This window comes from Bemisia tabaci, chromosome 7, assembly GCF_918797505.1.
Source record: "Bemisia tabaci chromosome 7, PGI_BMITA_v3".
Taxonomy (NCBI): Eukaryota; Metazoa; Arthropoda; class Insecta; order Hemiptera; family Aleyrodidae; genus Bemisia; species Bemisia tabaci.
In genome coordinates this window covers 27,389,616-27,461,704 of record NC_092799.1, presented here as the reverse complement: position 1 = coordinate 27,461,704, position 72,089 = coordinate 27,389,616, and the positions used below count along the sequence as shown (strand labels likewise).

The 72,089-nt window shown below is 40.1% G+C and overlaps 4 protein-coding genes across 4 annotated transcripts; 3 read left to right on the top strand and 1 right to left on the bottom strand.

Moving 5' to 3' along the window:
* Positions 1-32,654: 32,654 nt before the first annotated feature.
* On the top strand, positions 32,655-37,659 carry LOC140225025 (uncharacterized). Its single transcript, XM_072302414.1, has one exon. It carries the CDS (start codon positions 33,037-33,039, stop codon positions 35,818-35,820), a length of 2,784 nt encoding a protein of 927 aa, XP_072158515.1. The 5' UTR covers positions 32,655-33,036; the 3' UTR covers positions 35,821-37,659.
* An 11-nt stretch (positions 37,660-37,670) lies between these two features.
* Positions 37,671-39,417, top strand: LOC140225026 (uncharacterized). The gene has a single exon (XM_072302415.1). It carries the CDS (start codon positions 37,686-37,688, stop codon positions 39,195-39,197), a length of 1,512 nt encoding a protein of 503 aa, XP_072158516.1. The 5' UTR covers positions 37,671-37,685; the 3' UTR covers positions 39,198-39,417.
* A 1,497-nt stretch (positions 39,418-40,914) lies between these two features.
* Positions 40,915-41,763, top strand: LOC140225077 (uncharacterized). The gene has a single exon (XM_072302571.1). The coding sequence runs from the start codon at positions 40,915-40,917 to the stop codon at positions 41,761-41,763; it is 849 nt and encodes a 282-aa protein (XP_072158672.1).
* A 24,367-nt stretch (positions 41,764-66,130) lies between these two features.
* Positions 66,131-67,153, bottom strand: LOC140225076 (uncharacterized). Its single transcript, XM_072302570.1, has one exon. It carries the CDS (start codon positions 67,151-67,153, stop codon positions 66,131-66,133), a length of 1,023 nt encoding a protein of 340 aa, XP_072158671.1.
* Positions 67,154-72,089: the final 4,936 nt, after the last annotated feature.

Here is a 72,089-nt window from a genome sequence, read left to right as displayed (position 1 = left end):
ATCAGAGGCTATCAGAGGACTTCATTCGTCAATTTCTGTACAAAGTAAACTGGTTTATTATTTGTATGCGACAAAAGTTATCTGTGAATTTCATGACTGAATTTTCACACAAAATGTGTTGGTCGGTTATTTCCAAACATCAAGATCTCTCGGAACCGTTCATCCGTAAATTTCAAGACAAATTGGATTGGTGGAATATCTCATGCAACCAAACATTATCAGAGAGTTTCATTCGTGAATTTCAACATAAGTTTCATTGGGAGTCACTGCGTCATCACCGGAAGCCATCTTGTCTTTTTACACGTGAGTTCCTGCAGGAATTTAGACGCAAACTGCCGGAGGAAATAATTCGGAGGACACTCCTTTTAATAAAATTACAAAGAAGAGTGAAAAAGAAAATATATCACCCGGACAAAGGATTGATGGTGCCGAAGCTAAAGAGGCATTTTGAGGCAACCAGTGTTTCCTGGCATAAGAAATAAAAGGTGGCATGCTGTTATCTTGTAATGGTAATTAAATTCGATTTTCTCAATTCTCGTCGTAATGATAATTACTCTCTTTATCTAATAAAATATATTAGCTTTACTTTCGTGCTTGTCTTTTTATTGACCGATACAACCACTCAGTCAACTACTTTTTCAGCCTCATCATTTATGAAGTGATGAGACTCTTCGGTGAAATCCTTGAGTTATTGGTGAAATTCTCCGGTTAAAAGCAACAATGCACCTGAGGAGCCGATGTTACTTTTAGGTTTTTATGGGATTTTTCGATAAATGTCTTATTTATCGATCAGTTCCTCGTACATGTGAAATGCTACTCTAATGCCAGTTACTTCATTCATGAGACAGCCCATCCTGTAGGTAATCTTCAATGCTATAATGCCAAACGTTACATACGGGGAAAAGAAGGGTCTGATTTCAGCGGAAGTGGTTGGTTTAGTGACAATTTATATAATACGCAAACAATTTGAAACAACGGGCGTCGAAGGGAAGATTGTGCACTATGTAATGACCAAGCAATCGGTAGGTATGCTATAGGCATGTGCAGGGAATGGCTGAAACTAGGTTGCCCAGAACGTAATACAGTGGGTCCCTCCAGGTAGAAAATTCATGACGGTGTTCAATGACTGATAAACACACACATCTTTGATCTTTTGAACGGCTTTGACGCCTGACAGCTTTTTTAAAACACTCTCATCTTTCGAGGAAAATATCGAAATCAAACGGAAACTGATACTGGACACCAGATCTTGATTGCAAAAATTTTTTGGGTTTCGGACTTACATCATGAACTGCGCATGAACGGGAAGTACGAAAATGCTAAAACGGATGCGAACCTGAAGAACTAATAAACTCTTTTTCCTATGTAGGAACAAGAGCTTTCTCAACGGATAATAACTGGTCTAATGGCCAGCGAAAACCCGAGGATCCCTGGAGCAGCAGGGTTAAGAGGGAAGAAGGAAGAAAAAGAAATTCGGTACTGTGATTGCATCAGTCCTAGCTTTGCTACAAAGCTTGTTCTGGCCTGATCTAAATAACGAATAAGCTCACATTAACGATCAGGACTTCCGGTATTCACAGCGGACCTCGCTGGAGTGACTGAGAAGGACGGGCGGCGCCAGGTACGAGGGATGCCCGAGAATCCTAAAACCGACGACTTCATAATATAGAGGGAAGGAGCATGGGTCAGCGGAGGAACAATGCGTTCGTCTTAGCGAGACATTCGCAGTTGTCCACTTTGGCATAGTGACCATCAAATTCACAGGTACTATTACAGTCGTCAACCCCTGTAACCATCTATAGCGCTGTATTCACAAGAACTTTCCTGCACCAGTCCGGACTAGTCCGCTCGGGTAACAGGCCTTTTTTTTCCGTGAGGTAGCTGGTCTTTCGTGGCTTAAGAAATAAAAGATGGCATGCTGTTATCCTGTAATATTTATTGAAATTTATTCTGTTAATTCTCGTTGTAATGATAATCAATTTGTTTCTATAATAAAAGATATTCGCTTTACTTCTCAGCTTATCTTTTTTTATCGGTGAAATTCTCCGGTTAAAGCCAACATTGTTGAAGTTACTTTTAGACCTTATGGAATTTCTTCTGTAAATGTTTTAGTTTCAGACCAATTCTCCATACTTACGATATGTTAGTCTAATGCCAATTAGGTACACATCACAACAAATTTTGTGTAATGGTTTGTCCTTCGAACCAAACCAACTTTTTTCGATTCCTAGGTGTTGAAGAAACCCGAAAATGGTCATTTTAACTTTAGGAAAAATGGTTGGTCCTCGTGGCGCCGGCATTTTGAATTTTTCAAAATTGCGCGCGTCGACTACTGAATTTTTTAGGTGCAATTGACGAGGGACCTCAAATAGTGCGGAAAAGGACAGTTTATGACGGCCTGTATCTCGCGATAGAATCAATTCTCAGGTAAAATCAATTTAGGTACCGTTGGAAAGCCTATTCAAAGGGCTTTCAAAACATGTAATTTTCATTTTCCTGTGTGCGCGTCGACTACTGAATTTTTTAGGTGTGAATGACGGCGAACCTCAAATAGTGCGAAAAAGGACAGTTTTTAACGGCCTGTATCTCCCGATAGAATCGATTCTCAGGTAAAATCAGTATACCGTTGGAAAGCCTATTCAAAGGGCTTTCAAAACATGTAATTTTCATTTTCCTGTGTGCGCGTCGCCTACTGAATGTTTTAGGTGCGAATGACGGTGGACCTCAATTAGTGCGAAAAAGGACAGTTTTTAACGGCCTGTATCTCGCTGTAGGTAGGGTTGTATTCCGGTGCAATGAAGGGACTAACATGCCGCCGATCTCAACCTACAGCAATACGTCGACTACCGCGCATAGAGGCGAGTTCCATAAGATGGTGTGGAGCGGTGTGGAGATATTTAGAGGATTTTATGACCTATGATTCTCTCCACTATGCTTCCGAGAAGTTTAATTTTCATAAGAGAATCTGCAGGAATGAATGGTGCGATCAGTATGAGACATGCTATGGGCCCGTTTTGATCACGAATACAGGCAAAGTGTCGAGTTCCATAAGCTCGTGTGGAACGGTGTGGAGATAATTAGAGGATTTTATGACCCATAATTCTCTACACTATGCATCCGAGAAGTTTAATTTTCATAAGAGAATCCGTAGGATTGAATAGTGTCATCAGTATGGCACATGCAATGGGCCCGTTTTGATCGCGAATCCAAGCAAAGTGTCGACTTCCATAAACTCGTGTGGAGCGGTGTGGAGATAATTAGAGGATTTTATGACCCATAATTCTCTCCACTATGCTATCGAGAAGTTTAATTTTCATAAGAGAATCCGCAAGATTGAATAGTGTTATCAGTATGACATATGCAATGGGCCCGTTTTGATCGCGAATCCAAGTAAAGTGTCGAATTCCATAAGGTGGTTGGTCCTCCGGGCGCCGGCATTTTGAATTTTTCAAAATTGCGCGCGTCGACTACTGAATTTTTTAGGTGCGATTGACGGGGGACCTCAAATAGTGCGGAAAAGGACAGTTTATGACGGCCTGTAATTCGCGATAGAATCAATTCTCAGGTAAAATCAATTTACCGTTGGAAAGCCTATTCAAAGGGCTTTCAAAACATGTAATTTTCATTTTCCTGTGTGCGCGTCGACTACTGAATTTTTTAGGTGTGAATGACGGCGGACCTCAAATAGTGCGAAATAGGACAGTTTTTAACGGCCTGTATCTCCCGATAGAATCAATTCTCAGGTAAAATCAGTATACCGTTGGAAAGCCTATTAATAGGGCTTTCAAAACATGTAATTTTCCTTTTCCTGTGTGCGCGTCGACTACTGAATGTTTTAGGTGCGAATGACAGTGGACCTCAATTAGTGCGAAAAAGGACAGTTTTTAACGGCCTGTATCTCGCGATAATATCGATTCTCAGGTAAACTCAATAAACCGTTGGAAAGCCGATTCAAAGGGCCTTTCAAAACGATTAATTTTCATTTTCCTCTGTGCGCGTAGACTACTGAATTTTTTAGGTGCGAATGACGGCGAATCGTCAGTGGCACTTTCTGAAGGCTTGGAACTTGCCTCTCGGTCAATCAGTGGTCATTAACATTAAAGGAAAAGAAACTGATTCCATAGATGAGAGAGTTAAGATATTAACGATTACGAATTTTACTAATATTAAACTAATCGCATCCGAAAGCATCATTACAGATCTAGTAAACATTCAAGTAACACAGTGTTCCCTCCTCCGGAAGTGTAAGTGTTTAACTAATCTGTTCGTTCAATCGATGTAATTCGTGGCGTAAATTCGCACGAAGCCGAACTTTTGACAGTTATTTTTATCATCAGATTGTTAAATTAGAAAAATTAGCAATATCGAAATTGTTATTTGATCGCTTGTTCGATATCGGTGTTAGTGGTTTGACGCATGGAATAATAACAAATTGTGTCTATTTCTGAATCTAACGCCAAGTGATTCCGGTGATTACCTCGTGAAATCCGTATAGTATATACGGAATTTCATTGGGATTTTAAAAAACAATTTCGTAAATAGTTACAACAGTGGCAATTGCAAATGCAAAACCAAAACACTCATAGTCCTATCTCCAGTTCTAGAACAGACCACTTCGAAACTGATATCGCTGGTCTTGAAAAGTATTATCGAAAAGTACGACCTGAATTATTTTGGTTTTCAAATTTCCATGCGGAGGACTTACCCCTCTACATGACCAGAAAAGAGATAAATTGGGCAAAAGCATGTTTTAAAATCACCGAAGATGACATTCGTCTTTTACAGGATAGAGTTTGCTGGTCACAAATCTCAAAGCACGTGAAATTGTCGGAGAATTTCATACGCGAATTTCAGAAAAGAGTCGATTGGCGAAATATCCTTCGGTCACAAATTCTTTCGGAAAGTTTCATTACTGAATTCGAGGAAAAATGTACTTTCGATTTATATATATATCAGAACTTGTCGGAAAGTTTTCTTTTAAAATCTACTTGGAAAAACCATGGATTTTTTTGGGTCACGATAAGTATTCATCAGAAACTATCCGAGAATTTCATCCTTATGTTTGAGGAACACCTCAACTGGAGTCTTCTTTCTGCTTATCAGAATTTATCAGAGGATTTTATGCGCAAGAATGAAACGAAAATTAAGTGGAATGTAATTGCGACGTATCAAATATTATCGGAAAGCTTTATACTCGAGTTCGAAAGTAAGCTCGTCTGGAAAGATATTTTTTTTCATCAGAGCCTATCAGAGAACTTCATTCGTCGATTTGCGCACAAAGTAGGTTGGTATCTTGTTTGTAGAAATCAAAAGTTATCTGTGAATTTCATGACTGAATTTTCTCAAAATATGGATTGGAGTGCAATTTCCGAATATCAAGATCTCTCGGAATCGTTCATCCGTAAATTTCAAGACAAATTGGATTGGTTGAATATCTCACGCTACCAAATACTATCAGAGAGTTTCATTCGTGAATTTCAAGATAAGATTGAATGGAGGGAACTACTTCATGATGCGAAGCAACATTTTCTGTGTACACGTGAGTTCTTGCATGAATTTAAACGTAAATTGCCAGAGAAAATAATTCGGAGAACAATGCTCTTAATGAAATTACAGAGAAGAGTGAAAGAGAAAATGTATCACCCGGACAAGGGATTGATGATGCCGAAGCTAAAGGAGCATTTCGAGGTAGTCCGTCTTTCCCGGCATAAACATTAGAAGACGCAGCATTCTGTTAAGTTGTAGTGTTCTTTTGATATCGATTCTGTGAATTCTCGTTGTAATAATGATTGGTTCGTTTGACTATTAAAAGAAATTCGCTTTACTTCTCGTGCTTGTCTTTTTAATGAACGATCCAACCACACAGTCGACTACTTTTTCAGCTTTATCCTTTATGAATTGATGACGCTTCTTGTTATAAACCCTGAATTACCAATCAGTGGAATTCCCCGAGTAAAGCCAGCAATGTGAATGCAACTGAGATTATTATTAGGCCCTCATGGGATTTTTCCAGGAAATGTTATATCACCGATCAGTTCTTCGTACGTGCGTTATGCTAGTCTAATGCCAATGATTTTATCAAAATGAAGGTTCATTCTGTAACCCTCGATATTTTAATGTCAAACGTCACGCGGGAAAAGAAAGGGTTAGTTTTTAACACTCCAAACTAGCCGCCTACCAGTGATCCCAAGCGTACGGATTTATCGGTTCCGCGCGAACCTTCCCTATACCCGCGCAGACAGAGTACGGACCAAAGCCTTATGGGAAAGTTTTTTCCTATCTTAAATTGTCCGTACGCTCTCCCGGCCCTGTCCGTGAGTCTATTACTCCGTTTTTCTTTGCAATATTTAATACTTTTGCGTAAGTTATTGTTACAATTATGTTATTGATATAAGGAAGCCACGAACAAAACTCAGGTATCATACAGGACCTGATTTAGTACTTTTTTCATTAATGTATGTGTTATTAAATCAGTTCAATGGGCTAGGAATTATGAATTTTATAAAAAGTCAGCTGCTATCTTTTGAATTATTGCTTTTTGATGTAGGTCCCTGGTAAAAATGGCAAGTGCTCAGATCAGTAGCACTTGCCTTTGGAACAGACCTAAACACTGATGTAAGTGCTGCCAGGCACTGATCTGCTACGTTAGTGTTAGGTCTGTTCCAAAGGCAAGTGCCTCTGATGTAAGTGGCACTGACCTAAGTGTCTCCTACGTAAGCGGTGTGGAAACTCCCAGAAATACTGTAGAGGCAAAAATTTAGTTAATTACCGATCCCCCAGGTACGTTAATTCACTATTTAACGACCAGGGAGGGCTACTGTGAGTTTTCCATCACAAGTAATCATCACAATCTTCAATGGACAACGCTCGTTCCCATGCAGTCTCCAATCTGAGTACTAACTACGCCCGACGTAGCTTATCTTCGGTGATCGACCTAGCGACTGAACCACTACACTACCTGCGCGTGTAAGTGCTTGGGGCGTAATTATGTCATTTCAGGGCCCCCATTAGAGTAATTTTGACAGCAAATGATGATTTTGTCTTTGAACTTAAATCCGATACTTAATTTTTTTATTATTCTTTTTCAATCAATCAACATGAAAATGAAGTTTTATATGTTATATTTTTTATGAAAAAAAAAAAATGGAATGCATTAAAATTCAAAATTATAGCTGAGGATGTAAAAAAAATAATCAAAGTTGAAATGATACAAAAAATATAAATTAGCAGAAACAAAAATTGAAAGTACTTAAAGGAGTAAAAAAGTTGGAAAATAATTAAAAATAAGTTGGGAAAATTTTAAAAAAATTAAGACTAGAACATTTTAAAAAGAGTTAAGACTGAAAATAATTTAAACCAAATTTAATTTTTTTTTTACTCTTAAGTTAAAAAAATAATAATGCTTAAATAACTACATCTAAATACATATTATAGCGGTGATAATATTTTTACCGATCTAATTTTTTTGTGTTTTAATTATTTAAGTGCCATCATAAACGAAGAAGGTTAAACAAATTTTTCAAGAGTGTGGCTACCTAAACAAGTTTTCCTTCCCTCTTAGAAAATCCCCCTCATAAAAAATATGCCTCTCCGTAAGATAAAGTTTGTGGTCCCCGTATCCCAAGGAATATTCCCCCACGAAAATAAAATAGGGTGGGGGAAGAGGGAGCCATCTCTACTTTTTGGGAGTGAGTGCGGTTCGATTAAGACTGATATCAGAGAGCAAATTGCACTAACCTCAGTGGAAAATTCACTGACCTAACACTTGCCATTTTTACCAGGGGTACCTATCATCGTTCCAATTATTGTTTCCAGCCAATGTTTTCTAGAGGACATAGGTACTTTAATGTCGTTATTCAAGCATGATAAGGACATAAGTAGCTACACCAGTTAATTCGCAGCACTCAAAAGTCACTGCTAGGTTTTTTTAAAAGAAATAAGACCAAGCCCTCATACAGGCGAATCTTATAAACAATAAAACAAATCAACATTATTCCTCGAAATTTTCTCAGAATTTGCTTTGCCCAGAGAGGAAAAATAATGGAAGTTCTTATAGGAATTGATGCTTAGTAGGTAGGTATAGTTAAAAGTTCACAATTTATACTTTGAACTAGAATTCTCATTTATGAAGGTCCACCACTGTAGTTCGCTGCAGGCGATTCACGGAGCACGGAGCACGAAGCGTCACGGACATACACGAGCCCATCCGGAGAACGTACGGAGTTCTCAAGATACGAGCACCTGGGAACACTGCACAGTCACAAACTGTTTGAGTTTCGGTGGTGACGAATCCCGTGTGGTTTCAATGTTCGCTACTTTCTCAATTTTAGTTGAATTGTTAGGGCCTTCCGAGTAGTTCGTAGCAAGTCGGTTCACTAATTAAAAGTCATACAAATTTGTAGTCTCAAGTGGTTTGCTATTTAAGATTCACCGCTAAATCTCGTAATCGTCAGTGGCGCTTTTTGAAAGCATGGAACTTGCCTCTCAGTCAATCAGTTGTCAAAAACATTGAAGGAGGAGAAAGTGATACCATAGAGGAGTGAGCTAAGATTTTAAGGATTACAAATTCTACAAACATTAAACTTATCACATCCGAGAGCATCATTACTGATTTAGTAAATATTCAAGTAACACAGTGTTCCTTCCCCCCAAAGTGTAACTGTGTAACTAATCTGTTCGTTCAATCGACGTGATTCGTGGTGTAAATTCGCATGAAGCCGAACTTCTGACAGTTATTTTTATCGTCAGATTGCTAAATTAAGAAACATTAGCATTATCAAAATTATTATTTGATCGCTTGTTCAATATCGGTGTTAGTGGTTTGACACATGGGATGATAACGACATGTGCCTATCTCTGAATACAAAGCTGAGTGATTCCGGTAATTACCTCATAAAATCCATTTAGTATATACGGAATTTCATTGGGATTTTGAAAATTAATTTGGTAAATAGTTACAACAGAGGCAATTGCAAATGCAGAACCAAAGCACTCATAGTTCAATCTGCAGTTTTCAAACAGACCAATTCAAATCAGATATAGCTCGTGTTGAAAAGTATTATCGAAAAGTACGGCCGGAATTATTTAAGTGTCCAGCTTTTGATGAGAATTACTGGAACGAAGGATTGGACCTGGCAAACCCATGTGATGAAATCATAAACTTTGTAATGGGGAACGAAGAAATAAACCGGGCAAAAGTATTCTATAAAATCACCGAAGATGATATTCGTCTCTTACAGGATAGAGTTTGCTGGTCACAAATCTCACGGCATGTGAAGTTGTCGGAGAGTTTTATACGCGAATTTCAAAAGAAAGTCGATTGGAAAATGATCGTTCAGTTTCAAACTCTTTCGGAAAGTTTCATTACTGAATTCGAGGAAAAATTTACTTTTGATTTATATATATATCAAAAGTTGTCTGAAAGTTTCCTCGTAAATTCCATTCCGAAGTTCCATGGACTTTTTTGGGAAACGATATGTGGTCAGCAGCAGAAACTATCCGAGAAATTTTGGGAAACGATAAGTGTACAGCAGGCTCTATCCGAGGATTTCATCCTTATGTTTGAGGAACACCTCGACTGGAGACTTATTTCTGCTTTTCAGAGTTTATCAGAGGATTTTATCCGCAAGAATGAAGCGAAAATTGATTGGAGTGCAATTTCGAAGAACCAAACATTATCGGAAAGCTGTATACTCGAGTTTGAAGGAAAACTCGACTGGAGCCAAATATTTCTTTCGCAGAGACTATCAGAAGACATCATTCGTCGATTTGCGTACAAAGTAGACTGGGATCTTGTTTGTAGAAATCAAAAGTTATCTGTAAATTTCATGACTGAATTTTCACACAATATGGACTGGACAGCAATTTCCGAATATCAAGATCTCTCGGAACCGTTCATCCGAAAATATCAAGACAAATTGGATTGGTTGAATATTTCACGGTACCAAACATTATCAGAGAGTTTCATTCGTGAATTTCAAGATAAGTTTAAATGGAGCGAACTACTTCATTATGTGAAGCAACACTTTCTTTGTACATGTGAGTTTTTGCAGGAATTTAAACATAAACTGCCGGAGAAAATAATCCGGAGGACACTGCTCTTAATGAAATTACAAAGAAGAGTGAAAGAGAAAATGTATCACCCGGACAAGGGATTGATGGTGCCGAAGCTAAAGGAGCATTTTGAGGTGGCCGGTGTTTCGTGGCATAAGCATTAAAAGACAGCATTCTGTTATGCTGTAATGTTTATTTGATATCGATTCTGTGAATTCTCTGTGTAATGATAATAATAAGAATATATAGCTCTATTTAATGTTTTGTGTACATGGCTTTTAAAAATGCGTCAAACTTTCAAAACAAAAAACAAGAATAAATATATAAATAAAAACGACACTGATTTCAACCTGTTCCGTTTATGAAATCGTTGATGGAATAGGGACATTGCTCAAGTAGGTATTGCCTGACCAGGGCATTGTGGCTTCGGGGCTCATCTTTTTAATTTTTTTCTTTACGTTTAGTGGTAATTTACAGAAAAAGTTATGACCTCAAGCTGCTGTTTTATTAATTTTTATTATTAGACTTCCTGTTATGTTCTAATGTTGTGGTAATGCACCACTCTCGATTCCTGTAGTTTCTTGTTGCTGTATAATTTCAAAGTTGAATATATAATCAATGCTGGAACAGTTAAGATTTGTAATTTTTTAAAATGTTCCTTGCAAGATTCTGTAATCTTTACTTTGAGCATAGTCTTAATATTTTTTTTTTTGAGTTATGAATAATTTCTCGATCTTTTTATTTTTGCAAGTTGACCAGGCATTGATACAATATAGTATGTGAGATAGGAAAAGAGAATCATACACTACCATTAACAGATTCGTATCTAAAATTCTTGATAGGACTCTCAACACAAAAATAGCGCCATGCAGCTTTTTTCGCATGATGTCAACATGGTCATTGAATTTAAGAGTATCATCTAACAAAATACCTGAATATTTTGCAGCGGCTACTCTTTCCATTTGCTCATCATCTAGTAACACTCAGAAGTCCTTGATCAGTTCATTTTTTACATTAAAGAGCAAAAATTTCGATTTACTCGTGATTACATTAGAAAGGTTGATCTTACACCAATGACTAAAATAACTCATGATTGTAAATGTATCAATTTCCAGATTTTTCAGTATGATGTTGCTTAGGATTATGAGTATGTCATCGACGAAAATTGAAGGTGAAAAAATGGTTTCAAGAAATATTTAAATTTTACTTTTAAGAATATGGCTAAATCATTATTGAACAGAATAAATAGTGGTGGCCCTATCATTGATCCTCGCGCGATGCCTCCATAAATCATTCTACTTATTAAGATATAATACTTTTTGCTTTTCCTCAAATGGACATTTTGTTTTCTTTGTGACGTAAAGCCTCTTATCCATTTAAGAGCTTCTTTTCCATATCCCATCTTTTTTAGTTTGAACATTAAGATATCACGATTTACCGCGAATCAAATGCTTTACTTATGTCTATAGCGATTACAACAACAGGGTTTTTTTTCTTTGTGGTGATGATTGTTTCATAGCATCTAAGTATGGCCACTTCAGTACTTAGTTTCTCACTGAATCCATACTGATTCTCAAAGAGTATATGATTTATTTTGAGGATTTTATTAATTTGCTGCACTACGGACATCTCATATATTTTTGAAATTGGCGAAACAATTGATAATGGTCTATAGTTTCCTGGGTTGGTGGGATCATTGTCTTTCCACAGAGGTAATACTTTGATTTCTTTTAGGCAATTTGGGAATCCGCATTCTATGATTGAGTGGTTAGTGTACTTGGATATAAGTGGGCTTATTTCGTACTTTATTAGTTTTAGAAAATAGTTGCGAATACCTTCATGGCTTTCAGAATTGTTATTTTTTTAGCTTATCGATTGACTTTTCTACTTCTTCCACTGTTATTGGATTATTGTAAAATACATTGTCATGCGATTTTAAATAGTCAAAGTTATTAAAGTCAATTTTAATGTTGGAGTTTCTATTTAGAATAACAAAAAGTGATCATTTAGTCACCCTGTGATTTGCTCCACACCAATTACAACTTTTCCCTTGTAATAAAGTTCATCAATCGTACATGCTTTGTATTTTGAGAATTTACTAGAATGTACAATGTTCCAGGTAGTTTTAGAAATATTTGTAGAATTTTTTAGTATGTTAGTTACTCTATTTGATTTCTCTTTTAATATCATTACCTTGTAGGCCTTTTAGTATGATGTACACCTTATAGTGTGACTTACATTGTAGTATAATGATTGGTTCGTTTGACTATAATAAAAGAAATCCGCTTTACTTCTCATGCTTGTCTTTTTAATGAACGATCCAACCACACAGTCAACTACTTTTTCAGCTTTATTCTTCATAAATTGATGAGACTAGGCACTAACAATTGATTTACAAAAGAAACTTACGTCCAAATACTGACAAAGAAGTAAAAACTTATGAAAATGGCTAAATATATTGAGCTAATGTCCATGTCTGTTATCACTACAACGCAAATGTAAACAATCACCCATCGACTAGTCTTTTTTAAAAATAGGGTTTAAACCTTTTTTTAAAACCCTGAGTTATCGCTGAAATTCTCCTGTTAAAGCAATTCAATCGGCTCGTCGTTCCTCGTTGAAGAATCCCGTTAAGACAGGTCCCCTCTAGCATTATTGTGTATCCCTAGCACATCGTGCGCTAGTTGTATTTTCTTACTTGCGTTTAATAAATGTCACTGTACTTTCTATTTTGCCGATAGGTATTGTTTTCCTTCGAGCTTTATGCTTGGGCGCAGTTGCCGCTCTCCTGCTTTATTAGCAAAAAACTTCACCTATATATTTGATATTCCGCATTGAAATTGTATCATTTTCATCGACGACTATGCCGAGTGTGCCAAGAATCGAATGCAAAATGGAAGAGTCACAGGTACTCGAGCTGGCCGAGCGTATGAAGAAAATGCTCGAACCGTTTTTGCAGGAAATCGTTAAATCCGAGGTCGATAAATTATATGAAAGCCGCGCAACGGATATTGAAAAGTTGAAAATTGATTGTGATCGGCTAAAATGGAGTGGATCGAAGCAAACGAAAATTGTTGATAAAATGACCCGAGTCAACAATTTATTGTTTTTCGGATTCCTCGAAGAAAGCGGCGAAAGGAAATGCCATCTATTACAGAAAGTTTTGAATATCTGCTGTGCTGTATTGCAAATCTACATCACCAGAAATGACGTAAGTTACATTCGAAGAATAGGCAAAGGAGGGTCCAGACCTATACTTGTTTCGTTCGTCTCCAACTTGAAGAAATGTGAAGTGCTTGATCAGGCGTATAAATTTAAAGGCACAAAAATTTGGGTTTCAGAAGATTTAGATCTGAATTTTCGAGAACAACGCCGATTCTTAGAGCGAGTCCTGAGGCGAGTCCGCAAAACAGGAAAGCCTTGCTGGAGAAGAGGGCGCTGCCTGGAAATTGATGGAAGGAGGGTAACTTACACGGAACTCGCTGAATAAAACGACCCAAAAGGTTACTTTCTCGAAGGAACTTCACGAGCGGTAGATGCTCTCTAGTGAAAAGGGAAACGTATCGAAGCAGATCTCAATTCATTCCTTTCGAAAACTGAGATCCTAAATCGTGTGTGATGGTAGAAGCTTTCCTTTCCTGAAAAGAATTTTCTCCATTTTAGTATTCTATATCAAACAGTTACAATAACTTTCAATCTTATCGATCTTCATATCGATAAGATTTATCGCATGACTTAGACACCTAAGCTTTTGACCTGTCTGGCATAATTTGTTTTTCTCATAAATATATTGGTAGCTAATAATGGTTGTATTATTCTTACTTTCCTGCACATATTAAAGAGAAAAGAGGCAATTAGGGAGATGAAGAAAGAGAAACAGAGAAGGAGAGGAAGATAAAGAAAGAGAACCAGAGAAGGAGAGGGGGGGAGAGAAAGAGCGAAAGGGTAGATAAATCACTACATTAAACTTTTTTCTCCCCCTTGTAACGGGGAAATTTTTCCCACGTTTTAAGTTTAAGCTCATGTGAGTTAAAAAATTGAAACAATAAAGTCGCGAATGCGCATGCTTGGCACCGCCGCGTCTGCACCGACGAGCCAAGGAAGAAATTATCTAACGCTCGGCGTCCGTTCGAGCACCGCGACACGCCAATAGGGGGCGTTGCGGCAATTCTGTCAATTTTGAAATATTTTTCATTAATTTAAAATTTTAAAAAGAAATTGGTATTTTCTATTTTACCTGTACAGGTCGATAAAAGAAGTCGAGGCAAAGCCAACGATGTAAATTTTTTATTTTTTTTATGATATATTGTATGCTCACAAAACTGAACTGAACTCGAACACTTGCTTTTTTTTGAAATTCGTAAATTGGTGGCCTCCTGACGAGACCCATCGATCAGTGAGGGGAGGGGGAGATCAGTGGATCTTCCGATCCAGCAGACTGTTAGCGAGTAATCAAGTACTGCGATCGAGGTGCAACGAGGTAAGCCTGCGTTTCTCCTCTCACTTAACGATTCTGGCTTGTTGTGACTGCGGTTAAAGCAAATAGGCGGTACGGTAGATAAGGCTTTACCGAAGATTTGCTCCAGCTTTGGACCCAATAGGTTTCGTTTGCGTGAGACGTGGTGCCCGAGCTGAGGAGCATTACCCCTGCAAACGTGATCTAAAAGAGAGGCCTTTCCTCGGTGGAAAGCGCGGAGCGAGGTGCGCGAGTTGAGCTGCATCTCTCTGCGAGTTCTCCTGATAAGAGTAGTAGACGTTAGATTTGGTTGGTAATAGTCTTAGAGATGCAGTACATTTTTCATACCTTCCGAACCATTTCCCCTCGAGTTTCGATCAGAATGATTGTCTATAGAATTTTAATAATGAATCATATATGTGGATATTATCGACAAATCTCAACTTAAATTAGAAAAATACTTTCAAGTTGGATAAGACACTTTCAACCTTTGACGCAAGTAGCGAAGTAGTGGTGCGGAGGCTGAGCAGCATCAGACGGAACTCTGCTAAATTCCCTTTCCCCTTCGACTTAAAATTTTCTCTCTCTCAATTTCGATTTCACACTCATTATTATTTTTTCTATGGCGCCCGAATCTAGGATCCAGGCGAGTTCATTCCGGTACTTCGAGTAACGTTTGCATATCTTATACTAGAGGACGTATGTGCCTCTGTTGACTTAGACCTGCTTTGCAGAGAAGGGGGATTTGTCTCGTTACACCCCTCACAACAATTTCTCCTCGAGAATGAGACGTTTCCTATTCGGCACGACTACGTGCATTAAAGAAATCATGATATCACATGTATTCTTAAAGATTCAGTCTTTCGACCAGTTATAGAACTCGACCGCGACAATTCGGCACTACTATATCATATATACGGGATTTCCTATAAGAACAATGCAGTGTATCTTCAGACGTGGTAATGAATTGTTTTCCATCATATTAGAATGTTAAATGGACCCCGATCGCCATTCGGACAGAGCAAGTGTTACGAACGGTACCAATGCAGTTAATGTGTGTCCTTGTGAACGGTCAAAGGACGAAAAGGAACGAATGAAATGTTTCGCATGCGCTTTATCAGAGTACTTAGCTTCGCGAGATCTATTCAGTAATTTCAATGAAAATGTTTTCATCGGCAGACGACATATCCGCGAAGTAAGTTTGACTGCTTGCTATAAAAACCAAAATAGTGGATCTTTCTCGTCACAATTGGCCGAATCTGCGATATTTTATCATTTCTTACAGGAGTATTGTGACAATCATCCGTATTTTGCAATCGACAAATCAAAGGATCTGTGCTCGATCAAAAGTAAATCGGAATTCGTAAGAAAATTATGATCTCAATATGACAGTGCCATAAAAGGTTGTATGAGTAGCATAGCTGATTGCACTCGCGAGGCATTTTAATCGTTGATCTACATTTCGAATACCTAAAACCTATCATAGAATGGATGGAAGCAGCGGTGATCGAACAGATTATCAGCCAACGACCTTTCATACGAAAACCGGATATCATGAATATGTATGCGAGAAATACTCGAGTCCTGTTACCCTGCCAAACTCAAATGTCACCCTAAATGGGTTAGATGTTGGGAAATCTAAAGGTGACGCTGTGTTCATAACGGATTTCGAAGATTACTCAATTTGTAGTGATGAAGATTTTTCCGAATACATACACCAAGTTCCGCGAGCCTTACAGGAGAAACTGGACTCGCAGTGGGTTTATGTTACCCACATTTTACCAACTCTTCGCAAAACAATAACTCGTAATGAGCTCTACAATCAAGCGATGAGCGGGAAGATCCTCGCTTATCAATATACGGAGTGCAGCGTGGCGGGCTGCGAATGTGTTTATTTCGGTTATATTCCGGCAAACGGGTCAAAATATATTGCTGGTTGCCATAAACGTTGTTTGATAGCGTCTCAAAAAGTTTGGCCGAGACGATTACTTGTTAAATTGTCGAACCGCACCGCTTGTAGCTGCGGAGAACGCGACTGCGCAAGATGGTATTCATCATTCCTCTCCGATTCTTTTTCGTCGGAAACGTCTTTTGTGCGGTTTAACAACTGCATCAGGAGGTTTCCTTGGTCGGATATCCGAGTTTATCCTGGCGAAAAGAATCGTGCTTTTAACGAACGGATCAAAACCCCTCGAGAATGTAAAGTTTGTGCTCAGTGTTTCGCATGTTCTCGAAGTGATTCATACTGTCGGACTCACACTGTCTGCAAACATAAACGTCACACGCTTTATAATAGCATAACTACTTTTGCCAAAGAAAGTAACATTCAGTTAAGGACTCGCAGAAAAATTGAAGAAGGTGGTGTTGAGAGACATAGTACTGAGGAACCATCATCGTCCCAGTTGAAAACGCCAACTATAAAACCGTGCAAAAGAATCATGCGAAGCAATGAATCAGCCGTTTCTGACGGTATCGTTGAAGCCAAACGGCAGAGACATTATGGTAAAATGTAAATTTTTTCATTCAAGTTGAATAAAAATATAATTCACTGCACTGGATAGGCTGTATTCCTTATTCTATGCTCTTTACTCTTGGCGCGTATACGCAGTATACCGCCTTTGCGATCGTCTTGACCCCCCACTCGATACAATAACCGAGTCCCTTAGTTCCTTGCAGAAAAGTGACTGTCGGCCGCGAACTTCTGAGCTTTTCCAAAGCGTGTAAAAGGTTTACTAATCCGTCAATAATTATGATTTAAATTTTTTTGTCATTCTGGGGCTTTCTACACCGAAAAAAGAAGTATAATTTGAACAGTCACTTTTGGTGTCAAATATACATAATACCACTTTCTCATTTCACCTAATCGCACTGGGCGCTGCCTCAAAAAATTTTTGTTATTAAAACATCAACCAGCAAATCGGTTGCATGGACGGACTGTTAGGTTTGATGAAATGACTGATCAAACGGTTAAATTAACATGAAAAGTATTTTAAATTAACAGCCTGTGTAGTTCGTAGAATCAACTTCTGTAGACCCGGGAATATAATGGACAGGCGGACCATTTTACCGCCTCGTGAACTTTCTTGTTGTCCTCCTTGCCTATTTTGGAATTTCTGTAAATGAAAACTATAGGGGTTGATTTGTGCGAGTTAACGACGCGCCTTATCATCACATTGTGTTAAAGTTCACTGCTTGTTTTTTTTTTTCTTCTTCTTTTCTTCCCGACCATCATTACTCCCATTCTACAAAGAAAAGATGTAGGCGATAATAACGCTCCAAATTGACGACTCCGAGAATCTTCGATTCTCTTCAGGGAGTATTGTCATCAGTGTTGAAACGACCGGAGATATCTGTCAAGAACACAACGTATGCCGGAGCGTATTGTGCTACAGACTGTAAGATATTGTGGAATGACGGAGAGTTCAAATATTTAAAATTAACGTTTCCGAACATGAAGTCTGCCCTTGATCGATCGAAACTTTCTAATTTCATATTTTCCCTACGGCTTCTATTTAAAATGGTGTACGCCGTTTCGGAACAAGGTCGATTCGGGAAAAACCTTTTAATCGACGAAATGAACCGAAAATCCAAAACATTTTCTAAACAAATAGCTCGAACATCTGACCAGAGGAGTTTTCTCCACATGTTGAAGTTCAAAAATTTATCGCTCAACAAACAGAGAACGACGAGTTCGTTACGCTCGCGTTGCTGCAGACCAATCGATAGGGTCTTATTATGATTTGAAGGGTTAGTGCCGTGGCCTAAGAGATCATCAAAAACGGAGCTTAAATATTTTTCAATCTGATAAACCTTCAATGTTCGATTTTTTCCCTTGTTGGCTTTGAACATTTCTATCTACTACCGGAATGTTTTACAGTCTCAGGTCCTTGCTCAGCAGTGATCACTCGCGAAATACACGTTATTTCTACGAATCTCACGGTATTTCCACATTACTATATAGCAGACCAGTTTATATCATTATATAATGAAATTAACTCGCGTTGATTTACAACAAATACGGGAACTACGATGGATCATAAAGGATGCTGTAGGAGACGGAAAACCTTATTATACTTTGGCAGACGAGACTTCGACGCGTCTTTTTTGGATCGATTTCCTTCGCTACATATTTGCACCTCGGTTTAAAAGCCAGATGGGAATCACGCGTATAAACACATTCGAAATAACCACTCCGGTGATTCTTGGTCTCGACTTACACTTACTTTTACCCACTATGATGGAATCGGTTGTACACTTTGCTGAAAACTCGACCGACAGAACATTTACGTTTCACCGAGTCAAAGCATTGCCATCTTTGATAATTGGTATCTCGTTCTTAACTTTCATAATCTTCATGGCATCGTCGGGGATTATATATAATTTATTCTTTACGGAACGATCGATGTTAGTACGACGGACAAGTCGCTTTTTCAACGAAAGGGTTGTTTGAAAGTTCTCGAATCCTCTATTACTCGTTTCGCTTCATAAGATGTGTGTATCTAAGGTGTATCAGTTCGCTGTTTTTCTGCGCCATTCCCAGTTTGTACAACTTGAAGCGAAAGAACTCGCCGGAAACAAGTAGTCGGTACCGGGTACCGCTGATTTTTGAATTACACGGCTAAATCCGGCAGAATGTGCCTTTCTTTTTGATGAGAAAACCCTCGACAAAGAAAATAGATGTCGTAAGATTTGCGGCAATTCGAACGAGACTGGTTTGTTCATGGTCGGTCGTTCAGTCTGTCGGTTGATCTTTACGTGAAAGGTCCGCTATTTCGTTCGATCCAGATGGAATCCATCTCGTTGAGGATAACTGACGCTGCGTGTGATTTGAAACAATGTTTTCCACCGGACCCGTGTGCGCAAACACTGAAAAATATATACTTGCATTTTATCATTCATTGTAATCGAACTCGCCCAATTTTATCGACGGTTTTGAGTGCGTGTAACTTGCTCAATACGAATGTGAAAAATCTTTCTTTGAAAGTTCATTTTGAACCATTTACAGGAGGTGAGCATCACTATATTTTGAAACACATAGTTCCTATCCTTTTGAGCTGCTTTCCGAACCTCGAGGCATTTCACCTGGAGTTAAAACATGGTTTGCTTGTTGAAGAACTCGAATTAGTACACCGCGAAACTCTCTTTTCGCAACTTAGAATGTCGATAAAAAAGCTATGCTTCGAAGTTTGGTGCCATTCAGGGACTGATTATATATTGAATGATACCCAAGTAGGTATCATTAAGTGTGTTCGTGCGGAAAAAGTGATTATTATACGTCATAATCCATGGGACCCTTCCTTTTGTCGCAACAAACAATTTATGTTGCTATCTCCAAACATTAAATTTTGTATCGTTAATTCCTACGAGCGTAAATACTCTGATTTTAATATAATTTCAATAGCAATGCTTGAAAACTGTATGGAAATGGCTGATTTCATATTTAAATTCCGTCATCGAGAATATCCAAACATAAGGATGGATCTATCGCACGTATGCATGAAGAAGATCGATACGTCGGTCGATCTGACCAAAAATATATCTTTCTATTCAACTTGGAACTTACATCAATTCTTGACTCCTCCCACGACATACTGCACGAAGGAAGTCCTTTGAATCAAACTTTTTCGTATTCCGAAGAATCGAACATTTAATAACCCCTTCCTTCTCGTCTATTGGCAAGTTCGTCAATTTACAGTTAACGAGGCTCAATGCTGCTTACAGAATATATGTAGTCACAACCACATATTTTACGATGGACCACCAGCCAATGTACGAATCGTAGCATTTTGATACACATCACTGGACCAAAATTTCACGTAGAACGAGATTCTTGCATCAAAAAGTTCTGAAAATAAGCCTTAGCTATGATATCGATGTTTTCGTTTGGTGCGCGATTTGACTCACGTAGACCATCGAATTTTCATAAGCGGGAGGCTTAAATTCACGCCTCAAGAAGTATGCAATATCTGTGTAATGTGTTCATCTCAATAATTATCGCTGCGCAAATCATGTTCAGTGTGAAATTTTAATTAGGCAACATGTGTGATGCTTGTTCATCTGCTTACTTTTATGTCAATGTATGGTTTCCTTTCTTCTAATCTCATGTCTACTCCGAGGATGATTGTAAGACGAGCCGGAAAGTTTTTTAGTTGTATTCATTGTCAATTGATATGTATAATAAAAAAAGCATGATGAAATGTAAAATAACTCGATTCTTATTTTAGCCATTCTAGTATCCGGTATGTCTTAACTGAGGATGTTTGATCTCTTTATTTCACTTCATTCACAGCCTTCTTTCTAGTTTTTCAGAGTCTCAACGGTAGTTTTTCTTCCTCGCTTTTGTCGATCCAAACCACTTGAATGCATTAATGAAAAGGCGAAGGAACAAAACAAAGAGGAGAAGCGCCCCAGTAGAGATTAAGAAACGGCGTGTGTTCGGAAATTCCATTTTTTATAATAGTTGGAGAAAAATGACGCAGAAGAAGCAATGATACGTTAGAGTGTTCGAGTTAGCCGTTTTTGGATTTAGTAGCAAGAGCACCCGTCAACACTTTTTCAAACGAATCGATCGTAGGTGTCTATATTTATCAGCAGATGTTACCGCTATCCACTACTATTAATATTCATAATATTGGAAACTGCCCTGATTGAATCCCAAGACAACAAGACATAAACGTGTTTTAGAAGAGTCAGTCGAGAAAAGGTGCAATGCTACGGACCGTATGCTTTCTTGCAAACAAATGAAAACATTGAGGGATCATGTTAATTCGCAGGCCATCGCCCTTTCAATATCCGCAATGGAAATATTCTCGATAAATCTATATTTTACCAAAATGCATTCCTGGGAAATGATTGTTGGGAACGTGGCAATAAGCGCTTTCTCACATATGCCGCAGATCACGAAAACTGGGTTGAGATGGTCACGACCCGAAGAGCTTAATAATTTCCACAATAGAGCGGTCTCTTGACGAGTAATTTGTACACGTGTGAGGAGCGTGGATATTGTGAATTTATGACAGCAGTCCTTTACTCTTTCGCAGGAGCCATTCCATCTTGTAACATTTTAAAAAAATCTTTTATTCTTTTGAGTGCCGATATTCCTTATCCCACAGTCAACAGATTGAGACACATACGTGATATATCCTATAACACAGAATCAGGAAAACAAACTATTACATGCTGTTCATTGGCGAGTCGAAAGGAGGGCTTGCGATTTGGGGCGAAATCAGCCCCTCTACGGAATCAGGAAATTTTTAGTGTTTGACGGTTGACGATGCATATATAACATAAATTATCAGGTTTTACCGATACTCAGCGCAAAATTATTATGAAAACCCTTTAAAAATTCGTCCTTTTATCTTAACCCATTGAGACATAGGGTTCGTAATTATGGACATGAACTTCAGACGTCTACCGTGAGCTTTTTGGACAATGGAGAATTTGCAAGGGTCTGAAATTTGATGAATTTCCTTTTTAAGTGGAATCCTTTGAGTGAACTGAACACGAAGATACCCTTGATTCATAAATTGAGCAATTATTAGAGGAGATATGACAAAATAACCGATTCTGCTAGAATACATGTGTTTAAATGGGAAATGCCGCCAGATGACGTCACAAGGCGGCACATTTTCTCACTTTTAAATCAATTTTTCTCCAATTTCCCATGTCAGAAAAAAATTATGAAAAATATTGCGAACTCAGCTCATTATTCTATGGCTGGAATATTTGAACAATACCTATATGAAGCGTGTGGCTCGCTTTCAGTTCCCCAAATTCTGACCCGTGGCCAGCCATTAGTCCCAAATACCTAGAGTAGAGTCCCTTCATACCTAGAGTTAAGACAACTCGATTATCAGCTGACTGGCAGCCGGCCTTGGCTGGCCATGGAGGCCGAAACGAGTGCACCCAAAGGAACGATATTGAGGGGTAAAGGGCAAAAATCCTGCGATGTCTGTCATCCAGTACAACAACATCAACAAATTGATCAATTAAAAAGAAAAAGAGATTGGTTTGTGAATAATATCTATTTTTATTTTGGACCGATGGAAATGACAATTTACTCTTGATAAACCACAATTAGGTAATAAGCAACAATTGCACATTTAAATACGTTTTATTTTAACAAACATCGGAGGAAAATGAGAAAAGATTGCGATATGACTACCGCAGTACATAAACCACGTCAGTTCCCTGCCATTCGGGTGCATTTGATATGTCTTATAGTTTTTAGATTTTTCAAAAGCGGTTTCTTCTGCGATTTTGGCTCCATGAAATTGCGGAAAAATCATCATGTTATGACCTCATATAGTACTTTCAGAATATTCAATAAAATAAACAAGGTTTAGTGACTCATTCAAGATCATTGTTTGACACCAGCTTGAAATCGTTCGGACGATGTTGGAGGCTGGCATTATTGGGGAGTCCATACGGTGACTTTCGAATTGGATATTGAGGGGGAAGGGAGGGTGAGCAATTCCTAATTTTCAGTGCGCAATTCCCAGCAATTCAAGAACAATTGCTTGACACCAGTTTGAAGTCTATCGGACGAGGTCCGAGGGCTAGCATTTTTGCGGGTCCATCGGGAATTTCGAATTGAAATTTGGAAGGGAGGGCAACTGAGCAATTGCTAAGAAGTTGTTTTTTCACCGGAGCAAAAGGTGAGCAAATACATGACGATGTATTTATTAATTTTTGGGGAGGTGGGCGAGAGGGCTACTGTCACGGACATATAAGTTAAAATCGATCGAATGGCTATAAGAATGGCTCCAAAATTTAAGGAACCGCAGATCGTTTATTCATTAAGCTGATTAACAAGCCTATTCAAAACTTCAAACCATGCTTTATTCTGCACCATCGTTTGGAAAATAGAACTCGTTCAACCTATGCGTTTTGTAAAATGATATATTTTTAGAATCCTTTTCCGAAGTCGGTATTTTCACGATCATTCCAGGCTTATCAAGATAGCGATCACGTATTTTAAAACAGAAAGCACTGTCGGCTTGCTCGATTTTTCTCAGGAGACGCGGTATAGATAGAATGTCCACATCTCTGGTATAACATCGTTCATATGTATTTAAGATGTCAAAGCGAACATCGCTGAGATCTGCTTCAACGCTCTCGGGAATGTTGAAGCCGAACCAACTCGGGTTGTGCCTGATAATTATTACACGCTTCGGCATTAATTTTTTTAGAAAAGTTGCGAAATGTTGAGGTAGGGAATGAACGCTGTTAACAAAGCACCAAGTCTCTATGCATAGCGTCTCTAATCGGGCCCGGCGTTCTTGCAAAGGAATATTACAATCAACGAGATCAAAAATATCGGCGTGATTTGCATTTGTAATCTCTATATGCAGTGTTGTCAAATTCGGGCAGGCCGGGAGCAAACAATTTAGCACTGCTGCACTCATCGCTTTCATTATCCAAACACTCGAAGAATTCCGGTAAAACTTTAATGAAAAATGTTTGATGTTTTGATTCAAACGCCCATGAATTCGGTCTAACATTTTCATTAGCGGTCTTTGAAGATTTCTTTGGACCGCCCCGAATTTTGCAATTAGACAAAAACATTCTATCGATTTAGCACATGGATGATCCGAAAAGAGGATCGACAAGTCGATTCCTACGCGTCTAATGGCTAAAATTAAAGTTTCCGTTCGTACAGTTTCAAATACAGAATCGACATTTTCTAGGGAATTTGAGCGGACATGCTTTTTATTCAAGAGCAAACGAAACCGTTTCAAACGAGTTGGGGTGAATCGTGCTCGTGCCAAATAGTTTCCCACTAAAGCGATATATGTTCTGAAAGAAAGTGCGGAGAGAGGAATCGGTGAGTTCCGATTCCGTTCGGACTCCTCTTTTAACGGCCAGGTGAAAGACAACGACACAACAAATTCTTCGAAATTGTCCTCGGGAGTCACTTGTCTCCACTGAGATTCAACCAAGCTGATTCGATCCCAAACAGCTGTTTGCATGCACGGTTGACGATAACGCACTCGAAGCGAGTATCTATTACTTTGTGAATCAGTCACCATCGATGCTCGCTCAGCGACACAATATTCGAATCGCTCGCGATACAAACGCTCGCCTAGACAGATGTCAGGTTTCTCTGGCATAATTATACTTTCTCGGCGCATGAAGCGTTTTAAAGTTATCTTAGAGATCGTCGGAGGCAGATCGAAACCAACGTGGTCTGATGGAATTTTACCTAGAAATTTATCAAAAACTAATATTCCTTTATTCGACAGATCGCTTTCATAGAATAATGGAAGGTTTACGATAATGAGTGTTGTGAGCCCTCGAAAACTGCGCAGATCGATCTGAAATTCTTTACAAGTATTTGTCAACTCCAAATGTCGGGAGTTGGATCCGTTCAAATATCTTTTATTTTCCTCGAGATTTGACGCTTCTCGCAAATCGTATGCAGCATTAGCTTTGACGCTGACGATTTTATCGGCGATATGGCGAAAGCGATGAGATGTGCTACGTATGCGCAGTAAGTCATGAGTTTCAAGTTTTTCCATGATAATCAATAGTACTTCCGTCGGAAGATCGTCAAGATTAATATCAGAACTGCTTGTCACATCTACGTTGTCATTCATTTCTTTTTTCGTTGATGGCGTACACTTCAGTATTTAGGGGCTAGTACGTATTTTTTGACACGACTGAGATGAAAGTCAGTTGATGAACTGACTGACGAATACCTATATAACCGATTGATCTCGAAGTTTGGGTCTCAAATGGGAGCAGGAACATTGCACGTTCCACCAAGATCTCAGAATTTATCAATAAACATAATTTTTTTGTGGAAAAAGGCTTCTTTTCTTGAGATATGATGGAAGAATGAATTGTTGCTATATAGAAACGACTCGCGTAAAATAATTGCAACTCGTCCAATCGACTCTCCCTTCGTCATTGACGTTGGTCCGTTTCAAGAAAATTGAACTGCGAATGCCATGCGAGGCCAGTGCAAACATCGTTCAATCGCTTTTTTAAGTAGGAATAAAAGAAGAACCTCAACGAAGGATCGTTATCGTAAGAGTTGTCACAGTCGTCGAAGGCGAACATAATTTGCGATCTGAGTTAAATTAGAACTCAACATTGAAGCCGCTTGCAAGGAATCACTAACTAACAATATTCATCTTCTAATTAGACCTTCTTAGCTTAGTACCTACTTTAGACGGAATCCATTTAAAATCTCTATGTTGTAGTGTTTAGTAGAGAATCAATTCATCTGATACTGTGGAAAATATGAGTGATATAAACGCGGACGCAAATTCGGAATCTGCCTATATCCGTCAGTTGATCGAATTGATCGAGTTGAAATCGCAACAAGAACGTCGTAAAGATGATTCGTCACGATCAACAGATGGTAATATTAACGACAAGAGAACAAAAAGGCGAACTTCGAAGGAGTCTGATGCAACAAGTTTGAGTGCAAAGTCTTCAAATGCATATACCCTTACATCAGGGCGCGCGGCTGACGCACAGTTCTACCATCGTGATCGCTTGAATGCGGATCAAAGGAACATATTCGATTACGTGTTGAGTCATCCGGGAAGGATTGTTTTAGTGCAAGCTGGTCCGGGTACTGGAAAAACATTTACAATGCTCGCTATAGCTCAAGCTTGTACGAAGCCCGTTAAAGTTGTTATTTACAAACGTGATTTACTAATACCTTTCCGTCATTGCGCTGTGCAATACACCGTTGCAAAGTTCTGTATGATGCTTTTTGATTTGAATTTTATGGCTTACAAAGCTTTGGATAAACAGCTGGCGTCAAACGTGAGCGTTGAAGAGTTAATCATTAGCATCGGAGGATTGCTACGACTGGCGTTGAAAAATATTGCACACACTGTCGACGACTGCGAAATTTTGATCATTGATGAACACACGTTAATACCGAAAATCATAATGTTCGTCATACTCTTGATATGTCGGATTCGTCCGTTGACACTTATCATTAGTGGTGACAGAAATCAGTTGCAAAACATTCATAATTCTATCCACGCCAGGGGCATTAGTTCTTACGAAATCATCGAATCATTCGCGGATCGTGTTTTCAGTTTAAGACACAATGAGCGCTGCACTGATTCGCGCTACAGTGCTTTGGTTGATTATGCCTCGAAGTTTTCTTCCTCCAAGAAACTTGACGAGTTTGCTTACGCGTTTGTGTCTGCCATTTTTTACGATCGTCTTACCATAGACGCAAAGATCACTGATACTCATTTAGCAAGTTGTCATAAAACTTTAACAGAGACTGTTATGTATCTTACAATGAACAATCAAATACCAGTATCGTTTTATTACATCTACGCTACACCACAAGTCGCACAGGGCCAAGTTAGAGGCGTTCCATCGTCAATTCGCGGACTTTATAACCCGGATGCCTTTCGCGGTTATTTCTCGAAGGAAAAAAGCTGTCCTAAATTTTTACCATATCTTCCCCTTGTCATAGGTGGACGTTACTTCGTACAAACTTTCTCGGAAAACTCGATAGCAACGTTGATTTATTTCGATCAATCGAATATTGGTAATGAAGAAGTGCATATGAAAACATCGCAAAACGAAATACTTAAATTCAAAAAGGGAGATTGCAGAGCCGTCATGTTTGAAGAGCACGTTAATTACATTCTAAACGGTGGTGACGAAGCGTCGGATTACGTGAATACCAGATCGGGGCGGGGTTTGGTTTATAATTTTCCAATTTATCCGGCGAACGTAATGTCGATCCATATGTGCCAAGGAAGAACCATTAACAATGACATCGACTTGATGTTAGAAAATTGTTCGTACGAGCAGCTTTACGTTGCTTTCTCTCGAGTTACGCAACGGTCGAAATTCTCCCGGGTTCGCATATACGATACTTTAACGTACCTGTTTTCTACGATTATCAACTTCAAAAAACTAGCCCTAGAACCGCTTTCAAATCTGGATGTAACCGACATCGTCCACGTTTTTAACAATCACTACACGATGTACGATCTAGGCAATTGTAAACCGGATTTAATTCAAAGCGTACAAGTGGCAGTCACAATGTTTCTGTGTTCACGTGACGTTGGCATGCGGTGTTTTTTGCGTGAAAAATTGATTGGATTCAGTAAATACTTACAAAGAAAAACCTTAACTGCACCTGAAGGAAAGGGGAAAAAAGAGAAAGCATCCGGCAGCTCTACGTTGGAATATCTTCTAAAGAATAAGTCGATTTTTTATCCTTTGGCGTTAATGAACCCGCCGGACGTGTTCGTATGGGTTCGTGAATATTTAATTAGAAACACCGCGTTGAAAAATATCCTATCAATCTCTCCGTATCGTGGTCGAATCAGAATGTTCTACACCGACGATGTCGATCGCGGCCGAGCAACGTTAGAGAGTATCAATAACACATCGTTTGCGTACGCAAACGGAGAGACGACCGTCGATTATTTGCGGCGAATCTATTCAGACAAAAATCATTCGACTCCGAATATTCAGATCATCGATGCAAATGATGAGAGATTTAATGTAAATGAGGAGAGCGAGAAAGTCACATTTTTGGATTATTCTTGCTTAAGAATTAGAACCGTTATAAAATTAGACGAGAAGGACTCCGATCGAGCTGAACCTTTACTACTAACAAGATTTTCATTCCGCGTGATCGAGGCAAACTCGAGTGTCAACGAAAGTTGGTTGTTGAAAGAATTACGCGAATTTGTCAATGACTCGCTTTCTAACGAGAGAGAACGGAACTCGCAGCAGATCGAGGAAGATAATTCATTTCATACAGCAAACCGGGATGTACCTCAAAAAAGGAAGATTGAAACCTATGACGATATTCTCGAGGAAGTGTTACCTATTAAATGTGTCAAGAATTCGAGAAGGTAAAAACTTCCACATCACACGAATTCTTCTGGCTTCAAAGCCTTATAGGCATGGTACTAACAAATGAATACCTACCACGACAACTCGGTGCCATAGTTTTTTTCCTACACAGCTATTAAGCAGACATGGAAATATTAGTAAATGCTTGACAAAAAAGGAAAATTCAGGAATATATAAAACCTCGAACCGAAAAAAAAAATTTGCAAAAATGAAGCACATAATGCTGACACACTCTTCATAAATGCGGTAAAATAAATCAATTAAAAAAGAAAGTAGACACGGATCTGGGAAGGGTTTTTACACCGGGAAGAACGCTTTTTTTAATTACCAGGAACAAAGAAGCATGCATGGAAGATTATTCGATAATAAACAAGAACGATAACGATTAGGAGAGGGGCCATGAAGAACTTATGCGAAAGTAACTGCAACAACCAAAAGTCGATATAATGCCCAAGGGCGCGGTACCAGCACTGTTTCAATTTTGTCGCAACATAATTAATTATAATTCTGAATTGCCTTGGAACAACAGAGAATATATCAACCGTATACCTATAACTAAGATTGCACGTAGTACCTAGATTTAAGGAACAGTAATTTAAGTGTATTTACAGACTCAATCCTTCATTGTAACATAATTTAAAATGTAAAAGGAATAATGAAAAAAAAAACCTCACGAGTTATGTAATTTTAAAAGAAATTTCTGACAAAATGAAAAGTTGAAAAGCAGAATTATTTGACGAAATAAATTAATTATTACCACTTGTCCGATTTCAAATCGGAAATCAAATTGAAACGACCAAAAACAAAAAAAGTATTTATAATCAGATGTTAATGGATGGCGGCTGTTCGCGTAGCGAATTATCGAAGTGCCAGCTCACAAGAATCGAATGTATCGACACATGAACGATAAACTTTTGATGTATATGCATTTTTTTAAATATAACATTTTTAATATGAGCGCAAAATCGATTCTTCGAGATCAATTTTTAAATAATTGGTCATCGTGCGGTACGTCATACATTGATAAAGTGATTTTATCTTCGTAGGCTACTATCGAATAAGATGATTCGAACGTTTCTTCAATATTCTCTGTATCACGCTTGATGTGAGCTTCGTTCTCTTCCCACCACCACATCTGTCCCTTTTCTTTGTTATAGTAAACTCTTAAAAGCATGATACCCATAGGTATCCTTTTAGCGTTTTGCACGTATATACGTTCCCTTTTATACTTTGGTTTCTTTCGTGAAATGTCTGTGCCACGTAATAATGTACCTGCGTGCTTAAAATGGAACAAATCTCGATCAAATTTGCAAACAAAATAACATTCTTTGTCATGCGCGTAAACGATACAAACGGTGCGGTATTCAGCTACAATTTCTGGATCAATCAAAATACCATGTATGTTTGATAAAGGTTTACCGATGACGCTCACTTTATCTGCACTGAGTGTAGGAGACACGAATTCATTACTAAAAAAGTCGTAATAATGTATAGGTCTAAATTTAAATATGAGAGGCTTTTCGTCGTAGGAGGAATCACAACGGCGATACATGATACCAGTGATCGGGTGGAACGGGTCTAAGCTAGATCGGTGATCTCTCTCTAACATTTCAAGGTGTGCTTGATCTTGAGAGTATGAACTACACTGAATCAACCGACCACCAATACGTTCGATGAAATCAACTCGTTTTTCAAAAGGTGTGTCATAAAGAACGCCATCTTCAAACCGAAACACATCGACAACTTTCAACACAAAATCAGGCTTTTCGATTTTAGTGTGTCGGCGAGTTCTAGGCTTAGCGCCTTTAGACCATTTGGGTCTTGGATTGTAACGCCATGAACGAAGTGCTCCTGTCCTGTCTAATGGTAACACTACAGCCTCGAATGTGGCGTGAGACTCAAACCTCTCACCGTGTAAAAAACCAGGAATGGGCTCGCCATATCTATTATAACATCTGGTTTCAGTTCTGGTAGAATTGATCACAACTCTTATGCCACTGTAATAAGGTTCTGCCATATATTTTCGTAAATTATTTGCGTCGATCGGTTGAGTTAATATTACATTGTTAGGCCTGAGCGTGCAGCGGAATGAGTTCGGATCGACGTTTCTGCAATATCTTGAGTGTGATTTGTTCAGAGAACTCATAGATTCATAGAACTTCAAGAATTTCCGAGTAATACTTGGTTCTTCCTCTAATCGAGCTACTCGATTCCTGTCACGATGCATCTCGTCCGGCAGCAGATGATTAACGATATTGGCTAGAAAGCGGCCGTAATCATTAGTCGACAAATTATGCGCCGCTATTCGTTCGTTCAAATTTAGAGAATTGAAAATTCCTCTCGTTGCTGTTACCGATGTATCGTTTGATTCTTCCGTCTGACTTGCACTAACGTACAGTTCATCTGTGATCATTCGGAGTAGTCCTATAATTGTTAATTTCCCGTTCTGATCGTGCGTGTCGGTTGCACTTGCCATCCGTATTTTACCTAACTCATTCAAATCAGGTAGGTTATCAGTTGTTTTCATTACTCGCGTAAGTTTGATGGTAACGCTCTGTGCGAAATTGTATCGAGGTGTAATGACTGCTCGTGACTCTCCGGTGCGCTCCTGTTTAAAAGGCAGTTCGATTGGATCAAAAGCGTTTAGCTTGTTTGTTTTACCGACATTTTCCAATAAGTAAATAAGAGCTGCCGTATGAATCGGGTGCAAAGTTCTCACAATCTCCCAAGTTAAAACTCGAGACGGTTCGTAAGCGTTGAAAATAAGAAGTATATCTTCAATTGTTAAATAAGACATATGTGGATTGGGTCTTGTTGCTTAATCAACTTTTATTCGGATCATCCAGGAATAAAACCGCAAAGAAAAGAAACACATCGACAACTTTCAACACGAAATTAGACGTTTCGATTTTGGTGCGTCTACGAATTTTAGGTTAAGCACTTTTAGACCATTTGGGTCTTATGTCTCGAATGTGGCGTTAAACTCAAACCTCTCAACCTGTAAGAAACTGGCAATGGGCTCGCCATATCTATTGTAACATGTGGTTTCTGTTCTAATAGAATTGATCTAAGGGTGCTGGAGAACTTGGTGGCCTTCAGAAGGGCTGTTTTAGAGAGAGAAGAGCTGGAGCAGGTCTGAGCGGTACTGGAACAAGCTGGAGCGCTGGGCAGAGCCGGGAGGTGTGGCGGCGAGATAGTATTGACGTACGGCGAAGCTCTGAGCCGGAAGTCGGCCACTATATAGCGCCGTGCGCTAGGAGCGGGAGCCAATGGGAAGCCAGAACGGTGAGCGCGGCAGTGCGAGCCTCTGATTGGCCGAAGAGAATGGCGGGAAAGCTCGGTGAGCTTATGTTGCCACATATCATAACCCTTATGCCACCGTAATAAGGTTCTGTCATGTAATTACGTATATTATCTGTGTCGACTGGTAAAGTTAATACTACATTTCTACATTGGAATGAGTTTGGATCGGCGTTTCTGCAATATCTTGTGCGTGATTCGTTCAAAGAACTCAAAAATTCATATAACTTTAAGAAGATCCGAGTAATACTTGATTCTTCTTCTAATCGGGCTACTCGATTCCTGTCGCGATGCATCTTGTCCAGCAGCAGATGATCATGGAGATTTGCCAGAAAGCGACCGTAATCATTTGTCGACAAATTATGCGCCGCTCTTCGTTCGTTGATTCAGAAAGCTGCATCATGCCACGGCAGATAGTTCCTAGGAATAAGGAACCTAAAACTACATTATATGAGAGTTTTACCGAGAGAACAGGACTTATATGTATCCCAGATAAGATTGTAAACATAACCTCACTTTCGTGACATGCTTTGATGCATCGGAAATAATTAAATCATCTGATGTGATTTGTAAGTTACTAGGGATGTTTTTATCAACTAGAGAGTATAAAGAGTCAATTATCGCAAGAAAATTTGATGAATACGGCCTCCAACAGTCTGATAATTCCTTTTGAAAATTTGCCTCTCGACCCCTTATGGGGAAATCCATGTATTTGTAAAATAAACAAACGTGGGGTATAAGTTGTGACGTCACAAAATGGCATCGTTCTCCCGTCATTTGTAGTTTTAAATTTTCCCGCCAAAATTTTTTGAACTTTTGGGTGCTTTTTGGGGTGTTTGGGGGGTCCAAAAATTCTGGGAAAAATTCATGAAGCTCAGAATGATGCACTTTATTAGAAAATGAAGTAAAAAAATAGGTGCAACAGACCCATTGTTAATTTCCCGTTCTGATCGTGAGTGTCGGTTGCCCTTGCCATCCGTATTTTACCAAAGTTCATTAAAACAGGTAGGTTATCAGTTGTTTTCATTACTCGCGTAAGTTTGATGGTAACGCTCCGTGCGAAATTTTATTGGAGTGTAATGACTGTTCGATACTTTCCAATGGACTTCTGTTCAAAAGCCGGTTCGATTAGATCAAAAGCGTTTCACTTGTTTGTTTTACTGACATTTTCCGATGAGTATATAAGAGCTGCCGTATGAATCGGATGCAAACTTCTCACAATCACCCAAGTTAAAACTCGAGACGGTTTGTAAGCGTTGAAAATAAGAAGTATTTCTTCAATTGATAAATAAGACATATATACGGTTGGGTCTTGTTGCTCAATTAACTTTTATTCGGTTCATTCAGGGATAAAAACCCAAAGAAGAACTATGTTTTATCTTTCGTATATGCTGTGTTCGTATAATCATAGAATTCACCCCATATTATGCCATGATTGTATTTGCTACGATAAATATCGGACAAGAGATGCTTTTGAGGAAACAATACGAAACGGGAAATCGTACATGGCTTGTTTGATGTACGAATCGACGAAGCTCGATAGTGGCGCCGAAAGGTTTGAAAAACAATATAGTTTGGTCCACAACAGCGTTCCAATTATGCTCGGAACTTACATAGATACAATGATCCGTGGAGAAGAGGAAGTAAGAAAGAGCAGAGCTCTCTGGGGAGTGATCATACTCAACGGTGCGCCTAAAATTTTTTTGTCTGTATCGACTCTTGATGCTTTATCGCTGCACGTACGGGAAATGAGCGGGAAGCAAGGGAAGAAATCTCAAAAGACTATCGAATGGTTCACATACGTTGATGGTAAAGGTCTAGCCACCAAATATGTTGAAGGTCGCTTATCTTGGACTTATGACTGCGAATCAAGAACGAGCACCGATTTGACGGATGATTGCGAATGGGCAGAACTCCTGCACAAAGCGAATCCACGGTACGGGGAGCCTAAGTTCGAAACCATCCCTTATGATAATTATGTGCGGATGTTCGATGTTATATTGTCGTGCCCCTATGATATAAACGATCTCAAGAATCGTCAACTTATTAGCGGAGTGGCTACCATGAGAAAGTACATCGATTCTTACATAGGTCGTCGGAAAAAACAATCAACATCGGCCTGTCAGAAGCTATCCGAGGCATTTGAATCCGGGAATATGTATTCGGTTTTAAGTAAAAAGAATGCCTACGAAACTGCTGAATGGTGTAAATCTTACCAACAAAATTATGATAGTACATTGCATGACGGCCGAAGCAACAAAGTTGAACACCTTTTGCCAAACACGAATCGTGCGTCCAACGAAACTCTCCGAAATTCAAAAGCTTTTTCTTTCCCCCTGGATGCGATGTATTTTTATTGCCCGCTAAACACGAAAGACTTGAAGGCGGCAGGTGAGCAAAACACACTTGCTGATTTTACCATGATGACCGAAGAAACGGACGTGCAAGAAACGTTACTATATCTAAAGAGTATTTCAACCACCGAGAAAGAAAGTAACATTTTGATACTCAACGGATTCATCATTAATTGTTTTAAGAATTGGTCCCTACATGATTTGATTAAATTAAAAAAAAAACTCCCGCACGTCACGACAAAATATTACTGTTCTTACGTTCTGATATCTACCAAAGCTTCTATTCTCATCAAATATAACGAAGAATACGATGTGTATTTTTCTCCGGCAGAGACGACAGTATACAAAATCCAATATAAAGAGGATGCAATGTTCTCCACGATGGTTAAAACGTTGGCTCCGATCGGGCTGCGGCGGACTCCTTCCGCTAAGTCAACAGTAGCGGTTAATAACCTTAAAGGGAGTGTCGCTAATCTGACCTCGGATACTTTACATCTTTCCCTCATGCAAATGATTCAAGGTACAACTTGTTTCATCAAGTCTTGCAACGGGAACCAAACTTCTTTGCTAGACGCGGCGTTAATATCGCACGGTAATGGGACGTCGAATTTTCTTTCCGAGTACAAGAAAGTGCTTGCGTTTTATGATTGTGAAGTCACACCGGAAAGTCCACATCCCACTATAGCCCCAATCGAGTTGGAGACCACGGAAGTCGTGAAAGTGATGAACTCACTTCAGTTCATGTATAACTTGAACAATTTAATGATAATGAATTTGCTCAATTCGTCCGCGAATGTACTTACAACAGGAATTCGGAAGAAAAAAAACTCTCTTAACCGTGAACGATCACTGACGAGTAAGGATAAAGTATTCAGATACGCCCAGATGATCCTTGGCGTAGCCAATTACCATTCGTCGGACGTGTGGAATTTACGATGTTGGGCAGCTTTTGCGAATCTTCATGGTGCCGGTGTGGAAGATGGAATAATTCTAGATAGGAAAATGGTCGAAGAAGCTCCTCCTATTTATTATAACGCGTGCATTACTATTGATTTTAGATTCAAAACAAATAAAGATACTTTGGGGGCTGTTTTCATCTCTGTTGACGAACTTAAGTCCGGTCTTGAGACATTAAATACGTTAAGCGAAGAAACATTTATTGGCTGTTTAATCACCGAAACAGAAGTGTACGTGAAAAATAGTCGTCATTGCGAAGTCGTCAATGGAAGGATCGGCAATCATTTTTATTATTTGATGCATTTTTTGATGAAGCGCGATAAGACATACGGTCATTTAAACGTGCGTTGTATTCGTCGAGAAAAAGTGATAACTATCGTCATCTCCGGACTTCGAGAAACGCGGATTGGTGTTGGGAGTAAACTTGCTAATTCTTTCGGTCAAAAAAACATTTGCTCCTTGGTAGAAGATCTTTCAGGTTATTCCGGAATAACTAGAGATGGTCGTAAAGTCCATGCGCAGGTACTTTATAGTCTGGAGTCTGTATTAGGACGATTTTCCAGTGGACAAATCGCGTATATGCTCACGTCGCCAGATGTCGCAATCGGATCGAACGGATTCTTCATAGCACCCATTGACCTAGTGGTTCACGCATTGAATCCATACACAAATATTAAGATTTTTAATGTCAAAGTAGACACGATGACGAACGTCAACGGTTTCGATTCTCAGGCTCTCTGTACCGTGAGCCATGCTCTCCGTAAGGAAAAGTTGATCGCGAAGGTTTTACAACTAATAAAAATGCACGGGTATGAAGCGCGTTTTGTCCCGGTTGAGGTGTGAATCTGACATAAGCAAACTGGTAATATAAGGGAAATTGATCAGTCAGCAATTACTCTCGCCTCGAATAGCACGTATCTACTCCGTCGCGCATACAGTTACGGTCGTCCTCCTTGCATTGCTCCAGACTAAAGTCACACAACACAGCGAAGGATAGACAGGAAGTCTTGGTACTGTTCTCTTCTAAATTGGGAAGCTTGAAAGAAATTCATATATCTGCACCTTAGAATTAAACACTCTCTCGAAGAATGTAGAGGAGCTTCAAACTGTCCATGATAGTCAGGGATTCATTGATGTCTATCTTCTGATTTCGTAACAGTCCTCTGTACATCAACATCTGGTTGCTGTAATAGATCCAAACGAGTAGTGCGAGTACCAAGACGCATAGCGTTGATATTATTATCGTGAAAAAAAGCATCCAAAACCAATTGGAATTTACAAACCCCTTATTGCAAACCATTGTTTATGTGTACTTCTAACGACGTCAAATTTACAATGGCGCGATTTCAAAACGATATAAAAGAAGCGAAGAAAGATCTATCAAGCCTTGGAGTGCTTAGCATCGGAGAAGATAAGAAAAATCATCTCAGCAGAGAAAAACTTTTTCTCATTGGATACGATTTAGTATTAAACAAAAAAACTGATGAAATCGTCTTCATTCGGAATCAAGACGGTCAGTTTTTAATGGATCAAATCTATTGGATGGAATCACACGTGAACGAAGAAGCGTTTTTAAATTACAAACTACTGAAATTGAAAACATTTGGTTTTAGTCATTAAACTAATTGCTGATTCTTACAATTGACTTATTTCTTTTCATATACATAGGAAAACAGATAAAGGAGTAAAATGATAACAGAGAGGCATACTAAGATCAATTTGATCACCACTGACAGATTTTTTTGAAAAATTATGATGAAGTCAGAAACGAGTGATAACAAAAGCAGTGCAGCCGGATAAAGGTACGATCGATTCTTACAACTTTTCGTTCTCGAGTGAAACGAATTAGTCATTTGGTGTAGGACGCTATTCTTTCGTTCATATTCTCCATTTTGATCAACGTCTTTCTCCACCGGAAAAGTCGCCGAAAACTGTAAAGCTTTATCTACGATTAGTCTCGGCAAATTATCTTCATTCTTCAAAATTGGGGTCCCTTCGATAATACTTTCTTCGCTTCGCACGATTTGTTTACGTTCTGTTCCAGTAACATCATGCACCTTCGCCATTGATTTAGAAGAAAGATTTGAACTTTTCCGGTCGATTTTTAGGTTTTTTGTTTCGCCGTGCAGCGTCTCAATTATGATCGATTAATTCTTCTTTCGATTTCTCCTCCTAATTTTCCCGTTTCGGATCAAGAAAATGAGACACTATTGAGATTGAAATTCTAATGACTCAATGTTTACTGTAGGCTCTTCTCCTTCCTTTGCATTAAAATTTCGTTACAGACTTTGGTATCGTTTTGTTCAAAAGACAACCGTATTGGCAATTGAGTTACTACCATTTCCTATATTTATAAACATCTAAATGCTGATAACTTCTTTTTCAACATGGAGCACTAGATTATTTTTTAAATGAAACCGAGGACAAGCTTTCTCACGATGGTTTCCACAAAATAATCATAGTTACTGTTTACTCACTACCGTAGTATCTAAAAAAGGGAATGAGCACCGCATTTTTTCACTGTTGTAGTAATTTTTTCGTTGTGAATCAGGAGCAGTGTAAATGATGCAATAACGACTGAATGACTACGCGACAATCATACGGCGACTCACCGTCAACTGGGCACTATCATCGAGACAAATAAGAAGTTCAAAGTATCCGGTTGATCGATCTAAATTGTATCTCTACGGAATGTAGAAGTGATTAAAATGTCTTCGGTAGCTTTAGTTATCGGCATATTATTTTTGTCAATTGCTCTAGTGATAATTTGTGTTTTTATCGTTGAAAATCGGACTCACAGGTTAGAAGAAAATGAGGTTTCGATCCCTGAATTTTCGATCGATGTGAACTATGATCCGTATCCGAGGAGAGTCAATTTTGAAAATCAACATGATTGCAATGCTTTAACATTACGAGTATGCCTTGTGGATGATGTTCAGACGCTAATCGGTTGTAGAGAATTAACAGTAATTTGTCGAAATTTTGATCGCGATTTACAGTATGTGGAAAATGGTCACACAGTTTGGATTCCAAAAAACAAGCATCCCAAGGAGGGTTATGCTTTGGCCATTACCGCTGAGGTACGAGCTTGTAATCCGTTTCATGGTGACTGGGCACTAGTATCGAATGGCGTAGAGAGTGACGAGTACACGCTTATTTGTGTTTGTAAAAATGATGGATACATCGGAAACGATAACGTGTTGGGTAGTTGTGAAACCGTTCGAGTTTGTAATGGAAAAATTAAAGAAATCAATGTACCGTTTGACGCGATTGAATGTGACTGTGAACAGACAGAAGTCTGTGATCGGTACGACGATGCTTGGTCGACGCCTTATTGTAGACAGATGCTTGTTATTGAAGCAAACGAGCATTTCTCGGATTGGACGGATCATATCAAATTTGCCAACGACCGTCTTTTAGACGTTCGGAAATTTAATCCGACTGTACGGGATAATCTGAACGTTAAATTACTCTTGGATCCATGCAGGAGTTCCATCATTAATCCAAAACAATCCATTTCAGATGCTTTCTATGATACGTATCATAAATCTTGTGTTTTCGTTGAAAATGGTTTACCACTCCGAGTAGGATTTTTCCCTAGTGAGCCACAATCTGAGCCCGACTCGGATGTGTATTTCACATCGATTCCGTTGGATGCTGCTTTGCCGACGTCTTCGATCGAATATGTGCGAATCATAGATAAAGTATTAGGCAAAAGATCTATAGTTAATCTTCGCGCCACTTTGAATGTGGATTTAAAAGACGGCAAACCAAGTCGCACTGGAAGTACCGCGAATTTTATGCTTTCCGAAAAAGTTAGCGTGGGGTTGTATGCTCAACTTCGATTCAAGATCAAAGAGGAGATGTTAAACGGTACCTGTGTAGCTCATTTAACCACGTTCAAATGTTGGATGCAAGACAGATACGCTGGCACGATTGGAGGTATACCGACGGCGTTTATGGAATGTCCTCCAGCTATTTTTCTGTGGGACACAGAACAATGGGAGTTTGCGGAGCAACTGACTTCTGCTGGTATCATACCGAACCCACTGGGTGTTACTCTTGATACTAAAGTCTTAAACCGTTTTGGAAAACACGCAAAATATTATGGAATACGTTTATGCTCCGCAAAAAACATGGATCCGAACTGCCACAACGGAGCTTTATTCTTGTCTGATCCGAATGATTGGGATCAACATTTTCGATTATTAGACGATTAACATTCTGACGCATAGGACGCTAGGTATCCTGAGGACAACACAAATGAACTTTCAGCGGCAGACTGGCAACATCTTGAGACCGCACCACGTCCGTAACGAAGGAGTTCATCATGTTAGTTAGGTTAAAAGTCCTATTATGGTGCACGATATCATGCCCAGGTAGTCAATGTGGTACGAACATGTGCATAATTTATCGTAGAAGAAGTTCCTCCAGTAAAATTCGGGTTGGTTATATACTGGAAAAATAAAAATAAGAACTTCCGCGGAGGGTCGATTGCCGAGGAGATGTTGAGTTGTCAGTTGGCCGATACCCTTTGGAAAATAGGCAAATATAACGTTCGAATATCGCATAGCATATGAAAACGTTGTAAGAGTGACTTTTATGTTTATCTTCAGGCCCTACGTCGGTATGCGAATATAAAAAATAAAGAACTTTGAATGCTCGAAAATGTGAAGTCACCAGAAAAAATTAAAATGTTGACTCAACAGGTAAAAAATATGAAATGTTTAACATCGAAAGTTCTCCATGACGTTCGTCAAACCAACTAGCGGAAGGTATAACAGCCTGTATGAATGTTTCTGGAATGCTTTCAGAGTCGTTACGTACTATGGTCGGTTGCAGATGGGCATTCAGAGCAGGAATTTCTCCAGAGCCTAAAAGTCCGCTATTGTTTTCCCTTATTCGATTGCTTATAGATTCGGTCTCGAATGACGGTTGTTTTTTAAGGTTCGGGCTCCCACGAAACGGCTCTGCTTTACTACGGTCAGGCAACAAACATGTCCCATCTTTACCGAGCAACAAACATGGACGATTTCTCAATAAGGTATCAGAATCCTTCAGTGGATCGTTATCGGGACGAACTTTAACATTTGCTAGCTCAGGTGATATGTTCGATTTTAATCCGATCCCCTTCTTGAGTGATCCACGTTCCTCTTCGTCCGCAGAAGAAGCATTTGGGACAGAATTTACATTATTAGTCGATATATTAATTAATTGTTGCGGAACGACTGGTGGGATTTCGACAGGGGCCGCTTTCGATGGTGAATTGTGAGCGTGTAATTCGTAGTAAACAAGCATATCATTGCAAAAATGACCACTTGAATGTGCAGTTACTCCGTTCAGTATTACACCTCTATCAAAGTACCACCATTCTCCACTTGAAATTAAGTCAAAAGTTGCAAAATTCTTCGGCGGTGCGTTTGTATAATCGATCGTGTCAAACGAAACTACCCAGGGTGTCGAAGTGATGGTAGCACGGCTACATATTTTTGGTTTAATTATATCGTACATTATTATAGCGTCAGTATCCGCATGGATGAGTGTTGTCTCGGAGCGAGCTATAATTAAAGTGTCCCTGTTTCCGAACATAGTGAAATGATTTCTATACCGCCTACGTCGATTCGGGAGAACGAAGGCTCTCTGGTTTATCAGAGACGTAAATTTCGGAAGAAATTTCAATGTATAAACAAGGAACATCGCGCTTTTATAATTATCGCTTACCGATACGTTGACGTTTTTATTGAATCTACGTGTAATCATACCGTATTCAGCATTTACATTCAACTCATATATATCGGTTTCCTTCAACATTGGCAATAAGGCACTCATATTTGCTAGATTACAATTCTTAGCTTCTAGAATAGAATTCGCACATCTACAACTATGTTTTCTGGGATTCTAGGATTAGAGATAATTATATTTCTATTCGTCCTCATCATGATATTCTGGGCATTTCACCGACCTCCAATTCTGAGAAAGTTAATTTACAAGTATTTAATGCGTTCACCGGTGCACTATTATAACCTCTCGTCCGAGGGTCACGAGTACAGCGATAAAATTGGGCATTACACGATTTATCGATCCGAAAAAAAAATAAATACAGACCTTCTAGTTTGGTTCAGTGCTAACGGTATATTTTATTCAGATCGACGAGCATCGTACGGCATTTTAAATGAATTAAAGAGGAAGACTGATTTTGTTGATATCCTAGTTTTCGACTATCCAGTCACTTTTGCGAAAAGTGTTCATAGCACCCTTTTGCATATAGATAATTTGATCAACAAAGTCGTTGCCACGTACAACTATAAATCACTGTACGCATGTGGTGTAGCCATCGGAGCACTCTTAATGGGTGCAATAATTGCGAAAAGTTGCGACAAAAATATTGCAAAAAACCTGAGCGTTCCGTTCAGGGATTCTGTTCAATTCCGAGGAATGGTGGGAGTGTGTGGTCTTTATAGACCGAATTTTAAAAGCCGCTTAATGAGATGGTTGTTCAAATCATATATGATGCGGGGCACTGCAAGTCCAAAACTATACTCTTGTTACGACTTGCCGGGAATACCCAAGTTAATCATCGGTAGTACGAATGATCCACTCCGTCGACAAACTTATAATTTTATCAATCGGAACGAGTGTGAACACCTTTTGTTCTCTGATCCTAAATTGCCGAATGGTTTTTATTCCATTATAAATATCCCAGAAACGATGCAAATCATCAACACGATCAGAAAATTTCTCTACAATTGTAGACTGAATCAAGACCGAACTCGATCATCAACATAACGTACATAAGTCAGAATAATAACTTCCCAAATGAAAGAAAAACTGGATCGTCTTAAGAGGGACGGGAGCAACTCGCAGCGTATTATATGCACCGCATCGTAATATGGAACATTTACTGGTGGAAGAATTGAAGCGGTGAAATAATCAGAGTTATCAAAGAAAATGATGAAACACATTTAACATCTAAACTCGTAGATATTTTTCACGCCGGATAGAATCTTCACGTACAAACATTCAAGCAGAAGATCGAGTCGGCCGATATGAGTGTCCGGGACGAAAAAAATGTAGAGAAAATCAAGTTTCTAAATTTTCAGCAGAGACTCGGCTTCCTCGCCGTTTCGTTCACAGTTCTCGCAAAAGTCAATCCGGTCAAACAATGGTTCATTTAGTGTATTGGATCGACTAAAGCTTCTAAATAAGTTTTAAGGTTGAATAAATTTTATTTTTGATCTTAAGGATCAAGAGTAACTTCAAAACGCTAATTGCAGAGATCCGTATCTCGTAATCTAATCAATATTTATTAGGTTATTTACAAGTTGAAACTATGGGAGACAGGCCATAGCTCGAAGGCCTGTAAATACATTCTGAAAAGAAACCTATATGATTAATTTACATTTTTTGAATAATTTCACCCCTTTAGAATTATGTTCCCTTTGTAGAGTTACATACTATTTACATATTATGATGCAGTTGATACATGATACGGTTTCTTGAGAAGTTTCCTGATGTTTCTTGTTCGTCTTGATTGAATTATGATTTCCTGGTAACCTCGGAATCACCTATTGGTATATCATCGAGGGGGAAGGGGTTGGTAACTAAAGTTATCTGTTGTTCTTCATTCAGTGCTGCTTGTTTGCTTATTAGAATGTTTTTAATGTATTTGTAGACCTCTGTCCAGTTTTTCCTAGAATCTAGCATTATCTTCATTATGTTGTCTGGTGTTATTTTTTCATTCAGTGTTCTTTCTAATGCTTCTTTTTGTTGTTTGTTCTGTTTGCATGGAAAGAAAGTATGTTCTGGTGAGTCATTCTTTGGGTCTTTTTCGATGTCTTTACAAAGCATCTCGTAATCTAATGTCAGTTTCCAACCCTACAATGTTTCATCAGGCCGTGTGAGGTCAAACTAAAGCTTCTGATAAAGAATTGTAAGCATGAAACCCTTTTTTAAGTTTTTAAATGATAAAAATCCGCCAACAATAGGTTTAAAACACTAATTTCAAAAATGCGTATCTCCTGATAAAGTGTCATTTCTTAGTGCCGAAAACGCGAATCTCGGCATTTCGGGCGTATTTTCTAAGAGCGCCAAAAAACATTTTAAATGCTGATGTAGTTCAAAAAAACATCTAATTCTTCCTATCCTCCAGAATTTCTACCGTTCTACTGACAATAAGGAGATTTGTAGACAATTTTTTACTCTCCTGAAAAATCGTGTTTTCCGAGAGACGCACTTCTGCACTTTCACCATCGATATGTTCATTCACGTCGAAAAAACACGAAATTTGCACATCGAATCGTGAAACAACTTCTTTTTTCCCTCGGGTTCGGATATTCCTTTCATGAAACAGGGTGTATCGGTTGGGTCTAGAGTTCTGCGGAACACACACTGTGTTTCCTTCGTTCATTCGTCTTGTAGGGTACTGGTCGTGAAGTCTTATCAAAAGAAATCGCCTAATAAACCATTTCATATTTTTGGCCAAATCAAGTCAAAGTTAAGTTTCTTAAAAGCATGGAACAACCTTCAAATAGTAAAATAGTTGAAGTAAAAATGTGACGTCCGCGACAAAAAAGTGACGAAGTCCGATAACATTCGAAACAGGAACCAGTTTAAAAGTTTCAGTTTGGCAAAGGATAGGTAATGTTCATAATTATTACGGTAGCGGTTCCAGATCAGCTTTCAAACAATTTGGAATGTTTTATGTCGAACAGATTAGTTATTGGACTTTTCTTTGGGACAGACTTTATTTAAAAATGTAAATAGCAATCGACAATATTTAATCATTTCATATGAAAATTAGAGACAAGGATGAAAATATCTAACATGTTGCGAGATTAATCCATTTTATAACACTGTCGAAAGGAGTCAGATAATTTACATTTACCCGGAATTCATTTGTTGATTGTACTCATTTGAGAGCGGCAGTAATCAGACTCGCACACTAATAACTAAAATTGCTCTTGTCTAATTACGAGAGGCAATTTGCTGGTGGATACATCGTAGCCGCGTACTTAAAAAAAGTATGAATACGATCGTTAACATTTGGATGCATTCTTTTAAACGTAAATTCAGCCAAGTAACTGGGAAAGTCGGCTTTTTTCCGACCGTATCGTGGTATGCTTGATCTCAAGTCGCGCCACATCCTTTCAACAGTTTGCGTATGAGCCGTCGGATTCTCAGGATTCACAAAATTTTGTGAATGATTCACCGAGAGATGGTTGAATCCTCTTTTCTTCAAACACTTGTATGATCTCCACATATCGGTGACAATTGTTGTCCCTGGAACGATCCTTCTCTCAATAATCTTGAGTAGTTCGGTAACAGTCCTTTTCGGAATTGCTTCAACGAAAAAACGAGAGACAGTACCGGTAGTTTTGTCGTTCGACCGTTCTACGCCACCAAAAACCCACTGACCTTCAATAACACGACCGACGTTGTACTTTCGCTTTCCAATCTTAGTCTCATCGATTTCAACGATTTTTCCTGGACCTCCGATTTTATTGGTGAAATTATCTTGCCAGCGCATGGCTACCATCCTGTTGAACGATAACCATTTGACGATTGTTCTTCCAGATAATTCCAATTCTCGCATAAGCAAGGAATGTATAGGCGGACGCAGCGCCAACCAAATGACCGTCATGAAAAGTTCTTTAAGAATTGGAATCTTCATCTGGCTCAGAAAGGTACCAGCGAAACAAGATTGTTTAAATTGATTTTTCTTCAATAACCTCTTCCGTTTGGGTTTCTTTGTGCAAATTTCATTTGATCCATTATTTTCATCGTTATTATTCCCACGCTCGTCTTCAGAATGATTACGTTGACATCTGAAGACTCGTTTAGCCCAATTCAAAGTCAACGGAACACCACATTTTGGGCAAGCGATAGTATTGGCAATGATATCATGTGAGATGAGAAATTTTTTTAAAAGTTCTTCATCTTGTAACATACGTCCGAAACTGAGAAGGCTAAAATCGCACTTCAAGCATTTTTCCATGATTTCTGTTTTCACCTTTCGAGATATCGAAGAAGGGTCATCGAGTTGGATTATACTTTTGATCTTTATCGTGACGGTTCCTCTTAGAATGATCACTGAACATCACGATCGACTGTAATATAGAAACTTTGGAGGCTACCTAATATTTTCTTTAACAATTAGGGGCGTTACTCCCTCTCCCTTATTCCCCCCTCCCTCACCCTGTCTCTCTCTCTCACCCTTCCTCTCCCTCGCTCCTCCCCCATTGGGATCACAATATTGTTCAGAAAACGCAGCGCACTGTGCAGCACACGTCTGATTGGAAACCTCGTTTCAAAAGAGAAGATCGAAAGCAACGCTTATCGAGTAAACGCATGTTGCCAAAGTCGAAGAAGTAACTCGACTAATAATCGGTGAGTTGTTTAATCTTCTCCGACTCATTTTCTTTTGAGTCGAATAGGTCGGTTTTAGTATCCCAAGTATTTACGTTCTTTTTCGCAAATAAACTTGCGTTAGTTTCAAAGCTCGCAATGTAGGTATCGGAGACAAATCTGGCGAAGCGATCGTCGATTGGCACCAAGTCATACATACGAGAAAAAAAGCAAATGTTTTCAATCGATGCCGGGACGTTGACAACATGTGTATAATTCTCATTTCTCAACGATTCAAATAATCTGCGTACTTGTATTCCGCTCAGAGTTCTAACGCTTCCTGTTGAACCGTCACTTGCAAATTTTAAGGAACGATTGGACGGTGACGAAGAAAATGTCATAATTTTTATGGGTCGTTTACGGGAACCTGAAGAACAATTTTTCGGTGCGGCGGTGAACGTAGCGCTATGTTTAGTAAGTGAATAAAGAGGATTGGAAGGCAGTTTAGTTATTTCCTTCACTTCGTGATCGACAGAAGGTACAATTGGCATCGGATAGTATTCAGTGTTAAAAGGAAATTGATCATTTGTGTGGTAAGCTTCGATTCGCATTGTCCTTGAATGTTTCACGATGATATCAATCGAAAATTCCGATTTCCCCGACAATTCGGATCCGCCGATAATTCCCGCGTTTCCTGAAAAATGTATCGAGATAAGACCAACGGATGTGATAAAGTCAACTCCAATGTTGAATAATAAGGATAGAGACGGAATACCTCTATCATTAACTTATGACATTCAAGCGAATCGATCGAGATATGCATATACGCTAAGATTACCTAGTGAAGAGATTGAAGATGATCAATCTGAATCGGCTCGTTTGGCGAGAACCGTGAGTTCCAAATTGATAAACGGCTTTATTTTCACGAAAGAGACTCAATCGAAAGAAAAACTATCTTTTTCTGAACGGGACATCGTTTCGATTGCTCGGACTCTACTATTTCTTCAATCGTTTCAGGTTATGCCCGAAGAAAAGAGCATCGGCGAAATTATCTTTACCGGAAAAATAACGTACTCGAGGGAAGCAATCAATTCAATGCGCTTACAAAGTCCGAATATTACGTTATGCGAATTTATTCGGATGCTCGATTCACTCTTGGGAGCTCACTTTTCCAAGGTAGCCGCACGGGCTGTAACTTGCGTTTATTCGGAATACCAGTGCCTATGGCGGTATTTTCCATTCGGATGCGAGCTGCGTTTACCCAGCGCGGCTGATTTTGTTCGATTATACCGCTTTGTGAATATAGATAGTCCCAGTTTTTCTGACGCTGTTTCTTATATACTCGTTCAAACACCCAAGAACGGAACTTTGTACGACAACGAGTAGTGGAGATAGTGTATAATTTCAAAACTACTTACAACATGAGTTCAACGTTGGAATCTTATGACACGATTCTCGCAATGGTAATGCGTTATTGCAAACAAGGGCTTGAAACTTACTTTTCAAAACATCACATGGACATTCTTAAAGATATGGTCCGTGAAGTTTTGGGACAAAGATCCTTTCGTTATGTCGAAACGAACGTCGTTCTCGTAGAGCCGATCGTTACAAACAAAGGCATTATTTTCTTTTCAATTCCGATGATTGCACAGCTAATTAATCAACCTGTTAACATTGCAGCAAAAGTGTCGTTCGTTTCGAAATTTGATATTTTTGAGAGTATTACAGTGAAGCAACCTGGGAATGCGTATGACGTTCACAGTGACAACGGTCTTGGTGATCGATCGCTCATGCATAATCCATTTAATTCTACATTTGAGTTTAACGAACGGAAACGAAAAAGATTCTCTGACGAGATGATCCAATCTGAATACGCATCGGTGTATAACCCTTCCCGCGAGAAAACCGATGAATCGATCGAAAAATCGTGTGAGATCTTAAATTCTTCGGATGAAGAATACAGTAGTTCGAACACCAATGGTGAAAGTAGCGGTACTGACGACTCAGAAGATGAAAACGAAATGGAGGGTAGAAACTCGGAAAAAGAAGATGTCAAAGACTTCATTTATATCGATCGGACAAATAATGCCTTTAATGCATCAAATTCCTTTTCGTGTGACACTCCTTTGAATATGCATGGATCATATGCTCGAGATTCTTTAATTGTATCGGTCGTTCAAATATTACGTCTAACGCTTCTTGTATCGCATTGGTCTCAGCACTGTGCACGAAATATTCCTTTTAAAACCCACGAAGGTTTCGAAGAGCTGGAATTTTCCGAGAAGATCATTCGGAAAGCATTAAAAGGTCATAGAGCTGAACGGGTCACAGGAAGCTCGGTCCGTTGATCGTTTTGAATAATTCTTTTTCAAGTTTCTTTTTTGATGTCTTTTCGCTTCTGCCTTCTCTTCTTGCAACAATGGCGATTCATTTTGAACAAGCTCATCCCTAACCCGACGATAATCATCATAATGAAAGCTATTGATAGTAAAAAAAGTAATGAAATGTTCGTCAGAATTGTAATTCCTCGTTCGCCTAATTGTTGTTTAACGAAGTTTTTAAAAAGTTGATCACGGTCTGAACCTGCACTATGTTCATTGGACATTCCTTTCGGAAGCGTTTCGATTGCTAATATTGGCGTATTTTAATATAACTGAACGACTCAACCATGGCTCTTGTAAAACTCGAATATACGCGTTATATTCGCTGTTTAAATAGCCATCTTCGGCAAAAATAATACTCAACAAGGTGATGTAGAATATCAAAAAGGATAAGAAAAAACCCATTCGATAAATTCTTAAGTTTACACTTTATGCAGAAAGCCAATCAATCCTAATGACTTCCAATGCGTCAGTTATCAAGAATGAGGAACATCGTCAATTCGTCGAAAGCACTATTTTAATTGACGATAAAACAGAAAACTACAAATGCGGGTTACGACGTTTGGATGAACGAAAATTAAACGCACTTCTCGATTCGGTGCCAGAAAATGTTGCCAAAACATTAATAGCGAGAGTTCTACCTAAACCTGATGTAGAACGGTTGAGAAGCAACCGCCATGGAGGAGGTCATCGATTGCGTGAACAAACGAACGCCTTTGATGTTCAAAATCGATCCAAAATTAAGGTACACGTAAACATACCAAAAACTGTGACGAAAATAATTAATGACACTAAGTTGATGGACGAAGTTGATCCGCTGGCGAGAATGTACATATTTTTGGGCTACTGTCGATGGAAACGATACAGTTACCTTACAGTTAAACGCTACTTAAAAATCGCGCGCAGGCACGGTGCCTTCGGCCCTGATTTAGCCCAGGCTGGATCTCGGTTACCCGTTTCTCCAGATCCAACGGTTTTCACTGGTCGTTTGCATACCCGTGTAGTTAGTCGTGAGTCTTACGTGAAACTCTTTGAATTTTTAAAGAGTAATTTATCCCGTTTTTACGCGCCGATATTACTTCCTTTCTACACGGCTTTGAGGACGCGGGAAATTCTGCAGTTTGATTCGTGTACTTTACATCAATTACAGGGTCAACAGCAAACCGTTAATATCAAGCGCAAACAGACCTCTCCCAAAAAACATGAAGTGCTTTGGAAACCCACATATATTAAGGATTTTATCGTCCTTGTTCATCAATTGTTAGATCTCTACAAAGACGAGTACGAAGCTTACCGCGATAATGGCGTTTCAGTTCCACTTTTTCATGTCACACCGAAGACTCTTAATAACCGAATTCGGTGCGCGTATTCGATGGCTAATCCAGGACTAACGGCACCTCTTGGTTTCGGTATACATTCGTGTAGGAACATGATGGGTTCATTTATGGCCGAAGCAACGAAGAATTTACATAATGTACAGACATTCTTACAACATAGCTCACTGAAAACGACTTCTCAATATATCAAAACAAACTTTGCATTTTTACGTGAACAGTTCGATCGTATAACGGATCAGGCTTTTTCATCCATCATTTCGGAACTTAACAGTTGTGAAATGGCAACAAATGATGATGAAAAACGGAGAGGCCGTTAATTCTCCAAATCAAGCCGTCCACGAAAATAAGTACCATCCAGTTACTTTGTTGACTTTAAAAACAAGGAGATCCCAGTCGAATTTTTGCAAACAAATTACAAGTAATGGGAGGTAATGCATACCGGCAAAGGTCCACCGTTTGATTCTATGCGCGGACTGAAGTTTAACCCAATGAGACGCGCACTTAGACTGTAAGGGATGGTTTTTTTTATATTCTTGATTTGTGTATTTTTGCAAAGTTTTCAACTCAAGTATTTTTTAAATCCAATTTCGCGCCGAAGTGTGACTCGCAGGATTGGTGTATTCTTCAGCAGTCGAGCGACGATTAGGGTCGGTGTCGAGCCATTAGTAGCAGTTCGCAGTCTTACCATTGTCGTTCCAGCAGGTGCACGTGGTTCGAGTGTTTGGCAAAGCTTTTCCTGTGTGCGTCCAAGGTTCCAAAACGAACGTGGCAGTGCGGAGCCGGTATTTACCGATAAAAATATGGACAAAGTTCGCTTCTTATCCGGACTTAGATGAACCTCAATCCTACAGAGTATCCCTTGAAGGTGGTACAGCGGCTGGAAAATCGTGTATTATGGGTTATCATAGACTATTTAAACTTTCTCTGACAGTTAGTGCCCAAAACCGTTTATAATGCAAAAAAAAAAGTAACCCAGTCTCCAAGAGATTGCTTAACCCGCTTTTCCGCTAAAAGGGACACAGGCGAGCCGAGCTTTAGCCCCGAACGGATGCCAGGGCGACTTTTTCCGCCTGCAACAGGCCATACAAATGCCTTCCGACCGAGCGGGGGAAGCCTCCACCAGCGTTGTAAGCTGAGGCGCCTCGTATCCACAGACGTCTGCTTCCAGGTGTTCTTGCTTGCAACCCAGTCTCGAAGGGATTGCTTAACCCGTTTTTACGCTAAAAGAGACACAGTCGAGACGAGCTTTAGCCCGGAAACGATGCCAGGGCGACTTTTTCCGCCTGCAACAGGCCATACAAATGCCTTTCGACCGAGCGGAAAAAGCTTCCACCAGCGGGCCTCGTTTCCATAGACGTCTACTTCCCCGTGTTTTTGCTTGCAATCCAGTCTCCAAGAGATTGCTTAACCCGCTGTTTCGTTAAAAGAGACACAGTTGAGCCGAGCTTTAGCCCCCAAACAATGCCAGGGCGACTTTTTCCGCTTGCAACAGGTCCTACAAGTACCTTCCGACCGAGCGGGGGAATTTTCGTCTAGCGAGCCTCGTATCCATAGGCGTGAACTTCCCCTCGTTTTCGCTTGCAACCCAGTCTCCAAGAGATTGCTTAACCCGCTTTTTCGCTAAAAGGGACACAGCTGAGCCGAAATTTTACCCCCAATCGATGCCAGGGTGACTTTTTCAGCCTGCAACAGGCCATACAAATGGCTTCCGACCGAGCGGGGGAAGCTTCCACCAGCGGGCCTCGTTTCTACAGACGTCTGCTTCCCCGGGTTTTTGCTTGCAATCCAGTCTCAAAGAGATTGCTTAACCCGCTTTTTTGCTAAAAGGGACACAGCCGAGCCGAAATTTAGCCCCCAATCGATGCCAGGGTGACTCTTTCAGCCTGCAACAGGCCATACAAAGGCATTCCGACCGAGCGGGATAAGCTTCCACCAGCGGGCCTCGTATCCACAGACGTTTGCTTCCAGGTGTTTTCGCTTGAAACCCAGTCTCCAAGAGAAGGCTTAACCCGCTTTTTCGCTAAAAGGGACCTAGCTGAGCAGAAATTTAGCCGCCAATCGATGCCAGGGTGACTTTTTCAGCCTGCAACAGGCCATACAAATGCCTTCCGACCGAGCGGGGGAAGCTTCCACCAGCGGGCCTCGTTTCTACAGACGTCTGCTTCCCCGTGTTTTTGCTTGCAATCCAGTCTCCAAGAGATTGCTTAACCCGCTTTTTCGCTAAAACGGACACAGTTGAGCCGAGCGTTAGCCCCCAAACGATGCCAGGGCGACTTTTTCAGCCTGCAACAGGTCGTACAAATACCCTCCGACCGAGTGGGGGAAGCTTCCACCGGCGGGCCTCGTTTCTACAGACGTCTGCTTCCCCGGGTTTTTGCTTGCAATCCAGTCTCAAAGAGATTGCTTAACCCGCTTTTTCGCTAAAAGGGACACAGCCGAGCCGAAATTTAGCCCCCAATCGATGCCAGGGTGACTCTTTCAGCCTGCAACAGGCCATACAAAGGCCTTCCGACCGAGCGGGGGAAGCTTCCACCAGCGGGCCTCGTTTCTACAGACGTCTGCTTCCCCGTGTTTTTGCTTGCAACCCAGTCTCAGAGAGATTGCTTAACCCGCTTTTTCGCTAAAAGGGACACAGCCGAGCCGAAATTTAGCCCCCAATCGATGCCAGGGCGACTTTTTCAGCCTGCAACAGGTCGTACAAATACCCTCCGACCGAGCGGGAGAAGCTTCCACCAGCGGGCCTCGTTTCTACAGACGTGTGCTTCCAGGTGTTTTCGCTTGCAACCCAGCCTTGAAGGGATTGCTTAACCCCCTTTTTCGGTAAAAGGGACACAGGCGAGCCGAGTTTTAGCCCCGAAACGATGCCAGGGCGACTATTTCCGCCTGCAACAGGCCGTACAAGTACCTTCCGACCGAGCGGGGGAATTTTCCGTTAGCGGGCCTCGTATCCATAGACGTGAACTTCCCCTCGTTTTCGCTTGCAACCCAGTGTCCAAGAGATTGCTTAACCCGCTTTTTCGCTAAAAGGGACACAGCTGAGCCGAAATTTTACCCCCAATCGATGCCAGGGTGACTTTTTCAGCCTGCAACAGGCCATACAAATGGCTTCCGACCGAGCGGGGGAAGCTTCCACCAGCGGGCCTCGTTTCTACAGACGTCTGCTTCCCCGGGTTTTTGCTTGCAATCCAGTCTCAAAGAGATTGCTTAACCCGCTTTTTCGCTAAAAGGGACACAGCCGAGCCGAAATTTAGCCCCCAATCGATGCCAGGGTGACTCTTTCAGTCTGCAACAGGCCATACAAAGGCCTTCCGACTGAGCGGGATAAGCTTCCACCAGCGGGCCTCGTATCCACCGACGTTTGCTTCCAGGTGTTTTCGCTTGAAACCCAGTCTCCAAGAGAAGGCTTAACCCGCTTTTTCGCTAAAAGGGACACAGCTGAGCCGAAATTTAGCCTCCAATCGATGCCAGGGTGACTTTTTCAGCCTGCAACAGGCCATACAAATGCCTTCCGACCGAGCGGGGGAAGCTTCCACCAGCGGGCCTCGTTTCTACAGACGTCTGCTTCCCCGTGTTTTTGCTTGCAACCCAGTCTCAGAGAGATTGCTTAACCCGCTTTTTCGCTAAAAGGGACACAGCCGAGCCGAAATTTAGCCCCCAATCGATGCCAGGGTGACTCTTTCAGCCTGCAACAGGCCATACAAAGGCCTTCCGACCGAGCGGGAGAAGCTTCCACCAGCGGGCCTCGTTTCTACAGACGTGTGCTTCCAGGTGTTTTCGCTAACAACCCAGCCTTGAAGGGATTGCTTAACCCCCTTTTTCGGTAAAAGGGACACAGGCGAGCCGAGTTTTAGCCCCGAAACGATGCCAGGGCGACTATTTCCGCCTGCAACAGGCCGTACAAGTACCTTCCGACCGAGCGGGGGAATTTTCCGTTAGCGGGCCTCGTATCCATAGACATGAACTTCCCCTCGTTTTCGCTTGCAACCCAGTGTCCAAGAGATTGCTTAACCCGCTTTTTCGCTAAAAGGGACACAGCTGAGCCGAAATTTTACCCCCAATCGATGCCAGGGTGACTTTTTCAGCCTGCAACAGGCCATACAAATGGCTTCCGACCGAGCGGGGGAATTTTCGTCTAGCGAGCCTCGTATCCATAGGCGTGAACTTCCCCTCGTTTTCGCTTGCAACCCAGTCTCCAAGAGATTGCTTAACCCGCTTTTTCGCTAAAAGGGACACAGCTGAGCCGAAATTTAGCCCCCAATCGATGCCAGGGTGACTTTTTCAGCCTGCAACAGGCCATACAAATGCCTTCCGACCGAGCGGGGGAATTTTCCTCTAGCGGGCCTCGTATCCATAGACGTGAACTTCCCCTCGTTTTCGCTTGCAACCCAGTCTCCAAGAGATTGCTTAACGGGCTTTTTCGCTAAAAGAGACACAGCTGAGCCGAAATTTAGTCCCCAATCGATGCCAGGGTGACTATTTCCGCCTGCAACAGGCCGTACAAGTACCTTCCGACCGAGCGGGGGAATTTTCCTCTAGCGAGCCTCGTATCCATAGACGTGAACTTTCCCGGGTTTTTGCTTGCAACCCAGCGTCGAAGGGATTGCTTAACTCACTTTTTCGGTAAAAGGGACACAGGCGAGCCGAAATTTAGCCCCCAATCGATGCCAGGGTGACTTTTGCAGCCTGCAACAGGCCATACAAATGCCTTCCGACCGAGCGGGGGAAGCTTCCACCAGCGGGCCTCGTTTCTTCAGACGTCTGCTTCCCCGGGTTTTTGCTTGCAATCCAGTCTCCAAGAGATTGCTTAACCCGCTTTTTCGCTAAAAGGGACACAGCTGAGCCGAAATTTAGCCCCCAATCGATGCCAGGGTGACTTTTTCAGCCTGCAACAGGCCATAGAAATGCCTTTCGACCGAGCGGGGCAAGCAGCGTTATAAGCTGAGGGGCCGGATTAACGGCACATAGACTGTTTAAACTTTATCTGACAGTTAGTGCCAAAAACCGTTTATAATGCAACAAAAAAGGTAGGTAATTAAAACAGTCACTGATATATCAGAACGTTCAAGATGAACTGAAGAGTACAGTCAGGTAAAGTTGTGAATTGGAAATCTTGAAAGTTTTACATAAATCAATTGGTATAAAAAACACCGTTCTATTCATTTGGAAGCAGTTCTGTTGATGTGCAAATACCCGTTTCCCGCTGTGTAATAACTGTCCGATTCAATTCTCAAATAAATAATGAGTCTATGCCCAGGATATTCAAAGGATCCTAACAAAGGTTTGCTGGGGCGAATGAATTTTACATCGGACAACGCTGCAGGATTTGGCGAATTTGACGTTTTACCAGTGGAAATGAAAAACTACATTTTGGATTTCTTAAATACTTCACAGATACTACAACTAAGGAGCACTTGTAAATCTTTTAGACAATTTTTAGAAGACCGAATATGTTTAAGGGTTCGCAAAGGAGATTCATTATCAGAAGCTGCAGGGATCGACAAAGAAAAACGAAGAAAGTTTAAATATGGTTTTAGCAAGTTGGACCTAGAGGGCGTTTGTAACGAGGGAGCTTGTCAAGCCTATGACATGGATTTAAGAGCATTTGAAAATCTTGTCACTGTTCGTATCATAATTAACGGTCAATCTTGCTGGGATCCTATATTTCTGCGAAAAGGCGTACTATCACAAACCCATCGTCTCTATTTGCCGCGGTCAGTGGCGAAACTTGTACTTCTTCGAAACAGATGCAAGAAGTCGATAACTGTTCAAAATCCCACGGTCATTTATTTGGGTGAATTCCTGTACTCAAAGACAGCCTATTATTATCTGCATCGTTGGAATTCTTCGGTAGACTCCATATGCGTAGAGATAAATCGTGGTTATACAGAATTAAATCACTCTTGTCTTTCTCTCGTCGGACCTGGCACAACACAAAAAATTGAATTATCCTTACGTGATCATAGTGAAATTTTGGTCAGCGTTACGTTAGATTGGTCAATCGCAAAAGGAGAAAATTCACCTTGGCCAATGAACAATTTTTCGTTTGACCAGTATATGAATGCTTTAGCTCTTTTCTTTAAGGACAATGGTTTCTTCCAAAAACGTATATTGCGTTTACGACTTATGCTTGAGATGTACTCAGATGAGACTGCTGCATTCAGGAACATCGACTTTTTATTTCAAAGTTTGTGTTCAAATACGATTGTCCTCGCCATTTGCTTCATGGGTTTTGATCTGGCGATGCTTTTCGGGGCGGATCCTTGTGCGACGGAGTTGAGAGAATTATGCTTAATAGTGACACACCCTATTGTGTACCAACAACACAAGCGTTGAGTAGCACACTGAAGAGTGTCCGCGGACTGACCAATCGAAATGTCAAACATATCACTCTGAAACTTATTGGGTTTTCATTAGAAAGAATAACGTACAATTTGCAGATAGCCCTCGAAACATTGCTTCCGTGTTGTCCATGTTTAACATCCATTCACGTGGAAACTACAATAAATGGTAACGGTCCGGAAGAATTCAGAGCCTTTGAATTGATAGATTGGCCCAAATTACAATTACCAACGGCATTTTCTTTGAAATTACTATGCGTCGAGAATTGGTTTTATGCTAAAGGTGGCCAGTTTTTAAGCCGTAGTTTCGGAAATTTTGTTCAACAACTCTCTCCGGAACGTGTCATATTGATCAGGCATTGCCCAGTAGTCGAACGCTTTATTTTACCTTGTGATCCCTTCCCGAATTTGCGTTTTGATGTAATAAACACTATGGAATCATTTAGACATACAAGTGACGTTGAAGACTTGCTATCAGTGGCTCGTATTGTTGATAAAATCGAGCAAGTTGATAAGAACCAAAAAATCGGAATGAGCTACAGAAGACCAAATGTATTTGAGTTTGATTTTTTCAGGAAAGAGAAACGAAATATTAGTGACCCTATTGATTTTTCTTATTATTCCATATCAAGTACAAAACAGTTCTGCATACCATTAGATAATAGTCCCAACGGAACATCCGTGCGATTTTAATGATAATAAACGAGTATCATCATATAAATAATCTCCAAGACCTCCTAAGTTTGCAAATCCGTTAACGCTTCGTTCCAGCGTTCTGCCTGGCCGATTTTTTTGAATTACGCGGCTATCGACAGGCAGCTGTCTTTAGATGAACCCCCTATAGTCAAATTTTGAAAATATGGCTTAAATTTTTTTACATTACGTGATAAAATTGCAGTAATATATAATTTATTATATGCATTAGTTTTTGAATTTAATGTTCTATCATTTGTATGCTATTGTGATACAATAAATTTTTAGTTTTCATTGAAAGATAATTAATGTGTTATTTATCATGTGTTTTAAAATAGGCACTAGTTCGAGGCTAGTCTTACTATTTTGTACGTGAAGGACAGAAATACGCGGGTCCTCGATGTCTATCAATACATCTTTATGCCTTGTGAGAGAAATTTCGTCTCTAAGAACTTGGGTCAATATTTATTCATACATAAATTGCAGTGGTAGATTTGGAACACTGAAGGGGAAGGGAAGAAATGGATGAAACAAAATTGATATTATAATAAAAATACAAAAAATTAATCTGTAAGTTTTCCTTTGGCATACCGTGTGTCCAAAATCGGTTGGTCGGTGGATCCATGACTAAGACGCCGCCATTGTGAAGCGGAATCGTAATAGATTGTTTACCTTTTCCGGAACGACTTTCCTTATTTTCGAATACCATTTTTCTTTCTTCTCCAAGAGAAACAGCGATGATTGGTGCATCGGAGCTAAGCTGAGTCTCGTCGTCGCTGTGCTGACCGATACCGTGTGTACCATTCTTGTATCTATTAAGAATTCAAAAATTAAACTGTTCTGCAATTTTTTTCTCAATTTTACGTTTGATATCGGAAATAGGCCTAATCCAAGGTATCCCGGGTATGACAGTTCCTGAGAAACGGTACTCTAAACCAGAGTCACTGAAAGAAACTTGATCTCTCGATATATTTACCGCACGTCCGCATATTTTTACTCGCGTCATTTCCGGTTTGTTAGCCATTCCGCGGCTGCGAGCGTACCCATCTTTCAAAAATCCGAGGAGCATCTCATTGCAGAAACGTTTCCTATTTTTAAGTTTTAAGATTAAGTAAAGCTTGGCGACAAAAGGAATTTCAAAATGAGTAGTCCCATTTTGCGGCCTGTAGATACGGAACGTGTTACCTACTTAACTTTAGTCAAATTCTAGAGAGAGCCTGTTTAGACTTGAAAATTAGATTTCCAAATAACATTTCCTTATAGCTTGAAATGTTACATTTTGCTCCCTCCTAAGTAGGCAACTTCTTTCTTACCCGAGAGAAGATGAAATTGAAAATTTAAATTTTTTTTATTTCAAATATTAGAAAAACTCAATAACGAATCAGTCATATTGTAGCACTGAACGTAGGCAGTACATAATTGATACCTCGCAGACACTGTAAGTGAAAATAAATTTCGGTGTAAAATTTTAGTAATGCCTCTTGTAGGTATTGGTGTTGGTTTTAATGTATTCCGTAAATATAAAGTGTTCGACGGATTCGACTGTTTTAAAAGCCGGAATAACGACACATACACTGTATACACTTTATTCGACAGTTAGTGCCAAAAACCGTTTATATTCCAACAAGAAAGGAAATTAAAAAGTCACTGATATATCAGACGATTCATGATGAACTGAAGAGTACAGTCAGATAAAGTTGTGAATTGGAAATCTTTAAAGTCTAACACAAATCAATTGGTATACAAAACAATTCTCTAATAAATGATGAGTCTATACCCGGGATATTCAAAGGATCCTAACAAAGGTTTGCTGGGGCGAATGAATTTTACATCGGAGAACGCTGCAGGATTTGGCCAATTTGACATTTTACCAGTGGAGATGAAAAACTACATTTTGGATTTCTTAAATACTTCACAGATACTACAACTAAGGAGCACTTGTAAATCTTTTAGACAATTTTTAGAAGACCGAATATATTTAAGGGTTCGCAAGGGAGATTCATTATCAGAAGCTGCAGAGATCGACAAAGAAAAACGAAGAAAGTTTAAATATGGATTTTGTAAGTTGGACCTAGAGGGAGTTCGTCAAGCCGATGACACAGATTTAAGAGCATTTGAAAATCTTGTCACTGTTCGTATCATAATTAACGGTCAATCTTGCTGGGAACCTCTATTTCTGCGAAAAGGCCTACTATCACGAACCCATCGTCTCTATTTGCCGCGGTCAGTGGCGAAACTTGTACTTCTTCGAAACACATGCAAGAAGCCGATAACTGTTAAAAGTCCCACGGTCATTTCTTTGGGTGAACTTCTGTACTCAGAGACAGCCTATTATTATTTGCATCATTTGAATTCTTCGGTAGACTCCATATGTGTAGAGATAAATCGTGGTTGTACTGAATTAAATCACTCTTGTCTTTTTCTCGTCAGACCTGCCACGACACAAAAAATTGAATTATCCTCCCGTAATCATAGTGAAATTTTGGTCAGCGTTACGTTAAATTGGTTAATCGCAAAAAAGGATAATGCACCATGGGCAGACGACAATTTTTCGTTTGACCAGTATATGAATGCTTTAGCTCTTTTCTTTAAGGACAATGGTTTCTTCCAAAAACGTATATTGCGTTTACGACTTATGCTTCAGATGAACTCAGATGAAACTGCTGCATTCAGGAACATCGACTTTTTATTTCAAAGTTTGTGTTCTAATACGATTGTCCTCGCAATTTGCTCCATGGGTTTTGATCTGGCGATGCTTTTCGGGGCGGATCCCTGTGCGACAGAGTTGAGAGAATTATGCTTCATAGTGACACACCCCTATAGTGTACCAACAACACAAGCGTTGAGTAGCACACTGAAGAGTGTCCGCGGACTGACCAATCGAAATGTCAAACATATCACTCTGAAACTTATTGGGTTTTCATTAGAAAGAATAACGTACTATTTGCAGATAGCCCTCGAAACATTGCTTCCGTGTTGTCCATGTTTAACATCCATTCACGTGGAAACTACAATAAATGGTAACGGTCCGGAAGAATTCAGAGCCTTTGAATTGATAGATTGGCCCAAATTACAATTACCAACGGCATTTTCTTTGAAATTACTATGCGTCGAGAATTGGTTTCATGCTAAAGGTGGCCAATTTTTAAGCCGTAGTTTCGGAAATTTTGTTCAACAACTCTCTCCGGAACGTGTCATATTGATCAGGCATTGCCCAGTAGTCGAACGCTTTATTTTACCTTGTGATCCCTTCCCGAATTTGCGTTTTGATGTAATAAACACTATGGAATCATTTAGAAATACAAGTGACGTCGAAGACGTGCTTTCAGTGGCACGTATTGTTGATAAAATCGAGCAAGTCGATATGATCCACAAAGTCGGAGTGAGCTACGGTACACCGGATGTATTTGAATTTGATTTTTTCAGAAAAGAGGAACGAAATATTAGGGACCCAATTGATTTTTCTTATTATTCCACATCAAGTACAAAACGGTTCTGCATACCACTTGATGGCAGTCCCAATGGAACATCTTTGCGATTTTAATGATATAAAACGACCCTCATCATATATATAATCTCCAAGACCTCCTAAATTTACAAATCTGGTAACGTTTCGTTCCAGGGTTCTGCCAGGCCGATTTTCTTGAATGAGCTTGTTAACCTGGTTCTAATTCTTGCATTTTCAGAAACTGCATATTCTGCTGATCACGCAGTTATTTTTTAATATTTATCCAGGCCGTTTTTCCCTCCAAAAACGACTTTTGAAGTTCAAAATTTTAAAATGCCGCGTTTGCCCGCGCTTTAGCGGCAGTTCAATATGGCGCCGGAAGTACCTTCTGGCTTCTTGCTACACATTCGACCGAGCGGCGTCAGTGGGACCTCTGCACGCGTCCGAATTTTTAGGATAATCAAAACAACCAACTGGCTGTTATTATTTTCCCCTTTTGACAAACATTTCTCTAGTTTTTGGCATATTTTCTGACTGTTATTCGTTCAACTAAAATATCTAACCCTGCTTTACGAATATAAAAATTACTGCGTGATCAGGAGACAATGTAGTTTCTGGAGATGCAAGAATTAGAAACAAGGTAACAAGGTCATTATGCGGCTATCGACAGGCAGTTGTCTCTAGATGAGCCCGCTGTATTCAAATTTTGAGAAAATGACTCAGGTTTTTTTACATTACGTGGTAAAGTTGCGGTAATATCTATTATATGCATTACTTTTTGAATTCAATGTTTTATCATTTGTATGCTATTGTGATACAAAAAATTTTTAGTTTTCATTGAAAGATAATTTAAGTGTTTTTTTTCATGTGCTTTAGAATAGACATTTTTCAAGGCTAGTTTTTTGGATAATTCCGCAATTTAAAGTTTACCTTTAAGAATCCCCTATTGTTCATACATCACCAAAACTTTCAGGGATTTCAGGCCTCAACCCGTAGGACATAGTACCTACCGCGGTCTCTGGTGTGAATCAATACGTCTGTATGCCGTGTGAGGAAATTTCGTCTATAAAATGTTTGAATAAAGTGAAGGATAAAACAAGAATTTCCTCTTGCATGTTTCCAAGATTCACATCGTGGAAACCGCTTTTGAGAGTTTAGACACAGAATGAATACAGTGTACACAGAACTTGGGTCAATATTTATTTATTTATAACTTGCAGAGGTACATGTGGAACACTGAAGGGATGGAATAGATGAAACAAAATTGAAATTATAATAAAAAAACAAAAAATTAATCGGTAAGTTTCATTTTTCTAAACGTTAAACTGATCCTTGGTCGTGTAATAAATTTATCCTTTGGTATACCGTGTGTCCAAAATCGGTTGGTAGGTGGATGCATCACTAAGACGCTGCCATTTTGAAGCGGAATCGTCTTGGATGGTTTATCTCTTCTGGCATGATTTTGCTTACTTTCAAAAACCATTTTTCTTTCCTCACCAAAAGAAACAGCAATAATAGGTGCGTCGGAGAAAAGTTGAGTCTCGTCGTCGCTGTGTTGACCGATACTGTGTGTACCATCCTTGTATCTATTGACCAGACAAAAATTAAACTGGTCTCCAATTTTTTCCTCAATTTTACGTTTAATATCGGAAATCGGCTTAATCCAAGGTTTCCCGGGTATGGCAGTTCCTGAGAAACGATACTCTAAACCAGAGTCGCTGAAAGCGACTTGATCTCTTGGTATATTTATCGCACGTCCACATATTATTACTCGCGTCATTTCCTTGGGATAGTATTCAATATTCGTTTGTAATTGTTGGAAATATTGTTCAGCTTCCTCATGACAAAAAAATTTGGCGTAGTATGTAACATTAAAATGTTCTTCGTTACGTAAAAACCTTTCGACCTCCATTATATTTCGTGGAAAAATTTCATTTAATGATGATTTACTTAAACGAGGGAATAAGTAATTGACATATTTTCTCGTAGTTATCGAGTATATATATGAAAGCGAGTAGAGTTAGATCGGGTCAGCCCGCCGGAGTAGGTTACGCTTCCACTTGATCGCTAGCGTCCCTAGCAGTGGTTAAATTTTAAAATTTACAGCACGGGAGGAAGCAGTTGGGAGCGGTCGTCGATTATTTTTTATTCTACGTAAAGTCCAATGGTTGAGGCATAATCCAGAAGCAAATCTTATTTTTTTGTTTGTTCTTTTTTTGTTTTTTTTGGTTTTTTTTCAGAAAGATTGGTAAATTTAATAAAAACAAATAAATTATTTTGGTTTGCATCCGCTGTTTTACAACGAGAGTTTACGATCAATTTCAATTGTTAGAATAGTGCGGTCCACTGGTAAGACTTTTTTTTTAATGTTGTTATATTTCGATTATCGAGGGTTTGTCCGTGAAAGTTGATATTATACATCGTCTCTTACGCATGACTCTTTCGAGAAGAAATTCTTCCTTCTGACGATACTCTGGCGGCAGCCGACACCAAATAGGAGGATAGCCAATATCAAACATTCTCAGCACCAAGTGTGCAGGTATGAATAAAAATTCATCAGGTGTCAAATCTGTAACGCGAAGCAGATGTTTTAAATTTGGATCCGAGCGATTGCGATCGGTGATTCGGTTAGGATTTTGGGAACTTCTTCCGACATCTGGACAGATCCCTGAATATTTCCAGGGAGTGAAGAATTTTTTGATGTAATTCTTAAGGGTAAATTCCTTTGGACGATCTACCGTATTCAACCATTGCAAGGATTCTTTATAAAACTCTTCTTTTCGTTGATAAGCGGGAGGCAAACGATACCAAATGGAATGACTGCTGACGTCGAATATTCTCAAAACTAGATCGGGTGGAATAGAAAGAAATTCACCTGCCGTAAGATCCGTTGTTTTCAACTTCCATTCTCGTATCATTCTTACATGCGAAACGTTTTAAAACTTCCGATCGAACCAATCGAGTGATAAAACTAAGGTGAAAAGGCGAAGTAGACGAGGAACACTCGAAATCTTGTAGGTGAGTAAGATTACTAGCGGGTGGCAACTGTGACCGATATTTGCTTAAACGTTAAACTTGACTGATCGAAAGATGAAACTAAGAATAAAGGGGAAAGTAGAAGCGGAGAACTCGTAATTCTACTACACAGATTTACAATCTTTCCAGACGATCCCAAAAGTTAAACTTCCGACCAGGATTCATTTCCGATGCAGTCAAAGATTTTCATCGGCGATTGCAATGTGAGATATACTGACATTCGTTCATTGCAGTTGCTGTTTGGGAAAAAATCATGCTCCGCTATCGTATTCTGTAATATTGATCATTCATTTGCAGTTAGATGTAATTTTCCATCTGAAACGGATTGTTCCAGATTCTCTGGATTGAAGATTATACAATAGAACGGGAAAATAGGCCTATTTTGATCCGGTGCGGGCATACCGTCAATGTGATTCTCACCTAGACCGGGAACATCTAGGTCATTTCGTAGCAGTCTAGTTTTTTTTGGTCGAAGAAGGTGATTGGCGTCTTGGTCGCAAATGTGCTGCTTTCTTTTGATTAGAACGGGGAGAACGTGAACGAGAGCGGCTTCTACGCCTTTCCCGCCCCGTTTTTGAACCACCGCTACGCTTCGTAGCACTCGGAGAAGGTGATCGGCGTCTCGGTTTCTGATCAGAACGAGGAGACCTCGAACGGGAGCGGCTTCTACGCCGTTTCCGTCCAGATTTTGAACCATCGCTGCGTTTCATCGTACTTGTAGTTTTCTCCGATGCTATATTATGCACCGCTAGTGCAATCTTAGTCAACGAAGAATCGAACACTATATACTTGTACGTTCGTAAGCCTAGTGAATAATTATGGAAATGTCAGGGACCGTCGGTGCAGTCTTAGTTAATGGAAAATTACACACTATATACTCGTTAGCTGACACGGCTGGTGATGAATTATGATAACACGACTACTTTCTTTTATTGAGTATGTTGAACCGATGTCATCACGGTTACAACCGCTCTCGTCGATTTTACTCCCGACGTAGTCATAAAGTAGTACTAGAGATTCGCGTAAACAGATCTCTTTGTCAAATAGAAACTTGACACGGTTGTATAGAAAAAGATCAGCTGCGTAAGTCGGATACACATCACTCGTAGTTTTTAGGAAAGTCGATCTCGGATATTTCTCGTCACCAAGGACGTTCCAAGAAGACTTCGGAGTGGAGCAAACAAATGTTGCTTTGACGTAATTAACCGTCACTGTTGGTAACCACTCTTTTAAACTCAATATAAGTTCATGACGGTCACGCCCGAAAACCGAACGATTAATGTAATTAATCGCGAGTAATTCTGGTTCTGAACAGAATAAAATAATATTCTCCATTGACAAATGAGCGTGCAAAGCTGAAGCTCGTTCAGATCTTTCGGGGCATTCGAAAAATTCAAATTTCCTGTGCGTTGGATCATATGAAATACTTCCGGTAGCTTCCAGCGCTTCTGTAATTGCAAGACCAGAGTCGATCTCAAATTCTCGTGGTTCTATGCAAAAATTCTCGACGATGTAATCGTAAATAGCCATAAAAAAAGATTCGTGATCTTTGACAAAAACATTCATGTGTATCGGAATTCCCTTCGACCTTACAAATATACTTGATTCTCTAAGAGGCATGGTCGATATTTTACAGCTACCTTAAGTAGCATCGATTTATGCACACAAATGGAATCTTCTAAACCGCAGACAGACGAGACGGATCTTCCCTCGTATCCTTCGGCCGCAAATTCTTCCTGGCGTAAAGGCGCACGTCAAAAACGTTTCGTCGAGGGTGGTGTAATTCCACACAAAGATCCAGCGATAACGGATGATGACGACGACGACGAAGAAGAAGAGATCACAGAAGACGATAACCAAGATACGGAAGAGACTGAGCTTGAGGATGAGAACGAGGATGAGCCCAAAGATAAGAACGAGGATGAAAACAAAGATGAAAACGAGGATGAAGACGAGGATGAGAACAAGGATGAGGACAAGGATGAGAACAAGGTTGACGAGAAACCTAACATGCCCCCAACAATGCAAATCAACGAGCATTTTAGATTAGAGCCATTGTTTGCAAATGGCTCGCATGAAGATAACCGTGAAAATAAAAACCATTCAATCGGAAAATTCTTAAAGAAACGCTATGCCAGAGTGAATCGAAAAAGACGTGGATGCCCTTACGATTGCTTTCGCACTTTATCCCTGAAAAAGCGACGTTTGCCCGAGCGATTTTCGGGAGAAAATTCAAGTTCTACGAATACTTTTAGAAAAGATCATGTCGTTCGGCCGGTCTCTTTCGTATGCTCTAATTCAATTGTTGATAATTCACGAGATGAAAGTAACGTACGAATGACCCTTTCAAAAGTCGAACACCAAGGAAAACCACTCGGTGACGGTGACGCGTCATTACCAAGATCGACCGTAAGTTATTCTCCGATGAATAATGACAGTACCTTTATAGGTTTGATTATAAGATACATCTTGAAGTATGGCAAATTCCCGTTTTACATTTCGACGCACGTATTAATAAGTGCAATTGTTTCGTATCTCATGAACAACGGCTTCGACGTATTTTACAGGAGAGTAGGACTTGGATTAAATCCGATGAACAATATCGTTTTGCCAACCTCTTCGATACTTTCAGGTGCATTTGACAGCATTGGTAATGCCACCACTTCTATACGTGTGAATAGGGCATGGGAAAGTATTGCCCAAATTTGGCGAACGATCGTATCATCAAACCGTACGAACGATACTTTTCCGATGGAACGAGACGCCATTCTTCACTTAGAACCTTTCGCTTGGTCACGTAATTAGTGATACGTATCTATGACGTGTGTTCTGGGTGTTCAACTGAATATAGTGAAGAACGTTTGGCAAGACACAAAGTAATGTTTGCGTCCGTGCGGGAAATTCCCCGAGAGTGGAGGAATATTCCAAATCAAAAGTCCAACTTGGTTACAGATGAGGTCAGCATAGTTCCGGAGATTGGTTTGAACTCAACACGATTGCTTTCGTCCAATTTAGAAGCGAGTAATGCGGAGGTCCATAAATCTACAATCGTAGAGTCTACACCATTACCAGGGGATCGGTCAAAACGTAGTGTGGAGAATGGTCAAGCAATTGAAAAAGCCGATCGGAATAATAGCCCACATTTAACATCAGTCGAGGCAAGTGTCATAAATGTATTCGATGTAATTGAAGAAAGAATCGACCAAACAATACTTCGGCAACAAGGTTCAAAGTCCATCCAGACTAGAATACTACAACTTTGCAAGAATTTCGTTCACACGACAAGAAACGTGGTAATCGCTTTTCTTTTCATAAGCGGCATTACTTTATTTGGAGCACAGGCAAATGGATTACTCTTTTGAGTGAATATCGGTAATACACTTACTTGTTGAACCTGTAACCCTGCAAGAGAAAATATAGAATTCTTTTCTTTTGCGTATGTAGTTTGAAGTGATGAAGTGTTGTATTTAGTGGCGGTAAAAAATGAAAGAGATAAAGATTCGTGGAATATTTGAACGTTTACTTTATTGATAAAAATTAATGAACGAGAAAAAATTTCAATTCGACTTACCCTTTTTATATTATATTTTCCAACTCGTGAGATTCTGAAGTGTTTATCACCGCTTCAATGTCTATGAAGTTCGATCTTGATCCTAAATCTGACTGTCTGTCAGTGGACTGCATGGCTCTCGTCCCTTCGTTGATATACACTTTACTTGGATCACTCAATTTTGCAAGTTGGATACGAGGTCGTTCGCCAGTGTAGGCGATTAAAGGTCCGTGCGTTTTTGCCGACATATTTGTCATGTTAGTAGAATTGAAGAAGATGACTGATTCTATTAAGAGTATGGTAGTCGTTCGGTGTTCGTCAAAAGTTTGAGGCTCGAAACAGTGCTTTTTCAATAAATAACAGTACATAAACTTCAAATAATTACTCGTAAACAACAACAGGTTATATTGGAAATAACTTAGCTCCGAGCAAAATATCAAACTGATTTCTTTGTCATCGTTTAGGGTGTCGAGTATTCGGTTCAAAACGTCACACTCGAAAATTTTGAGCTTTTTAGTGTTGCGGCTCATATAAATTTCGAAAATATTTTCCTCGATTTTCCGAACGCCCAATCTTTTCCTGCTCTCATATTCCACTTTCTCGAGTAAATAATCGTAGCCTTGTTTACAGTGCACACGGATCCAAACGTACTCTGGATGTGAATATAAAATATTATGCTTTATTTGAGGCTCTAGTGGATCTAAATTTATGCCATGAAATTCTTCGAATTTTTCATTTTTCTCTTTCGGTCGGAAATGTTTAACATTCAATGATTGTTGCGTTTTCAATGGCGATCGATCTATCTCAGGTCCTAAACATCTGGGCGTGTAACCGAAACATTCCGATTCACAAGACAATAATTGTCTTATTAACGCCTTCGTATTCGAAGTGTGGACAATGTGAAGAGCTGTAGCAAGTGGAATGCAAGATACTTGCAGGATGTAGTGCGCGATGCCTCTAGCTGTATCTAAAATGCTAGCATCATTTTCACAAACTTCTACGATACTTGATGCTAGGCAGTTTATATCCGAAACCAAATTTTGCGTCATACTTGATGGCAGTAAATGCTCCGTAGGAAAGCCGTATTTGAAGTGATTCGATCTCAACGAAACGATTGTCACTGCTCGCGTTTAAAAATTCAGGGTATCTTTTATGTAAGTCCAAACTAATCAAGTACTTCCAGAGTGAAATGGCGGAAACACCCTCGTCACTGTAGATCGATTGTCTAAAGCTTACAACAAAGTCCGGTAAAATGATGATATTTTGGAACCTCCCCGTTTCATTCATTTTTATCTTTCCTCAAATACAACGAAGTCGAACGGCGAAAGAAGCGCTAAGCGGGATCGGGGTAGTCGTTTACTGATCTGAAAACAATCCAGTCCAGTGTTACATTACACTCTCATCTTTCTCCCACCCCCGTTTTTTATTGTTGTTTTTATTTTATCTTTTTTCTTCATGTTTTTATTTATGCAAGTAAGGTATAGATAAACCTAGTATGGAAAAATCCATAAAAAATAATTGTGTCCGATACCTCGTAAAAAACTGGATTTTATGTAAATGACAGTCAGAAGAAATCATTCGATTTGTATAGGCACAGAGGGTGCTGAACAAATCGCGCACTACAACAGTTTCAGCAAGCCTCTCAATCGAGCAATGTTCATTTCTCTCCATGTGTTGTTCAAACTATAAGCAATTTGCAATAGCTGAGCCAAAGCGTCAAGCTAGAGGTTGCCAAATTTTATATCGCAAGAGACTGTCATGATAAACGTTTAGCGGGCGATGTGAATCACGCAGAGCATAGAGTTTTCACGAGCGGTTGGTTTCAATTCACTTATCAAGAATCATTAAATATCTTCGTAAGGAGTTAATTGCGGTAATTATTGTTGCGCGCATCGTGTTCTACGTGAAATTATAGTTAGGAAACATGTATCAGAATGCTGAAATTCGTACCTTGTCTAGTGGTCCATAGGCCCAATTTTTTTAACCACACCTAACTTTCCTCAAATGAGGTTCTCGCCAGTATGGAAAAAATCCATACAAGAATTTTAGTAACCGATACTTCGTAAAAAACTGCATTTTAAATATATATATATATATATATACTAGCCGCAATCGCCGCGGTACCCTTGTAGCAAAGGGTTCTACTCAGGAGAAGGAGCCAGCTCATTAAATTCGTCACAGTCATGGTATTTAAGCGGTAGAATGAAAGTTGAATGCTGGTAGCACTGGATCAAGAGCACAGCTGTCATCGGTTGGACCCTCATTGACCCTCTCTTACGATTCTGCAATCCGAACTCGAACTGCATGCTCCCGATCGCGTGCAGTTGGGGCCTGAGTCCGTCCCGTACCCCCCTCCGATTTGTATTTTACCTGAGGTCCTGTCGGTAGTTTTGCATCGGATGAAACTAAAGGAGATTCTTAGGGGATGAAAAACTCTCCAAGACAGGGCACAGGATTTTAAATTAAAACCAATCAACTTTTTACGGAAATAGTTCATAGGTACTTTTTCCTTTGATATATTTGCGGGATAAAAAAAATTGATCTTTCGAAAAGTAGCAAAACGTGAGACGTTAGAATATCATTAAAATAGTTGTGACCAGTATATTAAAATATATTTATATCTATTCCTTCAGTTTGATACCACTTGGATTAAAAAAGGAATTCTGTCTCTGACTAATTTTAAATACAAGTTTGTGCTATTTTTCGCTTTATTCAAATAGGTGATTTTTTGATCTAGCTAAAATGGGAGTTCTTCACCGCATATTTACATATCGTATTTTACCACAAAAACCCACATTGCCCGCATCCAGGGGCCCAAATACCTCAAATAATCATGATTCTGATTCAATTATCGTTGAGAAGAATTTGTAAATTTACCAAATTATAAACACTTTCGAGTAAAAATATAGGAATCACTTTACTAAAAGCACAGTGTAAAGATGCACTTGTTCTTAAGTGTATCCCATTATTTAAAGCAAACAGAATTACATCTAGGAATCAGTGGATTTACGGAAAAATGTGGATTTACTGACGTTTGAGGTATCTCAGGAGTGTTAGGTGTGGTGTCATGTAGTTGTGATTGAACCACTAACGAAGAGCCCGGCCGCATGACAAATTACACGCGGCTCAGAGAAAACAAGTGTGAACGTAAGCGTGGGAGGGTTAAGGGTACGGAGGATTTAGAAAGTCCGAGGCTCCGAGGGGTCTGAAGGAGACAATGCGTCCCGGCCCAGGCAAAAAGGACACTTTGCTCATCGCCAAGAAACATAAATTAGACCCTTGGCTTGTTTTTTTTGTTTGTTTCGTTTTAACAAAGGAGCACCAGTTCACAGTCTGAAGGAGACCATACGTCCCGGCCCAGGCAAAAAGGACACTTTGTTCATCGCCAAGAAAAATAAATTAGACCCTTGGCTTGTTTTTTTTGTTTGTTTCGTTTTAACAAAGGAGCACCAGTTCACAATGTGAGTACGAAACAAACGTAGTACCTGTTTCACAATTAACCCCCGATGATATGCTCTAATATCGTATATTAATCCTTTGGCCCTTCGAGAAGGGCCAACGGCTGATGTAAAGGGTGTATCTTTTAAGTTGGCACCCCGCTGGGACAGCTGGACAAGGGCTTCAGCGGGGCGCCTTAGAATTTAATTGTTAAACAAGTTGGATTTTGCAATCGCTAGCGATAGCAATATTCGTCATGGGAACGTTAGCTTCTGGGATATGAAAATGTTAGGGTACAGTTCGTTTGTAGTGTTCGTGTTGTATGAATTAAAGCACAACGCTTTACATGAATTACAAATATTCTCTTCAAAATTTTACGAGGAAAACAAATCATAGACGGGAAGACTGAAAATCAACACTTGAACAAGATATAAGTTCCTCTAGCGGGCCTCGTTTCTACAGACGTCTGCTTCCCCGGGTTTTTGCTTGCAATCCAGTCTCCAAGAGATTGCTTAACTCGCTTTTTCGCTAAACGGGACACAGCTGAGCCGAAATTTAGCCCCCAATCGATGCCAGGGTGACTTTTTCAGCCTGCAACAGGCCATACAAATGCCTTCCGACCGAGCGGGGGAAGCTTCCACCAGCGGGCCTCGTATCCACAGACGTGTGCTTCCAGGTGTTTTCGCTTGCAACCCAGCCTTGAAGGGATTGCTTAACCCCCTTTTTCGGTAAAAGGGACACAGGCGAGCCAAGCTTTAGCCCCCAAACGATGCCAGGGCGACTTTTTCCGCCTGCAACAGGCCGTACAAATACCCTCCGACCGAGCGGAAAAAGCTTCCACCAGCGGGCCTCGTTTCCAAAGACATCTGCTTCCCCGTGTTTTTGCTTGCAACCCAGTCTCCAAGAGATTGCTTAACCCACTTTTTCGCTAAAAGGGACACAGCTGAGCCGAAATTTAGCCCCCAATCGATGCCAGGGCGACTATTTCCGCCTGCAACAGGCCGTACAAGTACCTTCCGACCGAGCGGAAAAAGCTTCCACCAGCGGACCTCGTATCCACAGACGTGTGTTTCCAGGTGTTTTCGCTCGCAACCCAGCCTTGAAGGGATTGCTTAACCACCTTTTTTGGTAAAAGGGACACAGTTGTGTCGATTTTTAGCCCCCAACCGATGCCACGGCGACTTTTTCAGCCTGCAACAGGCCATACAAATGCCTTCCGACCGAGCGGGGGAAGCTTCTACCAGCGGGCCTCGTATCCACAGCCGTCTGCTTCCCGGGATTTTGCTTGCAACCCAGTCTCCAAGAGATTGCTTAACCCTATTTTTCGCTAAAAGGGACACAGTTGAACCGAGCTTTAGCCCCCAAACGATGCCAGGGCGACTATTTCCGCCTGCAACAGGCCGTACAAGTACCTTCCGACCGAGCGGAAAAAGCCTCCACTAGCGGGCCTCGTATCCACAGCCGTCTGCTTCCCCGGGATTTTGCTTGCAACCCAGTCTCCAAAAGATTGCTTAACCCACTTTTTCGCTAAAAGGGACACAGCTGAGCCGAAATTTAGCCCCCAAACGATGCCAGGGCGACTATTTCCGCCTGCAACAGGCCGTACAAGTACCTTCCGACCGAGCGGAAAAAGCCTCCACAGGCGGGCCTCGTATCCACAGACGTGTGTTTCCAGGTGTTTTCGCTTGCAACCCAGTCTCCAAGAGATTGCTTAACCCGCTTTTTCGCTAAAAGGGACACAGCTGAGCCGAAATTTAGCCCCCAATCGATGCCAGGGTGACTTTTTCAGCCTGCAACAGGCCATACAAATGCCTTCCGACCGAGCGGGGGAAGCTTCCACCAGCGGGCCTCGTTTCTACAGACGTCTGCTTCCCCGGGTTTTTGCTTGCAATCCAGTCTCCAAGAGATTGCTTAACTCGCTTTTTCGCTAAAAGGGACACAGCTGAGCCGAAATTTAGCCCCGAATCGATGCCAGGGTGACTTTTTCAGCCTGCAACAGGTCCTACAAATTGAACCCTGGTAAGCGAAAAATCTTCCTTAAAACCGTAGGGGTAAACTTTCCTCACTAATTTCAAATTATCATAACTCGGTCAATTTTTATCCGATTGAGCTGATCTTGGTTTTAATCGATAATCAGTGAATACTGTACCTACTTTTCCTCGTCCTGTTTAAGCGTCTTGGCGTTAAGAAGGTCCTCTTGGGGAAAAAATCATGAGAGGTTCCAAGATTGTTTTACGATATTTCTTTACAAAAATTGAAAGAGGTCACAAAATATTGCTTATAGGTGCTCCTTAGAATCCCTTGTTTTGGTGAAGTTAAGGGAGAGTTAGCATCCTCATATGGTCAGGAGCGCAGAAAGTTTTCGGATGCAAAAATTCGTTCGAAACTCACAATCAGCCCAACAATTTCAGCATCCTTTGAAAATGTCATTAGTTACAAAATAATTAAAAAATACACGGGTGTCCAGAAAGTTGAAAGTGTTGAAGCAAACGCGTCATAAATCGATGCACATTCTACATATATCTTAGGGTACTTCAACTCTACTCG

Excerpts from the sequence above, each read along its gene's own strand:
- LOC140225025 (XM_072302414.1), top strand. The coding sequence starts at position 33,037 with ATGTTTTATCTTTCGTATATGCTGTGTTCGTATAATCATAGAATTCAC.
- LOC140225026 (XM_072302415.1), top strand. The coding sequence starts at position 37,686 with ATGTCTTCGGTAGCTTTAGTTATCGGCATATTATTTTTGTCAATTGCT.
- LOC140225077 (XM_072302571.1), top strand. The coding sequence starts at position 40,915 with ATGATATTCTGGGCATTTCACCGACCTCCAATTCTGAGAAAGTTAATT.
- LOC140225076 (XM_072302570.1), bottom strand. The coding sequence starts at position 67,153 with ATGACGCAAAATTTGGTTTCGGATATAAACTGCCTAGCATCAAGTATC.